This window comes from Coturnix japonica, chromosome 3 (genome assembly GCF_054131305.1).
Source record: "Coturnix japonica strain WE chromosome 3, WE-NBRP24, whole genome shotgun sequence".
Classification (NCBI taxonomy): Eukaryota; Metazoa; Chordata; class Aves; order Galliformes; family Phasianidae; genus Coturnix; species Coturnix japonica.
In genome coordinates this window covers 32,729,336-32,801,424 of record NC_140665.1, presented here as the reverse complement: position 1 = coordinate 32,801,424, position 72,089 = coordinate 32,729,336, and the positions used below count along the sequence as shown (strand labels likewise).

The 72,089-nt window shown below is 37.1% G+C and overlaps 2 long non-coding RNA genes across 2 annotated transcripts in view; both read left to right on the top strand.

The window, feature by feature from the left end:
• LOC107311223 (uncharacterized) overlaps positions 1-3,036 on the top strand; it is a 4,304-nt gene extending 1,268 nt beyond the window's left edge. Inside the window, exons 2-3 of the long non-coding RNA XR_001553948.3 lie at positions 683-790; positions 2,517-3,036. This is a non-coding gene — a long non-coding RNA (uncharacterized LOC107311223). The remainder of the gene's footprint in view (positions 1-682; positions 791-2,516) is intronic.
• A 44,265-nt stretch (positions 3,037-47,301) lies between these two features.
• LOC107311224 (uncharacterized) lies at positions 47,302-51,617 on the top strand. The gene is made up of 2 exons (XR_001553949.2): positions 47,302-47,408; positions 51,458-51,617. It is a non-coding gene; the product is annotated as an uncharacterized LOC107311224 (long non-coding RNA).
• Positions 51,618-72,089: the final 20,472 nt, after the last annotated feature.

The window sequence follows — 72,089 nt, the reverse complement described above, 5'->3', positions numbered from 1 at the left end:
ACTACTTTCCTGTGGCTGTGGAATGCTTGGTGTTGAAGGTTTCTTTAGTTTCGGCAATCTGTTTTTCTGTTTGTTTATTTTTCTTGTCAGAATTCGTTCCCCTGAGATTTTAAAACTAATTTGACAAGTTTGCATATAATTTAACATGTCAAAAATTGGATGTGCTTCCACAGTTTTTGCACTTTTTATTTGTTTGTGCCTTAGAGTTTATCTTACTCTGCCAAATTATTTTAATACCCTACATTTAGGACAGGTTTCTCAGCTGGTGTTGATGGGCAAAGCTTCAGTAGAGCTCTTAGGGTATGTCTACACAGATGGGTGCAGACAGCTGCGAGCTTCTCTGTCCACTGCAAGAGCCAGCCAAAAGCAAGCCAGTTCTGTTCTGGAAGTTGCAGAGCTGTTTTAGTGAGATACTGTGCCCAAACGTTTATCTACTGCCTCTTTGGCAGAGATTCAGGTCTGAGCTGGCTCTTGTCTTCCTGCCTGGAAGGTGAACAGGAGTGTTCATGCCTCTCTCCATCCTTCATTTGAGAAGGCATATCCTTGGCTGCTGCTCAGACCTTAGTTCCTGTTACATTTTTGTTACCATTCCTTCAATGATTTTCACTTACATCTGTTCAGGGATTGCGTTGTTTTACTTTATTTATTTTGGTGTCTGAGATCTCTGTTTTCTTTCTTTCAGTTATTATCTCCACAGGCCAGATTGTACGTGTCTCCCAGCATACTCCTTACAGCAGTTTCCATCACCCACGAGCCCCTTGTTATCACCGGTGTGCCTGCATACCCACATGTGAGTACAGTTCTGTGTACATGAAGGGACCAAATCCCAGTCCATGCAAAAGTGTGAGTGAACTAGAGTCCCAAAAGTCTTAGCATGACAAAGGTGCCATCTGTGCCTTTGTAAAGCTTGGGGACCAGTGTTTGTGTGACATCTTTGGTGGGAGGTGCTGTGAGAAGCTAGAAGCCCGTGTGCCCACAAAGCCTGAGTGGCAAGGGTACGTGTATAAGCTGTATGGGATATTGTACAAGGAGGTTGGGCCGCTTCTGATGTACTTAAGTCATTTTATTACATTTCTGTGGTAGGCAATGCTTTCAGAGTCCTTTCAGACAGCATCCTTAGCAGTAGGGAAAGCACTGCTCTTGGCTTCACAGCTGTGTGGGGAGAAAGTGAACTGTTTCCTTAGTCTGCCAACTACACTGTCTGGAAAAAGGAAAGGAAAAAAACTACTGATTAATGTTTTACTACACAAAGTATGTTTTCTAATTGAGAAAACTTTTGCCATGTGTATGTTGTGCATTTAGAAGAGACTTGCAACTTTAGTGTTAAGGAATTCTACGCAAAGCAGCACTGGGAGTCACCACAGCATCACCTTGATTGTGTGAGTCTGCAATCTACTACCACACAATTCCTTTTGCTCTGAGAGTCAAGAAAACTATTCCAGTTTTTGTTTCTAAAAGCAAAATTCTGATCCCTAGAAGGGATGAAATTTCTGAGATCGGTGTTTGTATTTTTCTGGTTTCATAGCAGGTTTGGATTCACGGTATGTAAGTAAGGAATGTTTTTCTTAGTGAGAGAAAGTGTGAAGCCCAGTCTGCTACAAGTAAATTAAAGTAGATTTTTGTCTGGCTTTTGCTCTCAGACTCACCAAGTGCTGCTGAAACTAGAATTAGAAAAAGGAAAAAAAAAGGAAAAAAAAAAAAAAATCAGCTCAGTCTCAATCTCTGCATTAATTAAATAGTGGTAAGAAGATGGAAATACAGAAAGAAGATTTATTACTTATTATACTCATTACTTTTTTTTTTCTTTTTTTTTTTTTAAATAACTTTGACCCAACTATTCCTTCTATTTGAAAGAACAGCTGAGCAGTGCAATTTGGAACCACACAAGAGTCAAAAGATGAACGTCAGTGAAACTCTTTAATGTAGCAACATTATGCCAGCTTGTGCTAGAAGAAGATTCAATTTACTCTATGTGTTGAGTGTAATTAAAAATGATGACATTACATTTATGGTCACTTTATATTTACAGTTTCAGAGACAAAAGAGATAAGACTCACATACTATGCATGCGACGGGGCATCTATATTCATAGCCATTTCCTGTTTTCTAAGTCTTTTTGTGCCTGCCATCTGCTGATGATGTGCTTTCTCTAATTTAGATGATAAGGTTCCTGGGTTATCAATCTAGCTTTTAATATATTCTCTTTAAAGTATGGCTGGTAGTTACAATAATGAGAGCTAGTTAGAAGAAATAACACATTGACAAAAACTTTCTTCCCAGTTATGTGATAATTGCATTTGATTAGGTAGGTGTGTGCAAAGCTTATGTTGAGATATTTTCTGCTTCATGTATAACTTGTACACAGTACTTTTGGGACCTCTCACAGAGGATATGTTGGCACACTCATATGACTATAGTGCTCTCAGCTGAAGCATTCAGTGCCGCACAGCAGAAAACACTGCTGAGGGAAACAAAGAAAATAGCATTCATTGCTGTTTTTCCTATTATCATTCCAGATGTTCAAAATGAAGCTACTGACTGCCAGCTCTGGGGAAATATTCAAAGGAGAAAAGAGCAGCTAACTATATAACTCCCACTGAGAGTCAGAATGGGTGAGAACTTAGAATACCATATCATTATGTAAGAGCAGTAAAAGAGCAAACGTCCAAACTACTTCCTGGGCTCCTGAGTTCTGAATTATTGCAATGAGATATAAAACTCAGAATGAGACAAATGAAGAGATGAGAATCATGTATAAGCTTTTATCTCCAGTTGGCTTCAGGAGGAGATGCACATGCCACGTATAACAGCAGGCTGTGGGCCATCCAGATGTGAGAGTAGAGAATTGAAGAATCCGTCAGTGTGTTATGACTCACAGGAAATGGCACTTTGAATGATCTCCTTGCAGTTCAGCATTGTGTGAGGACTGAACAGACGTGAATCTACGGTTTGTTGGGAATCATTGTCAGAAAGTAAAGAAAGCCACACAGGTAGGCACTCAGGCATTCTAGGAGCACTTACTTTCATTTGTTAACATTGGTTTTTATTAGTTTCCAAGTTGCTTGGAAAATTTCTTTGCATTATTTATATCTTAAGGAAGCAAGGACTGTTACTAGGATTGATTTACATAGAAAAAGGTCCCCCAGATGAGCATCAGGCCTTGTGAAGTGTGTCCCATGTCACATCATTCTGCTTTATAAATGAGAATGTCTGTTTTCTCAACTTGCTAGAATTAAATCATCGGGCTATATGGGCAGTGGTCATTTGGACTGTGGTGATTTCAGTATCAGCTTCTCATGAACACTAGAATAGCAAATCAGCGCAAAACACTCAGCTGCATTCTAAGAGGGACTGACAGAAAACTCACTGCCAGGGAAAGATAAAGTGATATCATAGCCTAAAAGGAAAGAAATCCCATGTTGTCAGTTGGCACAGCTTTATAAACTTCACAGGAGTTTATGAGAACACCAGTCATCTTCTTACCAAGCACATAGCCTATCTAAGGTTATCTGTATCCTGCAGTCTTTGATCCCAACACTTCTTTAGAAGCCTTTTGCATGTCCTCTACCAGTCTCCTTCAACAATTATCTGTGGGCTTTTTTGTTTTATGCCAATCTATTTGCTGCAGTTTTTCAGCCTGACAGGCTTTGTGCATGTTCAGAAGAATTTGTTCTCAAATATGAAGTAGCCAAGTCTGCACTTACTGAACTTGTGCATGAAAAAATTGTTCACTTAACCATACAAAATTGCAAGCAAGCATTTGCTTTCAAAACGGTGTCTTTTTGTGCCTTTTTCTCATATGCTCATTAAGTGCTCCAGAAAACCCAGGAACAGAAAAAGGGGCTTAAGATGCTTTAAGAAAAAAGTGTTCTTGTTTTGTTGCTATTCGTTTGTACTTGTTAGTATGAAGAGGTCTCATTCAATCTCACTGGAGTTGCTACCATGCAAACATGTCATCATAGACAATCCTTGTCCCAGGATTGTCTAGGCTAAAGAAATTGTGGGCAGTGGTCCAGAGAAAAGGAAAACAGAGGAATGGAATCATTTGGGTGAAGGCTCAAGAGATTTACTGTGATCTGAAGTGAAAAACATGAGCCTGTGCTATGGTTCTGTATAATGCTGTAAGCTTGTCCCATTGTTTCAGTGCAAAGCTGAATAACCTTGCTCTCATTAATGCATCATCAGTGGGGGAGGTGAATGACAGAAACTAAGTTGTGTTCTTTATGTACTTCTTATTATTTGATTTTATTATATTTTTGGGGGGAATTCCCTCCCAGGACAGATATTTTAGAGGGTATTTTTTAACTCCTAGATTGCCTGGTTTGCTGTGGAGAACCGAGGGATTTGCAAAAGATGTTTGCACTACTAGGTTTTTGTGTCTAGATCAAATAAGGACAAATTTTTCCACTGTGCTAGGAATAGACTGGCTACTTGGTATAGAGCTGTGTGCTTTGTCAAAAAGAACTGCACCAGCATACAGGAAGTTCTTTTCATTGTGGGAGGGGAGCACACTTCTCCTCTGTTTGTTAGGCTGCAAAAGGATGCTGTCTCCCATGCAACCTACCAACACTTGAAAATGTATTACAGAACGGAGTGATGAAAAAAGAAAGTTGTTTCCTTTTTTTTTTTTTTTTTTTTTTTTATTATTATCCTCTGGCTTTTTCCTTTGGATCTCTGATTCCAGAGAGTGTAGGAATCATGATGGCAAACCTTGGACTGTTATTTCCATTTGAGTTCATGCGTATATGCACACATACACAAGTATGTGTTGGTATATGTGTTAGAAATAGTAGAAAGGCATTTCGATGTCTCTACTCAAAGGCTGTTGAAAATCCAGGCAGAAGAAGAAGTTTCCATGTTCAGTTTAATAACCATCATCTACTGAGGTGCATCTCTGAAAATAGAGAATTAAAAGATGCTATGTGCTCGATAGCAGAGAACTGGTACTTATTTAAACTCAAATACCTCAGCATGATATACTGGAAATACAAAGTGATCAAATTCCCTTTGATATCAAGGGAATAGTTTAAGTATTGTTGGTCTAATCTGTCGAGGATGCTCAGTTACCCTTTTCATATTATTTCTCGGTCTGCAAACCAAGGGCAACACAACCATTGGAGATACCATTGCCTATTACTTTGCAAGCACACAGTCACTGAACCAACATACAGATAAAGCTCCTTAAAGCCACAGGTTCTCAGTGTGCTCAGACAGTGGAGTAGAAGAAGATGAGTGAATTATAGAAGCTCTCTGTGAGCTGTAGATAACAGAAATGCTGACACTACATCAGCACTTCCCAGTACTCAGCAGCTCTGCTCTGTTCTTACTAGGAATAATGCTCCTCTCTAACAGACACAGAGTATATTAAATTTGATATGACCTCATTAAACTTGCACTCATTTCTGTATTTAACCTGAAATATTTATGTCTGGAATGTGATTTGTATTTGGAAAGTGAAACTTAATTAAGTGCCCATATTCCTAGAGGAACACAGCAATTGTTGCATTAAGTGCATCTGATGAAATACTATTCTGATCAATGTCAATGCTTCAAAGTGAAATAACATAACAAATAACTACACTGAAATAACTGGGTTTTGATTGCCTGACAAATCTAGAAAAAAAATAAATGTTTTTTGAGATTTATCTTCAAAAACAGATCAAAATCCAAGAAAAAGTGGTGTTTTTTATCACTTTTAACAAGACAGCATTCTGAAAATATGTGAAATGCTTGTTTTCAAAAATGTTTTGTTTTTTATGTGGGGGAAAATACCTGAATTTGTGAATAACAATTCACATCAACTAATTAGTTAAAGTCAGGTAAGTCATGTAGCTTTTTAATACCATTTTATTTCATGAAGAATAAAAGACACTAAGCCTTGAAGAAAGTAAACTGAAAACTGAAAAGAATTTCATTGCTTACCTTGTGCCTGTGGCTAACTTCTGACCAGAGCCATGAATATGGTTTATTTAGTTTTTGTATTGCTTGTCTCTAGGGCAAAACATTTTGTGTGGTTTTTCTTTTTTTCTTTTTTTTCTTTTTTCTTATTTCTTTTTTTTCTAAGTAGAGATGGAAATAGTCATTTTATTATGCATGTTGAATGTCTTATAGCATTTGCTGGCTATATAATGATGTCTTGTGGAAATACGTTTCCTAGATTAGTATTGTAGCATGCAAAAAATTGTGTTCTTTAAGTAGATTTTGTTGTTTCTGTGAGCAATGCTTTTGAGATTTAAAACGTATTACTGGATTTACCTCTAAAGATAATGACTTTGGTTCCTGTGGCACCATCTGTGAGAGTATATTCATTATTTTTGCACAGACAATAGTGCTATAAATGACAACTGTGAAGAACTGACAAAAGCAAACAATTGAACTCTCTATATTTGTACTTTGCCAAGCAAATGAGGGTATATTAATAAGTTTCTACTTATCTCAGTGTACTGTACATGTATGTATTTTCTAAGCCTTGCACAGGAGCTGTTGTATCAATTGTTAAAACTAACTCCTTTCTCTGTTTACTTTCATCAGCATCATGCTTCAGTGGTACTACAAGATGATTCTATACAGGCAAGTAGTTATTTGAGCTAAAAAAGCATCTCTCTGGTTTCTTAAGTAAAGGGCAGCTGCATTTTAATTTTGAAAGCAAAGGCCAAGCATTCTGTCTCTCATTTCCTTACGTTTGTCAAAAATCATTATCTGGAGCAAGGAAAGCTTTGACTTTCCTGCTCACTGGTCCTGTCAGACACAGGGAAGAGCCTCACTGTACCAGGTGAGTTGCTTTGTGCCTTTTCTCTTGGAGTTTTCTCTGTTGTTTCAGAGGCAGTGTGCTGCTAACAGAGCAGTGCAACTGAAGGGCAGCAATGCTGATAAAGGGATCAATTACTGGAGCAGAATTAAAATTGGATGGAGGATCAGGAATTTACCTCAGAAACAGCAGAAAGGAGAAAAATGGCATCAGAGCTTTTGCTTGGCACTTGTGGGGTCTGGGAGTCAGAATCTCAAAACTCATCATATGTGGGGTGCGTGCATAGCAGAGCAGGATATGAGCACTCAGATGCGGTCCTGGGGCTGGCAGCTGCATCCCCATGGCTGGCTGCGCTCCCTGGGACCTGCCGTTGCTGACGGATCGTGCTGTCATGGCCCTGATGTGTTGGAGCTGGGGGAGGCCCGCCAGGAAAAATTTTAATGGTGCCTGTCATCAAAGAAAAATGTTGTGCGTCTCACTTCAGCAGCCCCGCTGACACCTTCAATGTGGCGCCTGAACTCATCCTTTCTGGGACTGCGGCAGGCTTCGTCTTGTCAGCCTAATCTTTTCTTAGGCTTTGTATCACTCCTGTTGACTGGATGCATCTCGTCTGCTCAATTAAAGGCAGCTTGGAGAGACAAGGCCTAACCGCTTGAGGCTTCTCCAACGAGGTACTAATATGAATATGTAGGGCTCATGTGAACATAATTTTATTTGCAGAGTGAGAGGAATAAAGAACAAAGTATTTACTTTCTGTAGTGGGCTGTGCTGTTGCTTGTTTGCTTTTCTTAATGTACATTTTCACAATTTGCAGTTTTTCTGATGAAGTTGTTTTTTTCTTCTTTTGTGTCATGAGGCCCATAGTAAATGCTTGAAGTAGAAGCAGAGGCTGTTCCCAGGGCCATGAGCTCAGGTCCTGGTTACATGGTTGTGCCCATGGGCAGAGGGATATGTCAGCTCTGTGGGGGCTGGGATCAAGCCCTTTACAGAGAGGGGCTTGCACCCACCAGGCTGAAATGGCTGGGCATGCCCTGCTGCAGCACTGTGGGTGACATTTCAGGTTAAAGGGTTGCTCTATTTGGAATTTGCTGTATTAAATGCAGTGATTTCAAACAGGAACCCATGTGAGGAAAAAGGATCTTCAGAAAATGCAAAGCCTTCCTTGTCAGAGTAAAGGAAGATGTCAGGGAAATAAGTGCATCAAAGAGGTTATATAGATTTCTGTTGTGCAGATGCAGTAGGAAAAAGCCATATCTAGGTCTCTGCTTCATCTCATGAGGTTTTCCAGGTTCTGGGTATGTATTTGATCCTCCTGGGTCAGAAGTGGAAGCAGATGTAGGTCCTGAAAACAAATCAAGTTGCAGGAAGAAAGGATAGTAGTGGGTAATTAAATCAGTGTAGCTTTTTGTCTGCGGAGGTAAGGAATATTTATCATTACTGCGAAATATTATGTTTTCATAAAGGAAAAAGTGCTGTGGTTATTAGGATTTTTTCACTGGAACTTTTCCCTTACATGACAGTAACGCTTACGAAATGTTTGAGTGCTCTATTAATTTATGGATAACTGTCCTTACATTAGTTGCCTTTCCTATCACCAAAGACTGTGAATATAAATATCTTTTGAAATTTGTAGGCACTAGGAAGTCCATGCTGAAAGTGGGCAACTTACTAATTAGAAAAACCCTTCATAAAGAAATAGATGAATTTTCATACTACAAAGTGTTTTGATCTGAGAGGGCCATGTTCTTCTTAAAAAATCTCCACAAGAAAACTGTGGAGCAAACTCAAAAGTTGTAGAAAAATAGTGGATGCAATCTTCTAAACCTGGCCTTCAACTCTTGTGATGCATATATGTATATTTCTAGTTAAATTTTATGCTGCTTTTTTAAAAACTTGTTTCTGTATTTACTACTTTTCCTTTCCAAGTGAGCTTTTAGCATGATACAGACTGTTCTGGAAAGTTGAGAAAGTTTCCGTGTTAAAAGATAGCACGGGTCTATCAGGGGACATATCTTGCTGTCAGTTTTTCAGAACAACTCCATTTTGTAGTCAGTGGGGATTTCTGTTCAACAAGGAGTGGCATATGACAGCCTAGGGCTACTAAGTTTCTTACTTAAAATACTTAAATACTGTAGGAAGTGTGTTCTGATTATTGCTCTCTCTCTCTTTTTGTTAAGTGCTTTACTATCAGGGATGCTATCCATTAACAACTTCTAGTTAATGGTTTCCCAATGAATATATTTCTTCTGCTAGTGGGCTATCTGTTGAGAAGAAGGGAATGTGGTCTGACAGCTGTCCCTATTACAGAACAGCTGATACGTCTTTAGCAATTGCAGAAAATAAAAAAGAGACAAGACTCCATAATGAGGTAGCTCATCACACTTGTCATGCCAGGCCAGATGCTCATGGGGATATATTAGTATTGTATGTGTGATTTTGAAAAAAAAAGAGATAATTTACTGCGTCTAAGTTATTTGATTCTTTGGATACTCCAAAGTTGACATAGTTGGTGATGTGTTTTTTGTTACCGTTGATAGTAAAACAGCAAAAACTCCCATCAGAAGCCTTCCAGAGAAGTCCTGGGTAACTGAAGTTGCTTATATAATTACTTTAACCCTCAGCAAAATGGCACATGTGAGCATCTGCTCCTGGTGGTAGATTTGCAATGTGACTTTAGCAAATGCACAACTGGGTTTTGAATTAGTGTTTCAGCACTGCAAGGGTGAAGATGTTCCTTAATATTTTTGCCAACTTCAGGAAACAGATGCAGATTCAATATCTAGTTCCCAATTATGGTAATGTTTAATAGCAAAAGGTACACATTCATCCAAGCGAAGATCAGAGGAGACTGAAAATGGTTCACTGAAGTGTTATAACAAGATCCAAAACTCCAGAAAAATATTCAGGTAAAATGAGATAGTGCAAATTCCCACTGTTCTTGATCTTCCCAAGGCATCCATTTATGACCACTGTTGGAAAAAGATAAATCCATTCTCAGCATTCTGACATCTTTTAGGAGATCTACTCCTCCTGCAATTGTTAATCTTTCTCCCTTGGCTTAGCACACCACAACTAAATGGAGTGTCAGCTAAGATTGTATTGCTATTTCTGTAGTCACAATTTTATGCAGATGCTGGGACTTTTCAAGTGTAATGTGTAAGAGAAGTGAAGCTGAGAGCTATCTCTATAGATCAAAACTGATAGACATTATCTCATTTCCACATAGCTACGTCATAAGCCTGACATAAAAACAAGACTAAAGGAAGGAGAAGGATCAAAGTGTATTTGGTTCTCTTATTCTGATGCACGTTGTTGTGGAGAGAGTCAGCTTTGCAGTTCTGTCCCAGAAGAGACTTTCAACTTTCTGCAGACTGAAGTGCAGGCAGCCACAGCACTGTAGGATACAATCCTGATATCAACTGCATATGTTTACCTTGCTGGGGTCTGTGGATGCCAGTAGTGCTTGAACCTCAAAGGTCTGGTCTGTGCAGCAAAGTCTTACTCTTAGCTAGTTGCAAAAAGTAAAAATTGCTCTTTAAACAAAATATTACTCTTATTTTTAACAGAACAGCTTATGTTTGAGGTGCTTTCAGATCTTTCCACCACTTGAGATGGAGATATTTCACTGGTTGATGTGAAGTAGCAATGTTGTCCAAGTCTCTTTCACCCAGAAGGAGGATCTCATCCTTTGCTATAAAAGAACATATTTTTCTCAAAGGAAAATGGATTTTAAATTTTGTTCTGATTTGGTACGTACACTCTGCAACAGACTTACTCCTCTGTCTCTCTCTGCTCTTACCATTTTCAGTGAAATACTACTTTCAGAGAAGGTGTGGCTGGTCATAACAATCATTAGGTTCATACAACTGCAAAGGTAATTATACTGGCTCATAGTGTACAAAAACTAGGTTGGCAGGCTTCATAACTTCTCATTGACACCTGAATGACTGCTCTGATTCTTTCTCACAGTGATCAGTATAGTTAGACAACAGTTTTATGTGTGTTCGTACCTATATTAACTAGTGTGGCCTCATGTTTCCATTTCTTTATTCATCTGTCAAATGCCAGATCATATTCATTTGTTTCAGCTCCTTTCTGCAAGCATATCTTTTTCTCTTAGTCACCTTTCTGTGCCAGCAGCAACAAGATTTCCACCTCTCATTGTGCTTCTGCATGCATTCAAGTAATAAAGAGAATCTGCTCTTTTTGCCCTCAATACTTGTTTAACAGAGGTATGCCCAAGAAGAAACCAGAGACAGCTGTTCCTCTGATACAAACAGGCAGAGCTTTATTGCCATCAGTAGCTATGCCCAGCTTTACAGTCTCATGGCATGCCATAAATGTTCTGTCTTCTTTACTAATATATTTGAAAGCATTTTCCTATGTTCTAATCCTCGCTGTAGGAAGATAATGTTGCCAAGTTAATCACTTTCTCAGATCCCTACACCTTTGTTTTATCCTTTTCTTCATGACTGATGTAGTTTTAGTTTTGAAGATAAGGTTTTTCCACTACAGCGAATATGAGGAAAATAGCTTTTAAAAAATCTAAGCAGACTAGGTATTGCAAATGTTTCACTATATAAAAGTATCAGATGCGGAAGGATAATTATATTAGCATAAACATGAGTAACTCATTTAATACTCTAAAATATGAAAGTGGTCTCTTGATTTGACATTAAGTTGAGATTAGGTAAAAATAAAAGCAGCTGCTTTGCCATCATAAACAAAGAATTCTATGCTTTCCCTTATCCTCTTGCCAAGCTACTGCTAAGTCTTATCTTTTAATTAAACCTGAACTTTAAAATAAGTGTGTCTAGCACGCCAGTTTATTAAATGAAATAGCAGTAGGCACACAGTGTTCTTGGCAATTAGCATTCTGTATAGGGATTTCTGGCTTTTTTTTTCCTCCTCGTGGATCAGACACATTAAAGAGTCCAGTTTCACTGCAACTCAGAATTTACAGTCATTTATTAGAAAGAAAGAGAAATACCTGCGATAGTTTTTAGTTTCCATTGGTTTTATTTTCTACCACAAACCATACTCACCTGCTTCAATTTTTTGTTAAGCAAAGACATTGCACACTAGCAATGAAAAACAAAATAAAAATCTATACTTCTGATCAGTACTCAATAGGCAGCTCATAGGGGGAAACTCTAACTTGAGTGAAACTTCGCAATTTACTGAAGACCAAATTTCATATATACAGGGCTAACAAAATCAAAAATCTGCCCCTTACTTACAGTGTAAGCACATGTTTTTGATCTTAATTTAGTCATCCATTCAGGGAATGGAAATGAAACCCTCTAAGTTAGATGACTGAGTCTGCTATAGTTGTACCCATTCCACAGTTCTCAATGTCAGAGTGTGTTTTCTAAACCAAATGACTAAAATCTGTATAATTCAGGCAGATAGCAGCCCAGCAAATAACTTCACTGTTTTAAATTAAGAAAAGGTGATTGAACTGTTGATAATCCAGAAGCTAAATAAATACTTTGCTAGGTTAAAACTCAACTACTTATAAATACAAGAAAAATTAATAATCAGTCAAGATTAGCCACCAAATAACTAGGTGGACAAAGAAGGACTTGACTACACAAATGAATTTAAATTGTGTTCATCCACCTATGTCACCTATCGAAAAATACATATATTCAGAATTTTGGTGATATAAGGTTTTTTCAGCCCCTAAAAATTGTTAATAATTAATTCATGATGACTGTGCTTTCATTTCTGTTCAGGACAGCACTATTGCAGTTCAGTGCACACTAATAATACAGAGTTATTGTCATGTTGTAACATCTTATAACCTAGAGTGAACACAGTATATGGGTCTTATGCAGAGCCATGTGTTATGCAGTGAGGCTAAAACATGCACCTACAAAGGAATTCATTACGGAAACTACCAAAACTGTTTCCAATGCAAAGGTTAGGGAGGTCATTAATTGGGAAAGTTAATTAATTATGCATGAGTCTTTTGTCAAGTGTGAAAGCACTCAACTCATTGAGAAATCATATTTTGGAACAGGGGATGCTAGCCTGACTGTATTATATCATAAATGTACATGTAGTCGCATTTTGAAGAGTTACAAGGTCCGTAGCTTGCTTTATAGAGAACACTGCTTTTAGAAGTATCTGTGATTTCTGAGTCACCGGTGATGATATTCAGGAACTCTTGAACTTGTGAAGCCCCAGCAACAAGAATACATTATTTTTAAAAAGACGAAAGGTGTAAGATCAAATAAATGAGAACCAAATGAAGATTTATAAGCAAATAACTAATCAGTGCACTTAAAAAAAAAAAAACAAACAGAACAAAAAACATAAGAAAAATGAAACTAAAAGAAAAAAAACCACCAAAAAGCAGGTCCCAAAAAAGAGGATAAAAATGAGCTTTTTTAAGTTTGCCAGAAAGAGATTGTGTCAAACTAATTCCGTTTCCTTTCTTGACATGGTGACTAGTTGAATAACAAGGACAACAGGAAGCAATAAAAATGAGATGTCTAAATTTTGGCACAGCTTTTTTTTTACATGGTTTGATATGATATTCTCACAAGCAAGTTAAAGAAACCTTGTCTAGATGTAATTGTAGAGAGGATAGATAACTGAATGAAAATATTTACTATTTCATATGAAGTCTTGGGAATCTCTTGGAGTATCACTTTTTGAAGTGGTAGATTAACAGTTGAAGAGGCAAACAATAAAAGTTTGGAAATAAAAGTTAAATATCTAAGAAGTCTGATATATAGGAAGATGTTACTGTACGTTTTCATCACAAATTGAGGATGGAAAAGGAAAATGTATATTAGTATACATCAAATCTGGTTTACATGGCATATTAAGAAAATCTTCCAAAATGCTCTGGGGATGAAGTATTGGGATGAGACATATTCAGAGATTCATAGAGTCACAGAATAGTGCAGTGAGAAGGGACCATAGGTGGCAGTTTGTTCCAACCCTTTGCTCGAATCATTTCCATTAAGAGCAGATTGCCCAGAACTGTGCTCCATGAGGTTCTCCAGCACTGGAAAGAACACAGCCACTCTAGAAACCTGTCCAGGTGTTTTGCACAGTAAAGTTTTCTTTGCCTTACATATTACTGGAATTTTTAATGTTGCAACATATATCCATTGCTTCTAGTTCTATTACTGCGCATCCCTGAGAAGAGATGGCATTTAGAGCTGCTCCAGACCTTTGGTGCTGAAGCAGGTCCAAAGAAGGGTAACAAGGCTACTATAAGAAGCAACTGAGGGAACTGGGGCTGTTTAGTCTGGGGAAGAGTAGGCTGAGGGGAGACCTTATTGATCTCTTCAAATACCTGACAGGTGATTGCAGTGAGAGTGGGGTTGGTCTCTTCTCAGTGGTGACAGGAAGAGGGGAAATGGCCTCAGGTTGCACCAGGGGAGGTTTAGGTTGGGTATTGGGAAAAGCTTGTCTACAGAAAGGACCGTTAAGCATTGGAATAGGCTCCCCAAGGAGGTGAGTCACCATCCCTGAATGTGTTTAAAATCCATTTGGATGTGGTGCTCAGGGACATGATTTAGCAGAGGGTTGTTAGTTAGGGTAGTATGATTAAGTTGTGGTTGGACTCTATGATCTTGAAGGTCTTTTCTAATCTGAGAAATTCTATGATTTCCATTGCTATACAATTATGGAGATGCACTGGGGAATTACAGGTATTATGAACAGATTTGACAAATATCAGGAAAATCCTGGGATTAGAGAATTAGATGAGAAAAATTCTTTTATTATTCTGTGTTTCTGTAAGTTCCTGCATTTCTAAGATTATTTTGAACATGCAGAAATATAGTGCCTAAAGAATTATGGTATCCATGTGCACGTATACTCTGTGTAACAGAAATTTCTGGATCATGGAGATATGAACACTTTTCATTGACTTGCACCATTCTCTTCTTATGGTTAAATATTTGAATCCCAAAACTTTAAGGTGATTATTTTTTGTCCACAAAGTTACAAGATGCAGTTGTAGCAGGGGAGAAATTTGTGGTCTAGTTTTGTATCTGGAGTGGGAAGGGTTTTTTTAATGAATCACATTTACTGTGAGGGGGAAAGAAAGAAAAAAAAATATGTGCTCACTATTATTTCCAGGAAACAGATTGAAGAATTCTTGGCTCCAGAGACAAGAAGTGACTTATATTGAGACTATTATAAGGTGTAGACAGATTGAGTTCCTTTATTTTTGGCCAACTTTAGCCAAGTAAAGTTCAACTTTGTTTTTGGGACATGAATGTTGCAAACTACAAAGCCCTGCTTTGTATTATAATTCAGAGTTTATGAAAGGAAGAATATTTTAGAAGTACATTATTTTTAAAGCAGAATTTCTCAGGCATGAACCTGAGATGATATAGAAGAAATTAAAATTAGTAAGAAAATGTTTAGAAATCCCACAATTTAGAGAAGATATATATATATATATAAATGTATAAGAAAAAAAGTAAATCTGAATTGTTTGTAACTATAAGTCTGAAAAAGATCTGAGGTGGAAATTTAAATAATTAAGTATTTAAGACGGAGGGGAAAATAACACCTACTTGTTATGTAAGCTCTGAAGATCTGTAGATGCTTGCAGAAAAAAATGCTACTTAAAGTAAGGACACTTTGAAAGAAAAGTGATAATGGAAACTCAATTGAGGATTCCAAGAGGTGGAAGAAATTTTAATCAGCTGTATGTGTTTATTTCAATAAAAATGTCTAACAAGGGCATAGAAATCATATCAGAAGAGTTCTGCTGGAAGCAAGAAAATAGCTAGCAACAAGAATTAGATGAGAAAGAGCAAAGGGTAAACAAAGTGATGTTTAATGAGAATTTTATGAAACAAACGAAAAACATGCTGGTTCATCCAATATACATGAAGAACATGAAAGTGATGAGTAGAAGTCTGAAATTCTAAAAATGATATTTTTAAAATTTTTGGGACCCAAGAGAATCACTTAATGTTCAGGGAGAAGTAGATTTGATAGCTACATAAAAAAAGATCTTGAAAATTATTATTTTCCTGAAAATATTCAAACAGAAGAAAGGGAACACTGAAAATATATTATGTAGTATTCTATATACATGTATAAAGCTGGCATGAAAAACATGTTTCATAAAGTATTTCTTTGTTCATAGAGCAGTTGTTTCTTAAAGTGATGCCAATCAAATCTTACCCATTCTTCAATAAAGTTTGTGCATGTCTTCACTGTTATTGCTAGCTTAGGCAGAAGAGTTAGTAGAGTTGATATTTTTGGTCACAGTACCTGTCATCTTCTTAAAACAGCTGGAATGGTCCTCTTATTTCAAGTTATCAATTTTATTATTCAAGATTGTCCATTCTATCCTTTACCCATCTTTCCATGTTATGGATTCTTGAAGTATGATAGCACTATTTTTTCATGACACTGAAGGCAACACGTTGATGTATCATGATGTGAATGTCTTTAATGACCCCAAAATAATCTTGCCTTAAAGCCAGAGCATGGAGGTTTAGTTAAATATTGAGGAAATAAGTAAATTATTTGTATACCCAATTAGGATATTACACAGTGCTTACAGTATCATTTTCTCTGTGTTTTTTTTCTACTCAGACTGTCCTGTTTAATATTTTTGCAGAGCAATGTACTCAGCCTCATTTTCAAGATAGTATTTTGGAATACATTTAGCATGATGATGACAAAATGAAAGAGTAGTTCAAGAAAATGTTTTATCTCTCTGTACCAGAATTGGGCTACCTTTCTTAGGAAAAGTACAAATAGCTGAAAATGTAATGTCTGTTAATAATGATAATATTTCAATTGAACAGCTTGCTGGGATTACATTTATTATTTTACTCTGCAGCCCCAGTAGATACCTCATTTAACTTTCCTTCACAGGTTTGTATTTCCTCAGCAGGTTTCAGAATAGAAATTATAACCTCTTTCTGCAAAAACTGACTTGTTTGCAGTCCTGATAAGACACTCATGATTTATGATGAAAGAATGGGTAAACAGAAATTATTTAGCTATGTTTTTCACAGTAGTTTTACCATATCCCTAGAAGTATTTGGGTCCTCTGCTCAGGAAGACTCGGTGCATCACAGTTCTTTTTTGTTAATGTTACTGACCCTGTAGCCTCCACTTCATATGGAGTTTCACTGTTAGCTTTTGGAGAAGATTCAAGCTAAAATAAACTGTTACAAATACTACTCCTTGCAATTCTTGTTTTTCAAAACCTACATGCAGGAGAAGGTATTAAACGCAGCAGTAAATCTAATTTTGGTTGTTGCCTATATCCTCTCTTTCCTGGTAGGTATTGAGACAGGGCACCTGTAATCTCCCTTGCTGCCAGCTAGAGGCCAAAAGTCAGATGTCTTGCCTGTTTTTGAAGCAATCAGGCATACTGAAACTTCACATAGACTGCATTAAATCTTGTATCTTATACAGTCTCAAATTAGAAAAAAATCATTCTGCTTGCAAAAGTGACTTTTTGAACCTTCTCCCTTGCCTAGAGGAAACATTTGGAAAAGCAAAGGATACCACACTTCAATTACAGTGCCCATATGGCAGGAGTCACATTTTTATAGCATTTTGTATTCTCTAAAACAGATTCCTAGCATAGGCTGAAACTGCAACAACAACAAAAAAATAGTTTTCTAAAGCTCTTAGAGCTGGGTAAGCCAAAGTAAAGATAAATGCATGCAAAGCAATCTTATTGGAGGGCTTGTTGTTGTTGATAGTAGCTTGAGTTTTCTAGGTGTGAAAAGTTTAAGTAATAAATCAGCCTTTCAGTGGTTTAATTGCATCTCACAAATTTTAAACAAGCTCAGATATGAAAGAGAGTGAAAAATTATTCCTCAGATTCGACAAGGTTAAATTCTGGGAAGAAATTGCAAGAGATCTCCTTTTTTTTTTTTTTTTTTGGTCATAGAAGGGAGGTCACTTTTAACAAATATTGACGTCTATGAGATATAATTATTTATGAGAGTTGTTCGGTGAATACTCTAAAATCCTATGAATGCTGTTTCACATTCACTTGTTTGCTTTCTTACTTTTGCTGTCTGAAAGTACTTTCGAGCTTCTGGCCCACAGAGGCAGGAGCTACTAAATGGGAGAGAACTGAGTGATGGCTTAGGGATTTGCATTTGACTGAGTACAAACTGCTGTGATTGTAGTCAAAGTGAATGTCCAGGAAAGAAGAGCGGGTCCTGAGGTTAAGGTGGTATTTTCAAGAATATTAGCAGCAGTGGGTTGATACATATTCTCCCACAGTAGGTTGATTTTGTTGGGAATAATGAAAACAATGATTAATCAGACCTGTAGTCTCACTGCTGATTTTTTTTTTCCTCTTCGTTTTTATTTATTTGTTTTATTTAAAACAAAAACAAGCAAAGAAAAAATCCCACCCTTTTAGCACTGAACTCCTTTATGTGAAGTTTTACTGTACTGTTTTCCAAGAGAAAAAGAAAAAAATGTCCTGACGTTCGAGAAGTGAGTCTCCTATGCTGTGTGCAAGTGGCTTTCCTAGTAGAATAACTGTGCCGCTACTGGTGCCATCTGTCTGTGTCTATGTGGAGCGTTAATTTTAAAGGGATTTACAGTGATTCTGTACTGTATGTCTTACCCTGCCTCAAAGCCCTTTGGATGTAGCAGGAGACTTTCTGAAGACTTCTTCGCAATTTTGGATCACATTTTTCTGCACATTTTAGAGTGGAATGGATGTATGTAGGTGCTCATGAATATCTATTCCCTAAAGACATTCTGGCAAACATTTCCTTCAGACTCTAATACAAAAGAATTTTGGATGTGATTTTAGGTTCTTTACTCAGCCAAAAAATTCATGAGGTCTCAGGGGTTTGTTCCTCCATTTCACAAATGTTGGTAGTTTTATCCTGGGCTGCATACTTCAATTTACTGATTATATCAAAGGAACTGAAATGCTAATCCCAGGTGAACCACTGGCTGTGTAATGAGAGGTTTCTAAAGTCTTTCAAAGTTACTGAAACAGGTGTTGTAAGGGATAAGAACATCAGACTAAACCAAGGAAAAATGGTATCACAGAAGCTTTACTCTGGCAGTCATTTGTACTGAGCGGATTTCCTTATGCCATACAAGTTAGCATGTAGCTTCATACCATTTTATGTTTTTGAAGTCAGTCTCCTGCTCCCATAAGGTACGAGGCTAACAAATCCAGAAAGTGAAAATAGAGCGATTACAATAGCAGTGGCAGAGCAGTAACCAGCATTTCTGTTGAAGCTCCTAACCAAGGTGCTAACTGTGGTGTTTGCTTTTATGAAACAGACAGATATCTATTAGGAACTAGATGGAGGTCATTGAAGCATTTCATACAGGTCACTGAATAGCAATCACAGAGTAGCAGCTTTTGTTTTGAATCAGTAATGCAAAGGTGAAAAGCTCCATATTTCGTTATTGATGCCACATGTGCTACAGGTCCATAGTTTCATTTCTTTATCCTGCCAGTTCTATGAACCCTTAAGATCCGGTCACTTTTTGGACTGGGCAGCATGGTTTTTTGTTGGTTTTTTTTTTTTTTTTTATTTTTTACTTTTTATTTCTGGTGTTCCAAAATGGATTTCAGACCTTGAAACTTGTCTGTTCATAGTAAGAAAAGTGATGCATTTGGAAGAAGAATTTATTATGTGCAAAAAATACTACTCCAGGAGAAAAGCAGCAAGTGTATAGTAAGGAGAATAAGCAGTATTCTTCATTATATGATAAGAAACAATGCAGTAATGAAAACAATAAATAAATAAAACTGCTGTGAAAATCAGAATAGTAATGACAAGCCCTTTTCCCAGCAGATGTTTTGTTTTTATTTCAAGAGATGCATATAATATTTTATTATTATCTAGATTCACCTTCCATCTCCATTTTATGATGTGAGAGGGAGGAAGGAAACAGAAAGGAAATGAGTAGCCATTTGAAAGCACGGGGACGGGGTGTGCCAGTTCAAAAAGTCAACAAAATGCCAAGGATTGGATTTTGTTTTGTGACATGCACCCGAGTGTTCGTTGTCCGGCAGACTTTATTCTTGAGAGACAATCCAGTGAACCAGAAATCAGACTTCAGTAGCTGAATTCTCATGTAATCCTCATGTTACCTTTCAAAGACTGAGAAAAGGAATACCGCCGTTAAACTATGGCTTAACAACCAGACCATTCTGCTGCTATTTAGTTATTATGTTGGTTTAGTTTTCAGTTTAGGAAGTCCTGTCTATCCTTACATTACCTTCAAATGATGATAGCATATGCATTCAAAGATTGCTATTGGTGCTAGCAAGTGAGGCAATATGCTTATTGCAATTAATGGGATTTTTTTTCCCAAGAGAATGCCTACACAAATATTATGTTTCTCAGCAGAAAAACTGGAATAGGAGTAACTTGTGGGACATTATTTCTTGAACCTGAAACCATTTCCTTGTTGGCTGAAGGAAACTTCACACATTTCTAACATTTTCTTTTGAGGAAGATCTTTCATGTTGGTATTTGACAGATGTGCTTGGAATCATACCTCTCTGTTTGACATTTAAATGAACTGTGAGACTAAATCTGAATTCATTAAATCTGATTTTTGAATTTCTTCCTGCCATAATGGTTAGCCAGATGTGCTGCTTCTCATCATATTTACTTGTTTTGTAAAAGTAGCTGAATAGGGTTGAGTTTCCTAGCTAGAATCTATTCATGCTCTGGAAGGTGCTTTATTAGCGTTATTGGTGCTTTATTAGGCCTGTGTTATTACTGTCTCTTGCACTGAAGGTTGTCCAGAAGCCTTCAGAGTTGAGTCTCTAATAGGTTTCAAAGCATCCTAAGAATTCTCCTAAGGGATATTTTTTTGACATCCATCAATTCACCAGGCAGAATGACTCTTGCAGTTTCCCTTGAAGCAATAGATAACTGCAGCTCCAAAGCTGTATCTCAGAGGAATAACTAAGCCCATGGACATTCAGATGATGTTAAGGCAAAGATCGCTCTGCCTTCAGTGAACTGTGCTTGCCTCAAAGTTTTATGCTGGCCCTAGTTTGCTGCCAGAGTTCAGTGAAACTTTTCAGCGCAGATCAATGCATATTTCCAGTGAGCTGCCCTCCACATAGAGGTCAGTGTGCACACAGCAGTCCATGGAGCATCACAACAGTTTAACCTACTGCAAAAACTGCTGCTCTCACAAGCTTCTAGGTCCAAAAGATCTGCACATTTCTAGTTATTTACTCTGAATCTTCATCCAAAGTCCGTTATTTAAAAAATATGTATGTTCTTGAGACATTCTTCTGTAATGTAACTGAAACCAAAAAGTACTTTTTGAGGCCTCTCCTCAGAAGAGTAAATACTTCCCCTTATATATTTATTAATAAATATATATGATTTTTTATTAAAGCAAATGAAGGAATACTATATAATCTAATAACTGAATCAATGACTCAAATATAAATTTCATTTGACCCACAGAGAAAAGTTTAACTACAACAATAACAATAAAAGCAAAACAACAATAACGCCACCCCTACCAATAACAATAGAAAATAACATTGGTAATAACTTTTTCCTAAAACATATTAAAGATCATAAATATACTTCTAACATTTCATGTTCTATTTAATACTTAGTTTTACACAAAACTAGAATTTTTATTTGCTGGATTACACACCTTAGGAGTATACTTTATCAAGGTCATATGTTTGCTTTTCCACTTTGTGACATTTTTATTTGAAGGTTGGGCTTCTACTATTAGACTGTAAACACAGGTGAGGAATTTGTCTATCCCACACACCTCACTAATCGGTCAGTGTGGGATCAGCGCAGGTTTTTCTGCTTTGCAGAATCACCTGGAGGTAGTATCAATCAAGCGTGATCAATCAATCATCAGGCAATACTTTCAAATTTTTAGACAACCTCACTTTGTTCCTGTCCTACTACTGCTCGCAGCAAAGCACAGTCTACAAGGGCCTTTCTGCGGAGTAAACTGAAAGAAGGCTTTGATTTTTCACATCTTTCTAATCAGTGCTGTACAGTATTTTTATTAATAGCTAATGACTTTCAAAGATGAAAAGCATAAAACAACTTTTTTTTGTTGTTGTTAATCTCCTATCATTAAGGCTTCAAGAACTTCTGAAAAAGCAACCTGGCTTACAAGTGTTCTTTTAAAATTTAAAAGAGAAGATTGTTTAACTTGGAAACATGCTCAGCAGATCCAGGCTTGCTCCCCTGGTGTGTCTTGACTGTTTTTCTCCTGCCTCTTTCAATTTTACAGTAGAATAACTCAAATCTTGCTCTTCCCAGGACTCTCACCAGTTTTATATAAATTGTATGTTCATTCTCCACAATCCTGCATTTTACAGAGGTGTGATTTAAGGGCCAACTCATGTTGTGCACTTGGCACCATATATTTTTGACCACTCCTGGGCACAGTTTGCCACCTCTTCGTTTCCCTTTTCCAGGAGCTGGATGCAAGCCTGAGGCTGGCCACTGCAGTGGCTATGGCACTTAGGAGGGAGTGACAGCTCCTAGATCAAAATGGGTATGCTATTAGATGTAAAATAAATGAGGTATATGAAAGAAACAAGGTAATAACTGGCCCTTCCTGGAATTTCACCACCTTTTTTGACTACTTGGATATTTTTCCATAGACCTTCATTGTCCTTAGATTTTATACTTTTCTGTTTTTGTGCTGGATTTCTGCAGGAGGTAAATAGACAGAAAGGAATGTCCTGGTCTCTCCTATTTCCCTTGCTGTGGACTGGTGCTGTTACAGCATTATGATGGAGTTTTGCCTGCACCATGGAAAGGAAGCAGGGACCTGGAAGCCTGCCCCAATCCATGGAGCCTCTCTGTACCTGTCAATGTGACATAATCTCCAGGCACACAGAGAGAGCAGACTGCTGGATCTTCACCCATGCCTGAATGGCACCATCAAACACAAGTGTGGGAAGGATGAAGTGAGACAAAATGGCTGGAGCTTAATGATAACAGTGCTTTTCTGGGCAGATACTGATCCAAGGTTCTCATTTTTGTCTAACCCTTTATTGTTCTTATTTTCAAATGCATACCCATCACAGAGAGTGGGGTCTGAAACTCTAGCTCCTACCTTCTTCCTGTCCTCTCACTCTGCGGTTCCTGCACTCCTTTTATGCTATGTGTTAGCAAGGAGAATGGCTGAACACAACCATTCTCTTCCCCTTTCCCTCTTTCTACTTCTTCCTCCTCGTTCCTCCTGCCCAGGTGCTGGTTAGCATCCTTTCTAAAGGTAGCTTGGGGGGAGTGGAAGTGGTCATCCCCTTCAGAGACATATCTGTTTTCCTTTACAGGAATTAAGGTGGGGCTGTTGTCATGCAGAGATATTTGCATACGTGTACAGGAGGAGAGGAGAGAAGAAAAAGACTTGCTGCTGCTATCATCCTCCTTTTTTATTTTTGTAAGAAAATCTAGCACTCCTCAACTTAGGGTTTGTACAGAAAAGAGCTTTGAACAGACTGGATACCAAATGTATTCTGTTCTAAGAGACTGCCCCTCATGTCTTTGATTTGTAAGCTGCCATTTGTTTTAAGAGTTTTCCATTATTTCACTCACACAAAGAAGTGAAAAGCTTAATCAAGACTTTTGCAGAGCAACCTAAAGCAATGTTGCTGCTAATTAAATGCCTTGGAATTCAGGCTGTAGAAGCTTAACCACAAAACTAACCACAAGGCTAAGGAAAGAAAAGTTATCTTACTACTCTAAAACATGAAACAGAAACTGTGGTCGTGCCTACAAGCTTATGTCTACACTTATTAAAAAATGGTGTTATGTTGTATATCTGTTTTTTGCACTTCTAACAGAAGTACAGAAAGGGCACTTAAGCTTTGGAAAGTCTATGATTTAAGCAGCAAATACTTCCAGATTATTGACATTGCTATGTTTTATTGTAAAGAATGAGTGAGTGCTGAGTTCATAGTGGATCTTAAAACATGGTATCAAGCCATCTCCTTCTGATTACACTAGGATTGTGTAGATTGTTCTTTGGTGAATTTCTGGGAATTTCACCCAGCCTCAGCAATCTATAAACAGAGGGGAATGTTGGTCATGAGGTGGCTTTGGTACCCTCTGAGCTCTGCTGAGCAAATTAAGTGAGGGAAGCTTAGAGGTACGTGATGTACCTAAAGGAAAAAAAGCAGGTTTTCATTCAGGTCATGACAAGGGCTGGGTGAGAGTTTCAGAGAAGTAATGAGGTAGAAACGTATCTAAAACCAGTGAGATAAGAGATGAAGATTTCATCTGTCTTCCTCAGAAAATTCTCTACATGTACTTGCAGGTGGAAGCAGCCAGATTACAGTTGAACATTGTGGACTGTCTTATGTGCACTCACATGCCTAGGAGAGGCTTTCAAGTGATGAAGTTGTGAATCTTTTTACAGAAATCTGTTTTCTTCACCCTCTATTTGAGTTTGAATGGTATGCATACAAGTAAGCGTGCTATATTTATGCAGTACCTTCAAAACCAAAGGCCCATACATTTACTTGCAAACTGCAAATGGAGTGACTTTTAAGTACCACTTAAAACCATATCTGAAGTGTATTTTCAGCTAAGCTTTTCTGTATCCAAAAGGGAGGCAGCCAAGATTGTTGTATGTAGTCAGTGATCTGTGCATTTAAAGATGATAATACCCCATAAATTTTTACTTGGCTACATACTGATTGCATTATTTGTGATATCTGGATTTTACTGGCCGGTAGTAGGGGCTGTGAAACAGAGTTGTCTTGGTCTGAAGTTGAATTTACGTATTAACGTATTTTTGGTGTCTCAAATTACATCCCTGCAGGGACTATGAGCATGACAGTGACTGTGATGGTAACATTCTATAAACAAGTTAGGTACATGCCCTAAAGAGAAGAAAAAGCTTTGCACTTTCTGTCATGAGTGGAGAAAGGATTTTGCATGGACCAGTAAAGATAGCAGCAGTTGCCACAGGGCTTACAGTAATTTATGCAGAAGATTCCCAGCTGTCTGCGTTGGACTGTCAGGTGGAAGACAGCATGTAAAAATAACTCCAGATGCACTTTTAAGAACAAAACTCCTGAAAATTTCAGTCAATAACAAATCCACAAATACAGGAAATGACAAGGTGACTGTTGCTGTTGCAGCAAAAGCACAGTAAAGATAGTCACTGAAATAGATAACTTGATTTTATCAGCTATGGTCAGTGAAACAGATCACTTGATTGTATCAGCAAATTGAATACTATTTTCTTCCAAGATTCTTTTTTAAGTAAAATAATAAATCCCACTAGTTCAGAAGCTCCTGCATTGTCAAAAATATATTGGTTAGCCTCCTAGCAGGGAAAAAAAGTTACAGCTTTGGTTTTTCCATGACTGGATACATTTATATATTGGATGGGAACAGCCTGGTAGCAATTTTTAAGTTCTTCAAAGATTATAAAGATAAGGATGATGGAGAGTCACTTTCATTGTCTGAATACCACTTATATTTCTTCCACAGTCTGCTTTATGGTGAGACTTAAAATTAGAATGGTCTTATTCTGTGTGACCTGAAATTTATTTAATAATTCATTATATGAAGGGTCAATTACAATAAAAAATTGAAAAGAAATCCATAAAAATAGTTCTTATCCATCTAAAAAGAGAACATGGAAAGGCAGAAATAATGGATATAGATTTCTCAGTGGCATGCATCACCTTTAATGATTTGGCTTCATGTTTTCACCGTAACTGTAGATGATTACCTTTACCTGATTTGGCCACTTTGTTTGAAAAATGTTGACTTTACAGGAAATTGCAAACATTTTCCATCATCAATAAGAATTATTGTTTACTAAAAGACTTGGTAGAATGTCTGCACTTGGTACAGAAGCACTAGTATTTCACTGGTCCATCTTCCAATCCTAAATCGTACAGTCCTTTTAAAACTCACAGAATTTATTAAGTCCCTTCCTACATTGTAATGAGCTTTGGGAAAAATTTCTTCCTTGTCTAAACACAGGACAATTCATGAAGCTTTCCAAGTATTGATTTTGTTAAGTAAGAGCTTTAAATTAAAGTTTTTCAATTGTGCATGTAAGGGGTTTTTAAAGCAGATTTCAAAAGAGCATCACCTTTATCCTATTATGTTCCTGCACTCTGTACTGTCAGAAATTTCTCACCTCCCTTTAGGTGAATAAGTGTTGGCAGTGTCAAAATCTTTACAAAAGTGAGCTCTTAATGAGCTTCAAGATTTTTTTTTTTCTTTTAGGACCTAGATGACATTTGCAGAGCCTATAGCATAGTGAAGACAAAATGACTTCTAATGCTCTCTCTCTGAGGTGAAATAGCTTTGCAACTCAAAATAATGCTTTGTAGGCTTAGTTGAGGTGACAGTCCATGAGATACTGGTGGTCTGCTTGCTCAGAAGAGCTGACTAACCTCTAAAGTTTATTCTGATCCTAAGTTCCTGAATGCACTGCACAGTGAAAGTATGCTTCAATCTACACAGATATTGCTGTGCCCATCCTAGACTCACAACATGCAGAAACTGGTCCACAGCTTCTCGTAGCACTTGTAGCATTGCACAACAGATAGAAAATTTGTAATGGTAAGCTTCATCTTTCCAGGTTTTCTTCTGGTCACTGCATAGCTGCAAGATGTACATTGTGCTTTTCTTCCTGAAGTTTCATTAGATTTACTGCAATCAAAGTGTAGGATGCAACTCACCCTTGTGACAGAGATATTCTGTTAAATAAATAAATAAAAGAACAAAAACATTCATTTTCAGCCCATATTTTTTTAACCAAGTCCCAGAATTTTCCACTGTGTTTCATAAAAACCCAATGTTTCTTTTCATAGGCTGCATTTTGGATAATGTTTTGGAAAAGGATTGCAAAGCAGATTAAAAAATCTCAGGCAAGAAAAGCTCAGACCCTTTTGGACCTGCTTTGTCAAACAGAACAAATGCTGACATTCCCTGAATAACTGCTTTATACCTCTCTGATGCACATGCTTTGCATTCCAAAGCAGATGCCTTGCACTTTTATTTAAATAATGTTTTATTCTGCATGAAACTAGGGAAGAAATACTATCTAAGATGATACCACACACCTCCTTCCTTTCTTCACTGCTTCATTTTTTGCAGCTAAAGCAGATCTTTAGTGTGTCTTTTGGAGGGTCTCATAAATTCTTCTCTTTCTGTTTCTATCCCTAATTACCATTAATTGGAATAAAATTCTGATCCCGGTGGCTACACCAGTGCTGCTAAGTAACATTATGCCAGAAACCAATTATTTTGGCTGTCCAGCAAAGTGACACAAGCTGCATCTGAACCCCAGGGCTCTTGACCTTAAGTTTCTTCTTGGTTCCCTGTGGGTGTAAGGCAAAATTGTTATTTTGTTTGTGTTTCCTTTGGTTGAGAGTGTTTGATTATTGTAGGGATTATATAGTAGCCTCTCAGAACAGTGTTTTTGTATCAGGAATCTGAAATTTTGTTATGTGTCTTATGGTATAATGTGAAGGCAGCGGAGGACTTTGAGGGCACAAAACCAAACAGAGCACCATTGGGATAGTGCCATGCTGAGATTTCATCTTGGTTAACACAAAGACTGTTCTGAGGGAGGTTGCAGCTGGCCAGGTGTCCTAGAAATACTTTTAACAAATGTCTGCTTTGGTGATAAATTCTATTGGTTTTGCAGAAGATAAAAGACTTGTCATCACATGCTGAGCACAGACAAGTAAATACATTGAAATGCAATGATTTCAGACTACAGTTAGTGCAAGGCACAAAGGGACACAAAACAATTCTGGGGAAGAAACTTTATGAATTGGAAGATATGTCCTGAGTGTATTTGTAATTTTTTCGGCAGCCTAATCAAAACATTCCCATCACAGATTCCAAGAGCTTAGAGAAGTGTTTGTCCATTCAACAGTTATCATTGGTAGGTGCAGTTGATTCCTATTCATTCACTCCTTCTACCTTTGGCAAGGTGCAGCTTTTCTTAATAAACTCATGTCTTTAATCTTCACCTGTAGAGTATCTCAAATCTGAGCACTAATGTCTGATGGTCATTCATGGCTGTTAGTCCTATTTGTTATTAGTAGAAGATAATAAATAAATAAATAAATAAATAATAATAATAATAAAAATATCAAAGAGTGGAATCTGAAGCACCTGGATTGCCTCCTTATAACATGTTGGAATTCCTTTTTACAGGCTTCCTGAAGTTGAATATATCACATTGGTGTCTTTTTCCATCTTCCTAAAAGTAAATTCTAACTTCCCTCATGTTCAAGTGCCTGGTTAAGCTCAGTAAATGTGCAAAGTTTCTTACAGAGATAATTTTGCTTACTATCCTCTCTTTGTGTGTTTAGTACTACAGAAAAGAAGCTGACACACAGAGCTCAGCTCTAGGCTAGTCTGAAACAAACAAAAAGAAATGGAGTACACAATAAAAGAGAATGTCAGTCTGGAATGACACTAATTACAATCTTTTCACTGGACTTGCAGTTCTTTTAAACAACAAAAGTTTCTGTATTCAAGATACTGAGCCTGATCCCCATCTCTTAGAATACACTAATGAAAATCAAGAGGAATTCTATTATTGCAATGCAGTTGAATCAGTGTAGATGAAATTTAAATTTGGCCCATTGTAGGCAAGATATAAGACTGCAACCTGTCAGTCATTTGCATAGTCTAACAGCATTGTATGTAGTATAGAATAAAGAAATTTTAAAAGATCCTTATTCCAATCTATGTAAAGGTGTTCACACAGTAATAATTTTGTAAGACATTCCTTGTAGCATGAAATCATTCAGAAACTATACTGCAGAAAGGAAGAGGCTATATGGAATGTTAATTCAGAGTTCCTTACAACATCTGGAAATGTGAGAATATTTGTTATATTAAACTACATAAATATGGTTTAAATTGAGCAATGAGATTCAAAAGAAATATGGTTGAGATGAAAAAGAGACCATGACTTATCTTTTACCCTTGCAATCATTCACTTTTCTGGGTCAGTGAATTCTCATTATCTCTTACTTGAAGGTGGAAATTAGAATAACATCTGGGAGGCTGACAGTCTAGAAGGTGTTTCCTTCTATTTGAGATTGCTAATGACTATGTCAGATTTCTAGGGATGTGAATCTATTGTAGATGCTCTCTGTCCTTTTCACTGTAGATTGTCTTTCATCTTTTGAGCTTTTACAGTATGCTTTGTGTAAGAACAGCTGCTGCATAGTCTTCTAGGATGTCTGTCACAAGTTTGTAAATGAAGTGTGAGTTTGTGCAAAACCTGCATGTTTTTCATGAGTATTTAAAAGGATCAGAGAGAAAAAAATGCGTGTGTGAGGAAATGTTTCATTTGTGAGTTTGCAATGAAGGTTTTTATTAAAAATGAGTTTTCATTTGGAATGTTAGTTCAGGTTTTAAAACTTACAGAACACTTCAATTGACTGAAACTGTAAAGAAAATATTATCCTAAAATGGGAGATTTAATTTTTATCATATAAGAATACATATTTAGTTACCACTTTAGTTGTAGTTTTGAAAATCTCCATTTTTTTATTCACGGGTCTTTTTTTTTTTTATTTTAATTTTTTTTTTTTTTTTTTTTTTTTTTTGTACTATCCCAACAAACTTATAAATCCATTATTTCCTCAGGCATTATTTTTAATACAGTTTCCTAAGTCTCTCTGTAGTCCTTTTTCTGTGTTTAGAAGCTAGGAATTAAAGCTGTTTACTGCAGGCTGTTTTCAAATCTCTGCATAACCTAGTCTAGCATTTAACTCTGCAACATTCAATAACTGTCACATGCAGAAGAGTTTTTTTGCAAGACATTTGTTTCTCTACTTTTCTATGTCTCTACTGTATTCGCCTTTTCCATTAACCCACCCTGATGGTCCCATTAAACTTAGTACTAAAGCTGCCTTTGATTTTGAAAAGGTTAGAGTTTGGCTCACCATTAGTGTGATCTGTTTGCCCTGACACTGTGGAGCAATACGGTGCTAAATGAAGAGGCTGGATAGAAACTGCATTTCAGTAGGAAGACATTATATGCTGTCAGTTCCATATCATCAATCAAAACTCATTAAGAAGGGAGTGAATTTGGCAGTATTTCTTCTTTCGCTACCGCTGCTCAATCTGCTGTTTGTAGCGGCCTGTCTAACAACAGAATGAATGATGAAAAATCAGATGCAGTAAAATTGTGTAGTTAAATGCCACAGCAGTTGTGTTGGTATCAATGGGGACCACACAGTTGAATACCCATTATACCAGGCTGTAATGTAAGCCCTGGGGAATATATTCTTTTGCTACAACCATTATAGTTTAAAAAAGAATCCTAGAAACTCCTTTTGGATTAGGTAATAGGACTTCATGCAAGAACAGAAGTAGCAGAGACTCACCACTTCAACAGAAGGTTGAGGATGAAAAGAGAAAGATTTTACACCTAAATCAGCTATGGCTCCTTGTGAGGTCTTGTGTGTCTCCATGGAACCAGGATTTTACGTCTAAACACATACATTTGCAAAAGGCTTTCAGATGTGTGAAGCTTCATAGCACAAGGAGTCTGGATAGCACGTGATGTACCACTATAGTTTGTTAGAATGCAAAAATTGGTGGAAGAAAGTATTACAAAGCAGGGATGCACAAAGAAAATAATAGGAAATAAAACAGTTAAGTAAATTTATATTTCAAAAGAGATCTTCAGCGGGAATTGAATGAAGTTGCATCGATTTACAGGTACAGCGGATCTGAAGAGTTGGATTTGTTCCTTTTATTTTTATAGATGTTATTCCAGCGTCACCACTGCAGCTTGCAAAAATGCTTATAAATAATATCATAGCAACAACATAATTGTCCTTTAATCTTATATTCAAAAAGGTTGTTTAATTTGACAAATATTTTTCCCTTGTGAAAAAATACCATTTTGTTTTGTAACATGCTTTCACAAGTGTGTATCATTTGTGGAAATGTTATTTAAACATTAGAAGGAAATTACTTGAAGCTTTGCTGAAGTCTTGACTTCTTAATTCAAGCTTTTGTCTATTTTCATAATATAAAAGTACTGCTGTTTTTTATGAAGGGTTTAGTATGATCTAATCCACACCATACAGAGTGAATCAATAAATATTTTTGCTTTTGGAGGTGAGAATCATAAATCCATGATTTTGCCCTGGATGGAAGACTGATAAAATTAAATGGAAAAAATCCAAAAAAAGAAATAATTACCAGGCCTGTAGGTGAAAAGAAAGTTTGATAGAGTCCCTGAAATCAGAAGAAAACCTGCATATGGTTCACAATGTGTTAGGTAGTTACTAAAAATAAAATTAGTGTGTATATAATAATATAATAACAATAATGTGGTAGTGTTATTATTACTCGTTATATAACCCCTACAAGAGCTTTCTGCTTCTGTGGAGTATTTTCACTGAAATCTGTGGAAACATGTTATGATAAACACAATTTTGTCATTACATTTAACATTATTATTGTTTTCCAAACAAATTATTGTGTATTGAGATAGTTTATACTTAACTGCATAACTTGTCTTTGTAGAAGAGTGAGTGCACTCACCTTGGGCAAGTCTCTGAGCTTGTGCCTACCGAAGCAGGGATGTGAAAAGTTCTTGGCTAGTTTAAAATAGTTTACACTGATTCTGGTGAACAGGTTTGGAGAGAGTGAAGAGATGGTTTGTGATGTGCTTCTCATGGTGGTCAGGTCATGAAAAAGGAGCTTGAGAGACTGGGAAAAAAACATCAATTCAGATTCAGATGCTTTTAACAGAGCAAACTCCAAAGCTTTTCCTTTGAGAATCTAGATTAACTAAAAAGGGAAATACTTTTGTAAATCCACATGCAATTAAACAGAAGTAGTAATTTTAGAAGTGTTAAGGGTTTTTCTTTCTCTTAATTAACTGAAATAAGCCTCCTGATGTATTTTCATCTCCTGCAAAGGATTGTAGTGTTGCTTGGAGTAGCCCATAATTAGATTCCTTTCATTCAAGTCTTTGTTTCAGGGATGCTCTGGGACCCAAAAATTAAACAGGGACTTTTAGATGAAAAAGTAATGGGACTGTCTCATTTTAGAGCTGAAATATTCAATGTTAATTTTGAGGCCAAAGAAAATAACAGAAATTAGTAACTAACTCAATGTATTTTTTATGTATGTCTAAGTGATGAAATATGATAATGCCTGGTGTCCTAGCTCTGTGTTTTAATTTGGGGGTTATCTCTAAAATGTCAGTGACTCCAGTATTGCAACATCTCAAGCAGCTCTTTGAATATATTTGAAACTTGTTTTCTAAAAGTTTCCTTGTTACATTTCTGTTTAATTTATTTAACGTCTCTCTTGATTACTTGCTGTTCCTCTTATCTTCTGAAGTTATAGCAAGCACTTTTCCCTGGAATGTTTTCATCTCAAACCAGATAAGATATATTGATTTCATTTCTCCTAAAAGAAATATTGTGGTAGTTCAGAGTGATACTTATCTTGGCCCTGTCAATAGGAATAGCAAGTTCTTAGTTTTATCAATGATTAAAGAGTTTATTTATGATGGGATAAAACATTCCTGAAGGAGTGGAAAACTGTTTTGAAAGTATCTGAAGCACTTCGCTTTTGCAGAAAGAAATACCTTGAAATATGAGAACATACCAAATGAATATAATCTGTTACATAGAAGGCATATGATGTTCAAAAAATTAAATATTCAATTTATTTAACTAGCTCTCAAACAGCTTAAAGATTTTTGAGCATACTTAACAAAGTCTTGATAGGTCAGACTGATGATTGGTAGTTGGACTTGATAGTACTGAAAGTCTTTTTCAACTGCATCTTGAATACTGTGTTCAGTTGTGGGTCCTCTCTGTAAGAAGGACATTAAATTGCTTGAGTGTGTGCAGAGGAGAGCAACAAAGCTGGTGAAGGGACTGCAAAACAAGGTGTACAAGGACTGTTGTTTAGTCTGGAGGAGACTGAGGGGAGACTTTGCTTTCTACAACTGCCTAAAATGAGGTAAGAGCAAGGAGGCTGTCAGTTACAGAAATGATCTCAGATTGCAGAAAAGAAGGGTGCATTGGATATGAGGGAAAAGCAGGCTGCCAAAGCATGGAAGGGGCTGCCTGGGGAAGTACTGGATTCCTCATCCATGGAGGTATTTAAGAGACATAAAAAAGGCATAAAGGGACATGATTTAGTGATGGTACTCAGGAGGTCAGATTGGTGGTTGGACTTGTTGATCTTAAAGGTCTTTTCCAACTTAGATGGTTCTATGATTCTATGACTTCTATTAAAAAAATGAAATTTAGCAGATGATGCAAGCTCTGACCTGGTGGCTTTCCAAATATTGTAGATACATCATATTCTTGAATGAAGTACATATTCACAGGAGTAGCACATGATTTTGTGACAGTGGTATGCATGAAGAAATGATCACTCATCTGTATCTAATGCCTGAAGGTAGTGATGACCTTTCAGTTCCAAACCACCTCTTAAAACTACTACCCAGTCTGCTCACTGAAGAAGTAAATATAAGGTCAGAGATTTCAGTCAAACCATCTTTGTAGCTTTTGGGGCAGCTTATTAATAGTCAAGTAATATCATGAAAATCCACTGTTACCTCTCTGAGGTAACTGAATAAGCAATGTTACTTTGTTATTACTGTGTCAAAAATATTTTTAAATATAATTGATTAAGATGCCATTCCTCTCTTATGTTTCTGTAGTGCTTTGAATCATAAGCATGACTGTCGGGGACTTGATGATTCCAGCTGAATTAGCTTTTTCAGGGAAGCAATAGATAAAATTCATATCCACTTTATCAGTAGCACTAGATCTTCCAGCTAAGTCATCTTATTTCACGTTCTGATTTTCAGTGCAAAGTTTACTCCGTATGTGAAAAACTAGTTTTGTGAACTACAGCTCTTTTTTCCCTTGTCCCTCAAATTTCTCATCCATATTTGTTTTAAGAACAACTATGGTTCTAGTTTTGAGAGTTAATCTCTAAAGAACTTTTCATGTCATTGAAGTTAAGTGTGACCAAAATACTCTAGGAATAAACTGTTAATGGATAAAACAAAGAAAGAGGAGAGATACAAGCAGTGATTCTTTTAGAGAACAATTACTTTCAAGTTTCATATTCGTAATATGCAGATTAACCATCCCTTTCTAAATTGGCACCAGAGTTCGCTCATAATCTATTTCTTTTCTGTAGAAGGGCACTACAGTTTCACTAACCTCAATTTCAGCAATTGTCAGACAGGTATTTATCAAGTGTATGGAAAATCTTTAGGGAGATCTACTTGCACTGGCAAAGAATTCAGAGGAAATTTTTCCATAATAAAATCCTTAGAGTTGGAAGGGACCTTTAAAGGTTGTCTAGTCGAAGTCCTCTGCAATGAATAGGGACATGCACAGCTAGACCAGGTTGCCCAGTGCCTGACACAGCCTTGCCTTGTTTTCCTCTCTTTTTTTGGTGTTCCACACATGCAATGTTGTGAAGCCTGTAAATTTCATATAATTTTTGGAATTATTCCTGATGCAATCTTTACTTGTTTTTGTTGTTAGAACAGACTGCAATAACCTTAATTCACTGAGGTACATGTAACATATGCTCATATCTTTTCTAGGTTTCTTTTATGGAAAAATACTGCTGGAAAAATTCCAGATTAAATAGCAGTAGCACAAAAAGGAACATTGAACCTTTGGTGAAAATCATAGAATCTTGAGATTCTATGATGGAAATAAAATTCCATGAAATGATTATGAGAAAAGCTTATCTATTAGCTGGGAAAATGTTTGGACTTCCATTTGTCAGTAAATAATCATTTCTAGGTGTGGCTGAAAGATATGGTCAGATGACAGTAAGAACTACTGTGCAGTCACAGTACTTTCTGGGGAGACTGTGTAGGAGGTAGAGGGATTTAGTTCCTGAATCCCTTGGAGTGAAATCATGCAAGTCTTCACACACTTGGCTGGCTGCTTAGCTCTGTGAGTGCCCTTTACCAGCCTAGTCTTCTGTAAAGGACAACTCTTTTCTTGTGTATTTTACATGAGAGTTTCCCCCTCCCACTCCCCCCGTGTCTTATTTGCCCATTCTAATTGTTCTAAAAATGCTTAATTCCATGATAGCAAACATCATACAATGAACGAGTAGAAGAATCTGCTGTCCTTTCAAAGTACAGTGTTTATATAGCTAGGATAAAGAGCTCTTCAGCTGAAGGAATAGTGCGACAAAATTGGGCTGGCAGAGAAAATTAGGACAGGGCAGTAGAACAGGAAAAGATAGTTTTGAATAAACGTGCCTAATAATTTCATCTTGTTTCTCAATAAAAGTGGCAGAAGATCTAATTTAGCCAAGACGAATTTTAGAAAGATAGAAGACTATGAGTTGCATTGGCCATTTGAAGTCCTTTGAGCTCAGAGCCTGTGTGCATTCAGCAGTGCAGAAACTCTATGTGTTAAGAAGATGAATTCATCATGCTTGAATTACACCTGCAGCAGATGTGAGAACCACAGTATTCAACAGTGTCTAACCGCTAGCATATTTACATCACTGCTGAAAGGTCCTAGGGGCCTTTTTGCTGGCAACCATCCCAAAATAGAAGTAAACCAAACACCTAATTTTGTAAAGTCATATCAGTTCCTTGGACAACTGTGCAATAGAGTAGAACAGCCCTGGCTTCTCCACTACTCAGACAGTGTGTATGCTGTGTAACAATTAAGCCATAAGCATGAGAAGTCTGATAAAGTTGTATATCTGAGAATGTTATTAACCCAGAATATCCCACCACTACAGGACTATGGCTGTATGAGATATCATCTCACAGGAGACAGGTACCAGTGAGACTGATGGGGGCTTGCCAGCAGTCAGAAGTTGCCTATAGCACAATTTAAAGTTAGTGTATTTCTAATGTTTTATCTTTTGCCATCTTAATGCATACTCAGCATATGAGAGCAGTAGTACTAAAATCAGAAAAAGATTTAAATCTAATGTGCCCATAGCTCTCTTTCATGGTCCAATAGTCAGTACTTGTTTTTATTGCACTTGAATTCAGTTTGTAAGTGCCAAGTGCCTATAAGTTTTCTCTCTCTGCCAGAAATGAATAGTATCTTTAGTTTTGTAAATGTCTATAAGGAATTTGGTAGAATGTTTTAATTTTCACTGTAAAGTGTAGTTTGCAGGTGTGAAGTAATGCTAAGGATTCCAGGAGATGCACATCAATGAAATTGGAATAAAAACAGTGCTTTGTATGCACAGTGTACATCACTAAATGAGGTAGTGCCTCTCAGGAAAGAGATTCAGGAGTTCTTGAGGATAGGTGAAGTCAGAATGAAAATACAAACCCACTCTGAAAGGCAACATAATGAAAACAGCTGTATTCCTCCAGCACAGAACTGATAATCTCCTCTGAAATAAAAAGGAAAAAGAAAAAAAAAAAGCCTAAGAAGGTACAGAGGAAGACAGCAAGTAGTCAGGGGTGAAGTGGCAAAAGGATTGTTTGGATAACAGGATAGATGCATGAAAGCGTATACTGACCAAGGGCAACATCATATTGGTCTGTAAAATTACAAAAAGTTATTGAAGAAAGAGAAGAGAGAACAAATAGAACAGAGGTGTTTGGTGCTTGTTATAAAATAGTATTTAGGTTGCAGTCAATAAGATGGTGCCTGCAGCAAACAGACAGCTATGAGAAGCTCAGAATGGCAGAAATTTGAATTGGGGTAGATAGAGAGACTGATGTGTGGGAAAGAAGTCCATTGGACAACAATTAGGGTGCAATCTCTGAACTGGTGATTTCTGACTGTAGTTGGCTGGGAACCACCGGCTTTTTTAGTATTTTTCCTTGAGTACTCACTGTTGCCCGTTTTCAGTGACAAGACACTCTCTGAGTGGTCTGACCAGATGCTGCTTGTTTTTATGTTCTTACGTGAATGCTGGGGCAATTTAAGTCTAAATGTCAGTATTCTATCTAGCCCATTAATCTTAAATGAATCAGGATCAAACGTCCTGTGTGCATTTGTTGCTTAACATATGGATCTGTATTCAAAGAACAGAAATTGTAGTATCTGGCAGATTTAAGTATGTAGCACAGCTTGATTTTTGAATGTAGTATTGCATGTATACGTGTAGAGTATTGACACTGAACTCTTGGTATTTGGTTCACAGATGTTTGAAGGGGAAAAAAAGCACCAGAAAAGAAAACTTTGTCAATTAAGTATGAGTCTAAAATTAAAGGGAATTATAAACCTGCCACACATGAAACCAGCAGTGAGATTTGCTCAATAAATTATTTGCTGCAACTTACTCAGCTTTAGTTCACATATAGTTTAACTTAACAGTATGGTTTAGTTTTTATAACATATAATAAGAAGACAGGAGTGGTACTTGTGCAGGCAGTGACTGCAGTGTGAAAGTGAAGATGAAGTCCACCACATACTACCTGAGGCAAAGCAATGAGTCAGTTGCAGGAGCACAGGTGAAGCTAATTCAGCTGTGCTACTGGAAGGGGGTGAAACCTGGCTCCACCTCTCCTAGATCCCATTTAAGGGCTGACTGCCACTAAGGAAGGGTTTCTTTCTTCGGAGATTGTTCTTTTGTGGAGTTTACTGTGAACCTTCAACACTGGTGAGTATTTCCATTTATTACTGGTTATCTTTCCATCATGATAATCTTTCTTAATGAAACATCTGTTTAAACCTCTGTTCACCTATTGATTGTTTAACTGAACAGGTGTGAACAAATAGGAAAAAAATATACTTGCATGGGAGAAGCTTTATAGTAAGAAAGCTTCTGGGGAAGCTGACAATTCTCTTTCTGAAGCAAAGATGTTACCACTGGTAATGATCTTGTAACCATTATGCCAAGACTAATCATATAGTTGTGATGCACACTGTAAAGTTTAGAACATTAGGTTATGTGAATAAAAGAAGAGCAGAAAGACATGATGAGAAGGATAGGTCTAATAAATAGAAGGACACTAGTAACCTAATCATGAAAGAAGGGAAGGGATGCCACCAATACTGATTATCCTATGGGCGTTGACTGTAGTTCTATTTATAAGGTATTTCTTCTCAGGGCAAGGAGGAGTGAAATAATTGTGTTTGTGGTCTAGAACACAGCATTGCATATCAAACAGGAAGTAGGAAAAGCCTTGCAAACAATCTGCCTACTTTCTAGGTTGATCAGATGTTACCTAGCAGCACTGTTGGATCCTGGGAACTGTGGAAGCAGGGTACTGCATTTCCAGTTTTGAGCTGTGCATATATACTTTGAACAGAGGTGTCTCTTTCATGCTTTCCTTTTTAGGCTAGTATAAAAGCAAGCTAGTAGAAACAATTTTTATCCAGTGAGGCTTGCTCCAGGCAGGCAGGAGCACTGTTTTTTATTGTTGTTTCACGTTAGGGAAGCAACAGCGTACGTGTATTTATAGTATTGATCCAAAAGATTTTCTGAATATTCTGTGTGTCTTCTGTACTAGCCACATCTCTCCACAGGATAAAGTTTGAAGTTCACATACTTCTAAGAGCTTACATCTGACACATTGCACACAGAGCTTTTTTCCCCTCATCTCCTGCATGACAAGAGTAGAAACTCTGAGTCGCTTGCTACGTGTGTGCACTTCAGAATCACAAATGTGATAACTGTACATACCAGATGGCAAAGTCTTTGATTGTTCAATTTTATATCCTGACCATTTGGGAGCATTAAAAACTCTCACGAGGAAAGAAATTGTTGTGCCATGAAAGCAACATATAAAGTAAGAGTAAATGCTTAAATGATTTCTTAATTAAATCAAAACAAACATTTACTCATTTACAATGAGCAAAGATTCTGTGAGCGTTATTTAGCATAAACAATGTGAAAGATAACTATGAAGGATAAGTGAGACCATGGTTTTGTCTTCTCAAGGCCAGGGAAAATCTGCATCCCCTAAGTTTTTCCTGATGTCAAGTCTTACTGTGAAGTCAAGATGATCAGGAGGCTGGAGCACCTCCCCTACAAAGACAGGCTGAGGGAGCTGGGCTTGATCAGCCTGGAGGAAAGAAGGCTGCAGGGTAACCTCATTGCAGCCGTTTAGTACCTGAATGGAGCCTACAAACAGGAGGGAAGTCAACTCTTTGGAAGGGTGGATAACAGCAGGACAAGGGAAAATGATCTTAAGCTGAAGGAGGGAAGATTTAGGTTGGATGTCAGGGGGAAGTGAGAGCGGTGAGGTGTTGGAACAGGCTGCCTGGGGAGGTTGTGGATGCCCCATCCGTTGAGGTGTTCGAGGCCAAGTTGGATGGGGCCCTGTGCAGCCTGGTCTAGTACAAAATGGGGAGGTTGGTGGCCCTACCTGTGGTGGAGCGGGGAGGGGGGTTGGAGATTCATGATTCTTGAGGTCCCTTCTAACCCAGAATGTTCTGTGAAGTCCTAACCTCTCACAGAATTCAGTGTTGGTTTTTTTCTGGTAGATTTCAGTAGGGCTTGGACTTTTTTCTTGTGAATTTAATATATGACTCTTTGGAAAAGTAAAATAAAATGGAAGTGATTACAGGCATGAATGTGACTGGCACACGCTGGAAAAAAAAAAAAGAAAATGGTTCATATGACTTGTTTATTGACTTGTTGAGGAGGGAAGGATTTTGTATTTTTTCTTATCTTGGTAATTCTTTTATAAAAGAGTAAGTAAATACAAACCTACTGTTTTAGGTGTTAGCAAGGATTCAACCTACCAACACCCACATCCCAACACTATTATTTTGTGCTCTGTTCTTTTGTAATATGACATAGTGACTATGATCCTTCAAATAATTGAAATGGTGTTTTTCATGATGTCTGTGAATAAAACAGGTATTTGTGAGCCACTGACAAGCAAATCTGAATAGAAGATAATTAGGTGAATATGTGACTTTTGGAACCCTGCAGACATTGTGTCCTTTATGGGAACTTCTGCATACAGGATAAAAAAGAGATCTCAAAGTATGTTTATTTTTGAATACATAACAGTATATTTGAACTTTCAAAAATATTTGTTTTCACAATGAATTTGCTTATTAGGGGCCTATAGGATGATATTAGGAGACCTGAAGGGGCCGTTTCCATTTGTTTTGCTTTGCCATCTCTATCTTTTCATTGTCGTCCCCAGAAGGGTAGTTTGACTTTGGTGACCAGGATGCCTTCAAGTTAAATAGCCGAAATCAGCAGAATACATTACAGTAAAAAGTAGATTGCTGTGCTTGGCAGAGCTGAGAGAGAGCCTCTAGGATGTGGTGAGGCATTTATATTGAGTGTAATGTACCAGAGGGCACTGAAATAACTCCTCAGGGCCAATGCTTTCTTTTCCAAGGTATCAGTGCTCAGAGGACAGGCTGATAAGCCAAGTAAATCGAGGAAGGAAGTGTCTTCTAATCTACATAAACCATGGCAGAATTCAAACCTACGTGTGTCTTATGACTCTTGTCCCTGTGGAGATCACAGTGAAGAAGAAAACAAAGTTTTGGAGCAGAGTCAGGTTCCCACACAATAGCAGGGATTGTATTTTATTACTAATTTTATAGCAACTCTATAAATTAGTGTGGCTTGATGAATGCCCATAGCTGAACATAACATCTTTATTCATGTGGTTTTCAGCAAGACTTCTTTTCCATCGTCTGTGGTACTACAGGACAGCAGGAATATTAGCACTGTCTCACTGCTTTTTGACCTGAATATCTATTAAATGTGTGAGGCTGCTGTTGAGATATACTCCTACTGTAATATCCATTTCTTGGTGCTTTCAAAATAGGGGTCTGTCATTAAAGACAGATTTCCAGATGGCACTAAAGTCCACTTTGCAGCCCTTACATCAAGTCAGATTAAGACTGTCTCTCTGTATGTGAGTTAGCATCTGTCTGACATTTGTCTTCATGTAGGTGTCTGACTACCTCTGTTGCCATCAGCTCTCTTTAAGCACTTCTATGATTTGATTAATCCAATCTATTTTAGACATCCATTTTAAGGATTAAATTGAATACAAAAGTCTTTTCTCCAATGATTTCAAGTGAATTTGAGGTGACTAACTCAGAAATAGTTGTCTGTCACACCTGATGTGTTTCACCCACTGTTGTGCTGAACAACAGCAAGGATCAATTTGATTCTAATGTGTGTGACAGGGATTAGAAATTATCCTCATGAATTATTGTTAATACAAAAATGCTCAGGAGAAATACTTGATTACTCATCTCTCTATGCAATAACCCCCAGTTGTTTTCAAGAATGAACTTGACATTTTTGTTTTCTTTTACATTCAGAGTTAAGGAATGGTATATCACAACAAAGAATGATGCTAGATAAAAGAAGGATTCTATCTCTCATTTATGCTGTCATTTAAAAAAATTTTTTTTGAAGCATTTCCCAATTTTTGACCTCAGAAGATGCCCCCAGAAGGGAGCTGTATCTATGAACTTCTTGCTGATAGAAGGTCAATGTGCAGGGCTTTCATCTGCCTTTCTTTCTTTGACTGTTCTGAGAGTACTACAGTGATCTCTTTTGCATTTTCAGTCATTTAACTGCGAGGGGAGGCAAGGGATTCAGAGGTGTTAGTCCTGTAATTCCTCAAATGTGCATTTGCAGCACCAAGTTTGCCCAAAGAAATGAGCAGATTTTCATCATAGGGTGATAAAACCACAGAATGGCTGAGGTTGGAGGGGACCCCTGGAGGCCATCTGATTCAACCTATTGCTCAAGCAGGGCCACCTGAGTAATGTCCTAACAGCTTCTGAATATCTACAAATAGATATTGGAGACTCCACAACTTCTCTAAGCAACTTGTTCTAGTGCTCAGTCACCTTCACAGTAATGACAGTTAGCAATACTTTGGGATATCTGCTATCTCCAACTTATTAGCACTCCTGATAAACTTGAATGCAAAAAATGGTACAATGGCAGTATTTTATATATTGTAATTATTTTACAAGTGTATTATCATATACAAGAGCATTTCTTAATTCTTGTAGGAATTTTAATATTCATTAAACTGACAGTCTCTCTATGGTACTATTGAAGTGCTATTAACATACCATTCAGGTACTTCATAAAGAAGTCTACTTTCTTGGCATTTTTAACAGCTTCTTTATAAACAGCTTACGACACTGCTTGCTAATTAGCTGGAAATATTCAGAGGGTCATCAACAGTGAGATTCTCTGTAGCTGGTGTTATATGAGACTGTCACAAGAGTTAGGAATTAGTTTGTATTCCTCTGTGATTCAGATAATGCTTTTTATATTTGTAAAAAATATGCAAGAATATGTTTTACAGTCTTCCTTTATAAGCTGTTAGCTTTCTCAAACCCCAGTATCTATTTGCTTTAAAGGTAAGTAATGTATAAGGATCTCTGCGCCTTGTTTTTTGGTGCTTTTAGTGATTATTATATGAGCTACTTGGAAAAAGGCGCAAAGCATCCTTAATGGTTGTTTCTGCTTCCATCAGGTATTAGTGACTGATCTGTTGGAAGCATTTGGAACTACTATTTTAAAAATCCCCTTCAAAATTTTAGAAGGCGATCCCTGTCTCTTAGATCTCCAAAAATGTTTTTGAGAAAGTGATGTCTCCACTTGTCCTTTATCAACTGACTTGGGGAATGTCAAACTTGAAGTTTAAGTAGATAGGTACCTTGACCTATGAAATGATAATTAGGTTTTGTGGTTATTGCTCTCTCCTGCACGAGCTTGGCACAGACATCTTAGGCAAGGGAAAGGAAAAAGAGAAGGCAGAGAAAGTATAAAATCCTTCTTAAACTTACAAACTTTCGTGCCTGTGTAACTTTACCACTGTGAGTAGCAATATAGTTAGGCTATCCATAGGAAAAATATGCCTTCTTATAATTTCTTTTTAAATATCTGTAATGCTTAGCTATAAGAAAGGTTATCATTGATCTCAGTTTGCAGTAAAATGAAAAACAGTTCTGTGTGATCCCAGATAATAATGCATAATCATAATTTCCCTCCTGGGTCTTTCAGATCTGCCTTGCCATTTATACCTAAATAGTTTTGGACCTACTGAGAAGAAATTTGAACTGTGGACAAGGATTTGCTTTATGTTGTAGACCTCATATAGAGTATGCCAGGTGGACCTGGGGACACCTTTGTGAAAAGCTGTCTTTTTCAGTGATGCAACAAACATTTTCAGGCTACTTAAGAAATTGTTGATGTAGTTTCTTTGCATCAGGAAGGATGTTATTATCGCTTTGGTCATATTCAAATTTTCTTTTTTTGGGGGGGGGGGGGGGGGGATTATTTTGAGGGGAAAAAAATTTTGCTGAGTGGGGAAGGTACCTTCTGTATGCTAAGTGTTAGAATTCAATTTTCAGACTTTACTATTTTAAGATGAATTGAAAAACAATTGTCTGGATTACCTTTTGCCAAATTGGAGCTTGTTCTAAAATGGATAACTGCTGCTATATAGACTGAGGGACAAGTTCTTGGTTTTCCAGGAATTAAGGCTCTGCAGTCTCTCTGAGAAATCTCATGATAAAGTTTTCTTCTATGCAGACATAATTTCTAGTTTTCTGCCTTCTACACATTACTCTTTGTTCTGTCACAGACCGCCACTGAAAAGAACAGTGTCTCCATCATCTTTATACCACCCATGCATATATTACTAAGATCTCACTAAGCTTTCTTTTCTCCAGTCTCCCAGTTCTCTCAGCCTCTCCCTTTCTGAAATGTGAGCTAGTTGTTCAGTGATTTCTTTGTGACCTTCTACTGCTCCAGGACTCCATATTTTTCTTAGAGCTGCAGACACAAGACTCACCTAGCACTCCATATACATCTCACCAGGAGTGAAGAGAGAGGAGAGATGAGCTACCTTGATCTACCGTCAATGCCAAGTGCTGCTAACCTCCTTTACTGCAAAGGCAAATTGCTGGCACATGGTCCATTTGTTATCCACTGAGATACTCTAGTCCATTTCTACAATGCTGCTTTGCAGCCAGTCAGCATGAAATCTAGGAGAATTAACCTCTTAATGACAAACTGTCTTTTGTAACTGTGATTTAAACTCTAAAGTTTAGATCTGTATTAAGACTTACGTGTATAAACGCTGAATGTCACAAAACAGAACCTTTACTCATTGAGCTGCAGAAGCTGAGATGCATAAGCTTGGAGGCCTACAGTGGGCATATGGAAGATTAAATGCCTTGGAATAGGACCAGTGTGCTTAGTGGAAGCTCACTCAAATTAGCTATTTAAGCAGGAAACCACCCACTCCAGCCAAGAGTGAAATACTGAGGACAAGCATGTGTCCAAAAAATCCACTCTCCATCTATTCAAATTTCTTCCCCAGCACCTGTTAAAGAAGGCAGGTCCCTACTGCAATTTTCTGGAAAACCTGAATGATAGCCATTTTCTCCTTTTTCCTTCCCACCAAAACTATGGCTCTTGTTTGGTGTTTTGAAGTGTCAGTTTCAGTTCTGCCATTCCTCTGGGAGGGACCACTTTTCAGGAGAGTGCTCTAAAGTCAAGTTAGATACTGAAGCTGTTTCACTTCACATAACAGATTTAAATATTCAATGGATATGAGAGAATAGATGATTTATTTATTTTTTTTAGTTTAGTCATCAGAGAGGCAGAGGCCTGAACCTTTTCTTCCCTTCTAATTCCCTTGTCTTTAATTGTGTTACACCAAGTGTGACAGCTTCAAGAAAAAAAGGTAGAAAACATCCTTTCATCTCTCAAAAATTATAAGATTTTACCCAGCTAATGGATTTAGGTCACAGATACTCTGCAAGCTTCATCCATAAATCTGTTTGAAGAGATTGGCTTTTTATCACACATTTGTATAGTACTTAGGCATTTGAGTACAGATTACTTTACTTAGGAGCCCAAACTATGCAGATTGCTGCAGCAGTGCCAATAGTGACAACTTATGAAATGTCATGATTATTTTCATCTGTGTTGTGGTGGATTTTTCCCCACTACATGATGAATTGTGTCACTTCTCTCCTAGTCAGCTGCAGAGAGAAATACTGTGAAAATAGTCTCCTCTTTTTAAGAAGTTGTCATCCTTAGATGAAAAGAGCAAGATGTCAGAAAGATTATCTATTAAATATCATAAACATTACAAAAAATATTAATAGGAGTTAGGTGTACCATAGTGTGTAGTTAGGTACTTGGTTAACAATCATCTTTATCAGCACAGTTTAAAAAAAAAAAAAAAGAAAGAAAAAACAAAGCACAGTTTCATGGCAGGTTATTCTTGTTAGTAATTTGATGTTAGTCTGCTATAAAATTTTAATTTTTGGTGAGTTTACTACTAAATTATTCTGTATAACTCCATTGCTTTTACATAGCTTCTCAGGGTGAAATTCCAGGATGAATCACATCATGCCTGCTCTAAGCCATCCATCACTTCCTAAATGCTTTTGATTTTCCTGGAATAAAGATGTATGCTCTGGGATACAGCATCAGGGTGACTTTCAGAGGTCAGAGCAAATCTTGTGTTGTGCAGAGCTGCAGGAATGTGTACCACTTGCTGGTCTCTGAAGATTGCTTGTGCCTTGGGCAGCATCACAGTCCTTGGGAAATCAGCTCTATACCTCAGCTTCCCTCACCTTAAAGGTTTCTTGAAGAACATGTAGGGTAATGCTGGTATTGTGTTTACTGTGACTAAGATTTCAAGTGCATATTATAGTTGTTTGATTCTTATTTCACTTCTGTTTATGTTTTGTCTTGTTTTGTATTTTTCCCTGGATCTTTTCTTCTCCTGTGCCAGATAGATTTTTTTTTTTTTTTTTTTGCAGATTGCAACCAGCTCTAACTGGCCCCCATTTTTCTTTAGTAAATCTATCGCCTTTCAGCTTTATATGTGCAAATCCAATGTCTTCAAAAAAAAAAGCTGCTGCGCAAACTGGATAACACTATGAGGAGTGTGAGTACTGTAGCTGTTGTCAACTGAGGGACTAGATCCACGCTCCCTATGTTCTGAAACACCTGTTTGTTCTGATAGGCAATTTAGGCATAGAGTCAGAGTCAGATTTGTCTATTTTGTTCTCCTTGACCCTTGGGTATGCGTCTTTCTATCCTGACTATGTTCCAGATGGTCCTGAGTAATTAGAACAGTAAAGGAAAAGGGTGAGGTAGAAAAAAATGTAAAAGACAATTAGTGGTTACATGCTTTTAACTTCTGAGTTATTGGTATGCAACATGTTTCACTGCAGTTCATATGCATAGTTCATAGGCAAAACAGCAGAAAACTATTCCCCAGAACTCTTTGTGATGCTAGACCTTCCCAGGTGCTCTCTAGAGCTTGCTCTCACTCAGTTCCAAGCCTTGGTTCTTCCCATGTCTGACTGATCTACCATTGTGGTGGCTATGTGAAATCTGAGTACAAGCTGCAAGAAATCCTACAAGTACATGGGTTAGTCTGATAATAACTGACAACAGCGCTTTCAATAACAAGGCAATAGGAGCCGATGCAGAAACAGAAATTTCAAAATTAAACTTTATCTCCAGTAAGGTGTAGGGAGATAGTTGAGATGACCGTAGCATGATCTTTAGGTGTATCATCTCAATGTACTAACTAGATCTGGTATAAAAGGCTGGGATTACACAAAATCTTTTTATTTATCTGAAGGCACATTGTTGTGGGTTTGATGTCTAGATGTTCTACTGCTCTACTCTGCCTTCTCTACAAGTTCAGAATACAAATATAGGCCCTACCCACATAGAATTTCAGCAGTTGTGAACTTGGAGTGGTCTCACTGATTTTTAGAGATGTATTTTAGATTACAGTGGTTGAGGATCGTAGTCGCAATGGTTGTGAAGAAAAAAGTCAGAAATAAATGGTCATACAAAGCAGTCTTCTGGAAGAAACCCTCCAGTGCAGAACTGCTTTGTTCCATCACCAGAAATATCTTCAAATGTGGTCTGACTAGCTTGGATAATGCATCCAGAGCTCTTCTTTCTGTTTCTGACAGGCTAGGCAAGGAGCAGCTCTTGGAAGGATGACCAGAGCTGCTGTTTCTCATTCTTATTGTAGACGTGTTGTACCTGTTGCAACCCTGCATAAATTGCAGAGGTGTTTCTGCTACTCTGAGAACAAACTTATAAGGATATACTACACCATGATGAGAGCTGTGCAAACCTCTCAGGCCAGCTTTGCAGCAGTTCAGCTTCACCGCTTCTAATCTCTTTTATGTACCCTGTGACCCCAACAAGGAGTGGTTAGTCAGTGAAGACAGGACAAATCTCATTCTGTGAATTATATGAATGTATATGTATAAGGTATTTGTAAAAATATGTGTCACCAAGAAGACTTGAGAGGAGATGTGACTAAGATTATTCTCAAATATCCTTGAAAACTTTACCTGGGCAAATTTGATCTCCAGTCACCAGAGCTACAACCTAAATATTAAATTCTTGATCATATCTATTGTCATTTCTTAAGGGCTCTGTATCCTTCAGAGAAAACATTTTGGAAATTAACTTTCAAATGCAGATAACTAATTTGGAGATTGAAGCAGTGCTTGAATGTGCATGAGTCCTGAGGCAATAGAAACCACTGTCCTGGAAATACACATGCCTTCTTGTTTTACTGTTCTAAGCTGCATGGATAGTTACACAGCCTCAGCCACAGCTGTCCTTTGTTGTACAGATGGCTAACAAAAGCATGGGATGCTTTCCATTGAGGGAATGACAGTAAATGAACTGAAACTGTGCTGAAGTTCTGGTCCTTAGTGAGCAAGGGAGATACGCAGATGGTAAATTTTTTCCTTCACTATCTTAAGGGTTGTTTTTCCAAATCAATTATTTAATTGTGCTTCTGCATTATTACTTTTTTTTTTTTTTGCTGTTGTTCTCATATTTGAGAAGCTACAGTACTAATTGAGAAGCTAAGTAATGACCACAGCAAACCCCGCTGAATTATTTCAAGTGCAGATCCAGAAGTGGGTTAACCTGGATACTGAATGTTTTCAAAAAATTTTAACCTTTAGTTATTTGGCTTCTCAGTTAATTTGAAGCTTTGGGAATGAAGGAAATATGTGGATGGTAATGTGATGGCAGGCCAGCTGAGATTTTAACCTGGCTCATTGTATTCTGCTCAACTGGGGAAGCAGCCCTACTCTTTCTTGGATTCTATGCTCTAGGACAGAAAGTGCTTTGAAAAAGATGCCATGTCTTGACATTGAAGTTCTGAGACAAAACACAAGTGCACAAGCAAAACTTCTTGAGTACTCCTGCACCTCTAATAGACTCGGATTTTTCAGCTTTTTTTGTTACATCAAGTCTGAAATGCAGCGTATCTATAATTCTCCTTTCTGTAAGGAAGAGTATATAGTACTTAGGGTATGATTTCCCAGACTATCCATCCTACTTAGTCCTGCCACTGCTCTGTTGTGAAATCCCATATTGATTTTGTTTTATTTTTCTGTGATTCTCACCATTCACTGTCTCTGGTATCTCGTCTCTGCAGTTTTACTGTTGTTCATGAACATTTGTATTATCAGAGGTACATACATGCTGCAGGAAGATGTACACTGTGGTGGGTGGGAGGATTTATAACTGTATTTCCACTAGTTTGTGGCAATACTGTGTTGCTTTTTGACCTGTCTGATCTTTCGATGACTTCACAACATGAAGAACACTCACTTCTCTTTTTGCATTTATCATCACTTTTTGAATACATAATGAGATATGAAATAACATCTGCCTGAAGTGTTTGGCATTCCTTTCGGGACAAAAAATATTGTTTTCTGCTCTTTATAACACAAATCCGAAATTTGGAGCTCAAAGTCACAACATTTCTGTGTCAGAAAATGGTGTTTTGATAAATTGAAATACTTTGCAAGTACCTGTCAATTTTTTTTTAAACTTGAGGAAGGGATTCTGGTTTATTTGAAGGCAGGGGTGCTGACTAACCCCAGAGAAGCGTACTGGCTTCTAAGAGTATGGGAAAAGAAATGTGTGAGGCCAGGAAGTAAAAATAAATTCCAGCAAAGATGTTTATACATACACCTAATGCCTCTGCAGTTGACAGTAAGCCTTGTTGGTACCTTTAGTATGCCACCAGCCACAAAGTAGGAAAAGAGCATTTCTGAAGATGTGTAAGAAAATCTTTAGATGTTTATCACCTAGAAATATGAATCAATTGTTTTCTTTTTCTTTCCCCTTGAAGAAATGCAAAGCATAGCAACTATCTAAGATACACTCTGTATATCAAACTGAAACATATATTTCTAGAAATTGGTAAATTTTAAAATTATTCTTAAAACATTTGAGAGGAAAGTTTTCCTCTCCACCTTTACCTTCCAATTGCACATGTAAGTTACAGTAACAATTGCAACTTTTAATTGTAAAAATTAATATTAAGGAAACATATTTCAAAAATGTCTGCAGATGAAAGGAAAATTGATTAAATTGAAAATGAAATAAAGACACAAAGAGGTAGAATAACTGCGCTCATGTAGACTGAATCCTAAGAGTCAAAGATAACTAAAAACATCCAAGAACAAGTCAGCAAACACAAAGATTTCAGTAGGAACTTCTACAAGAAGCATTAGAAGAGCTGTACTGCAAGATGTGAAAGGTGAATAAGTATATGCTATCTCTCAAAAAGGAGAAATTTACAGTGAGCTATTTTTGAGTTTTCAATATATAAGAGAAATGATCATCAGTAAACCACAATAATCAGAAAAAAATATTAACAATAATAGTTGGAAGAGTCAAGACCAAAGGACTATTAAGGAGTTTATAAATGTGTCACCCTAATTGGCCTACAACTTTTAATATGCTAAAGTTGATGGGTGAATAAGAAATGCAACAACTCTTGTGGAGGAAAAACAAGTCAGGAATGAAATATTTTCCTACCAGAATATAGGAAGATTAAATTTACTTGCTGTAAGAAAACAAAAATTTGCTAATCAATGGCTCCTGAGTTTACTGGACTGGAACTTCCTAACATCGTGTTAAAGAATTAAGACTAAGACTAAGAATCTAAGACATGCGTAAATTAGAAAAGCTCTATTGACTAAATTCAAGCCATGCTGATTTACACCACTTAAGAATCAGACCCACATAGAAGATGTTTAATAGAAAATGTGTAATATTTACAACTGAATAAGTGAAAATAATTAGATATGCACCTAAGTAATATGTCCCTTGCTGAGTTTGTGTGAACATCAGTGTTACCCAGTAATCCTACAATGGCAAGTCTTTAATTTGCAAACAGGTGTCTAGTAGAAGACCTGGTTATTTTATTCAGTGTTTTTGTAAGGGTTGAACTGGGAGCAAAGGAACAATCTCTTGATGTGCTGGTTTTATTTACTTTTTTTTTTACTTTTTTTTTTTTTTTAAATTGGTAAAGTTGTTATCCCCTTCCTCTGAAGTACAGGTACAGACCACAGAGACAAGATAAAACACTTCCCTAGCATGGAATTTTTTGCGTTGCTGGAGTACATGTGGCAATGATCTTTGCCGTAGCAATTAAAACCTCTCTGAGCCTGGAGACTAAAATTTCTTCTTGTTCATTGGAGGCGAGATAATTTAGAAAGATCTTTAGGTCTAAGCCAAGTTGCATGGTGAATGAAGATTATTAGCTAGGAAAAACTAAACAAGCAGAAGAGACTAGATGTGAGCACAAGGAGATATCAGATATAAAATAAATATGATTTTGTTGCACAACTATATCAAAGATGCTACAGAAATGGGTGAACAGATACTATCTCCACAAAGGGATACTCTTGTCTTACACAGATAAGCCACCTGCCAGCCACATGCGTTAATCTACACAAGAAGGGTTAGACTTGATGTTCACATTTTTACAAGTTCCTTTCATTCTTCATGACCCAGTGGCCTTTGAATTTAGGTTGTAGATGTCTCCTCTAATTGTAATTATTTTGCTCCAGGCATGCCAAATGCGTTTGTTTTCTGCAGAACTGCATCTGATTTTGTTCAGACTCTAGAGTATTACTTTAACAGAGACTTATATTTACTTAGACTCAAATAAGAAAAAGTCTGACTTGCACTGTATTAATGCTGATATGTAGAAGAGGAAGGGTGAATGTTCAATTATTTCATTGTCATCATTCAGATGTGTAATCTAACGTTTGGCTTTGTTTACAATATATTCAGTTACTTTTTTTTTAATTTAAATAAAAGATTTGCACTTCAAGCAAAACTGCTTTTCAGATGATACTGCAGTTAACTGAAGCTTTAATTGCTGAACATCATTAATAGGCGAACATCATTACAGTGCTTAGAAAGTAGTTTTGATAAGTTTGTTTAAATTGGATTTTGGAGGAAAACCTGGATCAATTTTTATTTTATATTTTAAAGTTCAAGGTAGTAGATTTAATTTGGGTAGAATAATTTGAAAGAATTCTAATACTTTACACACTGTATTAAAACTTTGAAGTACTGAATGAAAGGAGGAAAGTTATTACTATTACCAACTGACTGAATGCTGTGCAGGATATGCTATCATTAAATATACATCCAAAACACATATTCTTGAAATATTCACAACTTCCATAACATACTTTTCCATAAAACTTCTCTAACCAGTATGTACCTATGGAGTGTTAAGTGTTTTACTGACAGGTCAAAGGAAAATTTAATTCCTATGCACACGTATGAGGTTTGTATATCTCAAATGATTGCCAGGGATAGCAATGGAATTGTGAAAGGAAAGAAACAGCACATTCCTGGTAAATTACAAAAACTCAGTCATGCTAGTAAAGCCTGTTCTCAGAGCTTTGTGTTGTGGAACAGCTACAGTTTTATTAGTGTGTCTCAATATCTATCGGTTTAGGTCTTTGTCAAGGTGCAGTGGATGCCTACAATAAATGGAAAGCAGCTCTACAGAAGAGGCAGCAATGGCTGCTTGATCCAACAGTGGATTCTGTCTGGCCCAGGAGCAGAGCAGGTCAAACAGCTTATCTCCATGACTAATAATCCAGCTGCTGAATGAAGTGAGGCTCCTATGGTCAGTGCAGATGGGGTTGGCACTCAGAAGGATTTCCTGTAGTCTTCAACCAAGTTCAGCCTGGAATTTAGGTAAGAAATGTTCCTCAATGAGAGCCTGAATTATCTTTGAAGTTAGGAATTATGAGGTGGGTGTTGTGGACTACCAGATAAAGTGTGAATCCTTATGCACCTGAGTGAGCCTGAGTGATTTCACAATGTCAGGATGTCACTGCTAGCTCTTTTTGCATCTCTTTCTCTTGTTGAATCTGGCAGTGCCTTATATCCCTTTCTCCACACATGGTGTTTAAGTACTGCCAGCCAAGATCTATCATATTTTGTGCTGGCATCCAGTCTGCCAGCAGCCTGATTCAAACAGTCAGCCAAGCATACTGTCTGAAGCATACGGGTGTCAAAATTTCATTGGTAATCAAATCAAAATGCATCTGCTCATACCATTTTCCATACTTTTGTAGAGTTAGGAAAATAAAACTGTCTTGGAATTTCGACATGTCAACCTCAGGTAGGAACACAAAATTGGAAATACAGAAGGCTTTTTTTTTCTTATAGGAAAAATAATAACCTCTTTAATGGTTTTCCTATTCACTTAAGGTAATAGCTCCTGTTGCTTCTCTACTAAAATATGTAAATATACACCATCAAGAGTCAATCATCAAATGTAGACCTTATCTGCATGTCTGGCATGACAGACTGGAGTTCTTATGTATAGAATATTTCCTACATGAGATACTATCCCATGTTTAATATCTTATTATATGATTATTTATTGTAGTTAATAAATAAATATTGTATTTACTTATTTATATTTATAAAGTTATGGCTTTTAGTTAAAGGGTTACAGTAAGTTCAAGAGATGTGACTAAAAACCTTAGGATGCTAAGTAGATGAAGCAGTCTACACCTCTGAAGTGAGCCTGTGTGGAAAATGTTTAGAATCACATTTTAAATCCCTCATTTCCAGGATAATCCCTTGGATTACATAGTCTATGTTACATTTTTCCTTGCCATGATAAAAGCTCAGGAATGAAACCTATGCAGACCTTTCTATGAGGATGATTCCAGAGAGGTTCTGAAAGAAATACTCCCTCTGGCGTATATCTGGTATCATGGGGAAGTAACATGACTGAAATCTTCATGGATACCTGTATAAACAGATTACTTTGATCTCTTTGTTCTTTGTTACCCCACTTTCTCATTGTCTCTGGTTTGATCCTTTTGTTTCACTGCTGTTATATCAGAGTGGGTAGAGGCAGGCTGTTGTAGAGGCTGTGCCCATTTCTTTGTGAATAACCTGCTGGGATGGCCTGCTGGTCAAGAGAGCTCCTGTTGCAGAATGGTTACTTCCCATACTTGCCTAACTTGATGCAGAAGGGCTTTCTTGTGGTTTCAACAGTTTGTTTCTTGTGCTGTTTTTGGAGTAATACCACCCATTTTATTCTAATTTTCTGCCCTTTGTTCTTCAACATGGAGGTTATCAGAGAGAATAACTCTAAGACATTTTGTTTGTTAGTTTTCAGAACTGTAATTTGTTGCTCTGCCAGCTGCTGAAAATGGAAACTGTAACACAAAAGAGGTTAAAATTTGTCTGAAATAGGCATTTAACTTAGCTTTAATGAGCTAGTTACTGTATATTAATTAAATCTAAATAGCTCATTGAGAGATTTGTTCTGTGATTTTTCCCCCTGCCATCTGGTTAGCTTATTTTAAATGACAAAAGCAATAAGTGCTTAATTATGTTCTAATTATTACATTTTTTTGGTTCTGAATTGTCTGAGATTTATAACAGATATTTCTCAAGGTATAATGAAAGAATGGAGTTTTTATTAGCTAAGAGTAATTAGTTGCATTAATAGTTTTGCTACTCAGTTCTGGTGTAACCCACGTTTGGAACAGTGTTATCCAAACAAGATCAAAATGTGAGCATTTTGCTTGTGTCATGATAGACTTAGAATGAAAATGGAGACCTAGTGAGTATCTCCTGAAGCAGATTGTACATGTCTTTCTCCTGCTGTTTCTACTCAGAAAAACAAAGTCTTCCTTGAAAGGTTGTGAATTTCTTTTATTTCCTTGTCTCATCAGGCTTTATAGTAATGGCATACTCAATAGCATAGTTTTCCAGCAGTGTAGCCTAACTTGCTGTTTCAATCATTGCTGCTCCTAGTGGACCTGTTATAACTGACTGTTGTTACCTCCCTAAACAAAAGGAAATCTTTGTTTTTGTTAATTAGGTGATACAATGTACAGTTGGATTTGTCAGGTTATTTAGAGCAGTGTTCTTAATGATTTGTTTCATGCTCTAAGAAATCTACTGGAGAAAGGAAGTTTTCCTGTATTGGTTGAGCATTCTTGAAGGCATGTTGCTGCTTTTATATTAGCAGTGAACAGATTGCCATTAGATATGGGTATTGTCATTTCCACAAAATCATCTTTTCAGTTTGCATTTAAACAATAATAGCCACATCAGCTCTCACTCACTGACTGAAAGTAGATGACTGCCAGCTGTACCTGGCCATTATCCCTCCTTCAGGGCCATCTTAGTCTTCAGCCATGGATGTTATGCTCAAGTATCCACTGGCTTTACAGAGAAAGCTGCAAATAACAAAAAATAAACCTTTTCCCTATAGGTCATTTTATTCCCTGCTCAAGCCATGAAGATGTCATGAGCAATGCTCAGAGTTGAAGGGTTTTCTGCTGATTACTGTACCCAAATGGGAGTTTAGAGCAGCTTTCTAACAACTGCCAGTCTTCATTAGTGAAGAGATAACAGTGTTATGGCGCCAAAAGGATTTTGCCTTTTCTACTGCTCAGAAAGTAATGTAGGAAAATAAAATAAAGAGCACAAAAAGACAAAAGTAAGGCCAAAAGAATAATCTTCAGACTACAGAATTAGGGGGGTGTCAAAGAGTAAGGCTTTCCTCTTATGAGAAGTGCCAGGTTGTTGTGTTAAATTTGATTCGCAGTAGATCAATGTTACTTTTTAGTTTTCTGTGCTGCTTATAAGGCTAACTCAACTGTTAAGAGTTACAGTTTCAATATCATTTATTAAATATCAAGCTTACACAAGAGTCCACAGGCAACTCCATGATATGACTAGATGCTTTAACAGCCAAGAAGCAACCAGGTAAGAGTAGGCAGAAAACAATGAAAGCCCTCAGAGTGTACCATCATTTAGTGATTGCATAATTACAGATTAAACAGCAGAATGCTTAGCAGCCAGTATGATCATCTTATAAAATCTCCACATAGCTGAGGCCCTACTTTAACAAATTTGTGCTTTCCAAATCTGTTTGAATACTCTTGCTTTTTATTTTGTTGCATCCTGTATAGATCCATTTTGGTATGGTCAGAAGACTTTAATACCATTTTTGTAATATGCAATTTGAATAATTGTGAGTTAATGCCAGTTTCATAAGCTGTAGTTTGAATATCAGTATAAGGAAATGGCAGTGCCAAAACTGCATTAACGGGAAAGGTACCAAAGCACATAATGCAGGAATTAACTTTGTAATTAAAAATACATAAGGTAAATCACTAAACCCATTTCTGTTTTTTATCCCATTTCTTCTCTTTTTCCTTCTTAAGCACTATTTCTTTTCTTCTTATGTTTCAGCTTTCTGATACTTATTTTCAGAGTGCTAATGGCAGCAGAACTGCACTACTGCAGTTAAAGTAGCAAACCATGTATCAGATAATCTTATTCTACTCTCACGACCTAAGATGCCTAAACTCCTGCTAGTTTCATCATGTTAGGAAGGGAAGAGAAACCACCAGAGCTATCACATTGTTCACGCCGGTTTCCTCTACCTGTTAGGAAAGGTTTTTAAATTTTCACCAGTAAATCAGACTTCCTGACTTTGCTTTCTGCTTTAGTTGTACAGCTGTCAATTATGCTGTAACTGCAAAGAACACAGACTGATGAAAAAATATTGCAAATATATTTCTTCACATGGCAGGAAAAAATGTGTGTTTTACTTCAAGTTGAGTTAAATAAGCAATGACCATAGAGCAGGCAAGGTCAAGTTTAAAAGAAAAAAAAAGAAAGCATGGACAGAAGGAAAGTCTGTGTAACTCTTAATACAGAACAACTTCCTGGGGGTTCACCTATGACATGCATTAGTTACAAAACCAGCTGAATGACCTCTTATAGACTCTCAGTCTGTTGGTGAATTTTGGGATTGTTCATGTGTAGTCAGGGGAAAGGGTTAGGTTCTGAGGAATCAGGTCCAAAACAAAGTGATCCCTTTGTTGATTTTAAGATAGCATTACCTTTTGACCTGATTCGTCAGCATCCAAGGCATGATTGCCTACAGTGCTCTGTTCCTGGATATGTATTTTTCTCAGCTTAATATGACTGTATTTGGGAATAGGTGCTAGTATTGTAGGCCACAGAACAGAAAAACCTCTTCTCTCTCTCTCCTTTTTTTTTCTTTTCCTTTCTCTCTCTCTCTCTTTCTCTCTTCTCTTTCATTTTATTTTCCTTTCTGTTTCAATTACTGCTGGTTCCCATTAAACTACATCTCAAAAGCATACAGTTCCCCACAGCAACTGCTACCCATGGAGAGCATGGAGAGCTCAGAGCAGCAACTGATGGTGTTTGTTTCCTGTGAAACACCCTAAGGAAAGACAGTGCTGGTGTACCTCCTGTCTTCCCAGGAAATAATTTTCCTGCAGCACAAAAGAGTTTTGCTAGAGTAGTGTAATTTGTAACCCACTGAGTCAGCTTCAGTCTTGTCCTACATATCGAGATGCACCATTATTTGAAAATGAGAGTTAGGTAAGATAAGTGACTAGTTCTTCTTAGAAGTCTGTAGATATGTACCATATATCTCAATGCCAGCTCTAGGAAGAGTATAAGAGGGAGAATGAGTACCAGGAAACAAAATGATTCTTGTGGTCAAGTTTCCTTTATTACTTTACAAACATTTCATTGGCAGTCCTGTAAATTCAGAAATTTTGAATGGTCAGAAGAGAGGCCATAATATGGGGAATTTAAGTGATGATACTGTCCCCAGAACATTAATGATGTAATAGCTCACCTGCTGCAGTCAGTGATTTCTATTGACAAGAGAAAACCTAGGCTTGCAATAATTGGTTGTTTATTCTGTGTGTAAACACTGCCTGCAAGGGACCCTTCTTGTGATAGCAATAATGTAAGGAAAACCAAGACCCATGGACAACTGAATTGGAATGGGCTGAAGGAATTTAACTGTTTATAAAAACTGACATGTCCAAATGATGTGAACACTCTCATGGGAGAAGCCTAAGACTTTAATGGAAAGGGTCCTGTGTGAGCAGATTACTTGTTGTAGACAGTGTTTTTTCCTCGCTGTTGCTTTTAGATGGCTGCAATCTTGAAGCTGTAGGCTGATAGTTGATCTTAAGTTCTTAATTTTCTCTTGGTTATTGTCAGTACACAGACATTGTAGTCATTTCAGTAGGCTCACAAAATATGCTGGGCATCTCTGCTATGCTACAGCATGGCCAGATTCCTTATTCAGGTAAGACTGTGGTGATGTACTGAAGCACCTCAAGGAGTGGGAATCATGAGAAATTTAGGTTAAATGCTCAAAAGGCAACATTAGACAGCTGGACTCAGAAGGAAGAAAGTGATATGAGTGTAAAAATATCTTGAAGTCTATATGGAGGACAAGTAGAGACATAAAATGTAATTGTACATTGTCAGTTTGTAATGGCAGCAAGCTTTAGCTGAGATACGAAGCGTCCTGTAAAGGAACAGTAAGATAATTAGGTTAGCATTTAGTGACTTTTAGCATTCATGGTTAATAAATTACTTTTATACTACTGTTGTCAACCTCACTGTGACACTGAACTACTCCTGTCATCAGTATTAAGGGAAAAAAACACTTCCAGTGGACCTTCTAAACTGGAGAGCCTTAATTGTACTTCACTTAAATCTATTTAAACTCTCTGCTATAATCCTTAGTTCTAATTTAAACTGGTCTGGGTACTTTTTGATGCCACATGCTGAAGGCATTTTCACTTATTTAAGTGATAATATTCCTATGTTGACATAAATGCTCACTTACACGGTGGATTACTCAGCATATGGATGGTTTTTTTTTTCTAGATTACTATCAAGTCTGCTAGTATGAAGGGGCAACAGGTTATTTCCAACATCTGGCATGCTTTGGCAATAAATAAATTGTCCTATTTTATTTACATATTTTCATTTTTTTTGTCTTCCCTTTTACTGACTTAAACATAATTAATTTTAAGTCTCTAGAGGCATTAATACCAAACGAAAAAGAGTGTGCTGCTATAAAGATGGAAAAGCTATAATACAATACTTTGAGATATGGTTTATTTTCCTGAGCATATGTGAGTCAGAATTGGGTTTAGTGAGGGGAGGGGGGGGGAGAGAGAGAGAGGCATTGCTTTTCTCACACTTATTTATAAAGCTACAGACACATCTATTGTTCCACATATGAAAATGCCATTGTGGGGAAAAAAAAAAAATCAAGGTTTTGATGTACCACAGTATTCTCCTGGAGAAACTGACAACCCGTGGCTTGGACAGGTTCACTCTTTGGTGGGTAAAAACCTGGGCTGACTTCCACCTCACCATAGCCTCCTTTCCTAGTTGTAGAGGGGCGGGCAATAAGGTCACCCCTGAGCCTCCTCTTCTCCAGACTGAACAATCTAAGTTCCCTCATCCGCTTCTCATTAGGCTTGTGCTCCAGACCCCTCAGCAGCTTTGCTGACCTCTGGACATGCTCCAGGGCTTCAGTGTCTTTCTTGCAGTAACTGTCCAGATGGGGTAGACAGTCTTTATTTCCATCTGAATCGTGGGGGGCTTATTCTGCTCCCCATCCCAGACTTCCTGGTCAGGGGATAGAGTTCCCCAAGGATAGTTGGTTTGACTATTTAAGACAGATGTAAAGAAGGCATTGAAAACTTCAGCCTTTTTCTTATCCTCAGTGGCTATGTTTCCTGCCACGTGCAGTAACGAATGAAGATTCTCTTTAGTCCTCCTCTGACTCTGAGTTTTGTTTTCTTTTACTACAGTGGTCAGGTTATGTTCAAGCTAGACTTTTGCCTTTCTAATTTTTTTCTAGCATATCCAAGTGACTTCTTTGTAATTTTCTTGAGTTGCCAATCCCTTCTTCCACAGGAGACAGACTGTTTATCTCCTGAAGTCTCAGCAAAAGTTCCCTGTTCATCCATGCCAACCTTTTCCCCCTCTAGCTCATCTTACAGTGCTCAGGGACAGCCTGCTCCTATGCTTTTAAGATTTCTTTCTTGAGGAGTGTCCATGGACCCCTTTACTCTCCTGTAACCTTCAAGACAGACTCCTCAGGGACTCTCATTATCAGTGTCCTGAACAGTTCAAAGCCTGCCCTCTGGAAGTCCAAGGTAGCAGTTTTGCTGACTTCCCTACTGGCTTCACCAAGAATAGATAACTCTCATTTTGTATGGTTTTGTCTAAGACACCAGTAATTTGTCATGTGTAGCTATTTCTAAAACATTAAACTCAAGGTATTGAGTTCTGCCCACAAATCCAACTAAATTATTCTATTCCAGAACAAGATCACTTGGAATTGGATTCAGCCCTTGAAAGATTGTACATATTCCTTTCTGTGTTTTGAAAGTAAAAGTGTAACCATAGCAGTTAAAGTGATGGCAGTGAGAACAGTTGCTATTTGCTTCTTAATACCAGAAATTGCATATAGATTGCTTGCAATTAAAAGCTCTCCAAAACTTTGCAAATACAGTCACAAATCCTGGCACAGAGAAAGCAGCCAGTGCGTGCCTGGGTCTTGAAGATACTATAAGTGCACGACTGAGCTGTAGAGATCTCAGTAGATGGGATTGCTGTTTTGGACTTCCCAGGAGGGATATACAGGGCAAGCAGTTCAGTGACAGAGGTTGTGGTCCAGGTTTCTGTCCTTGTTTGCTGCAGGAGAACTGGAGCAAAATGAACAGAGGAAAAATATGTAATGCACCACATCCAAAGGAGAGGCTGTCAAACATCTACTTGCACTGCTAGTAAGGAATATAAAAGGAGGGGAAACTTTTAGAAGTGAAAACATTTGATATTTGAAGAACAACAGAATGCTAAACAGGTACCTCTGCACTTTTCATTTAGCTTAATGACAACTAGGAAAGGCTGACAAGCTTTCTTCTTCTACTTACTGAAGCATAAAGCTAGTATGTGGGAGTATTAGCTCTGGTAAGCATTGTGTGCTGTTTCATTTGTGAGTGAAAGAGGCTGTCTGCATTTCAAGGAATCACAGTGAAACCTATACTCAATTTATGGCAGAATAATAATGTGATCTATTGTACTGCTTTTGGAAGTGGAAAATGAGCTCTGCTCTAGGTATGTAATTTGATATTGCTAAAGCAACAGCAGTATCAATAACATACAGATGCTTACATATGCTTGTGCCTCATGTGTGAGATGTTTGCTTATGTGTGTACACATGTATATACCTGTAGTGTGAGGGGCAAAATTCAGCTTTTGGTAACAAGTCCTTTAACTGTGCAGTTCTCAGGACTCTTGAGCAGAGATTCCCACCCTACAACTGAGATTATGGCTGGAGGCTTATTTTGAAAGCTGGTGGAAAATTCTGTCCACACAAATTTCAGTTATGGGGACTTCTAGGAACTACTTTCCTCCCCCCACCTCCGCCCTCTTCCCATGGAAATGAGGCAAACAGGAAGTGTCCAAGTAGCCACAAAGCTCAAAGTTGTAGTGTCTATTCCACAGTCCTGTAAGCTTACGCTCTAGACATTTCCCTCTGGAAATTAGGGAATGTCATCTGTCAGGCTATGGTGCTTACAAAGCAGTCAGTCCATGTGAAGCAGAAAATTGCAGAAATGTTTTTGCTGTAACTAATCAAGGAAAGGAAGGGGAGAAGATTCTATTTTAAAAAATAAGAAATGACACAAAAACTCTGTAACAAATGGAAGAGAATATGTTTCAGAGATCAAGAAAAAAGGTATGTACTTGGCGACACTTAAATGTTTTATTCTTTAAGTACATCCACCCACCAAGTTTGACTGAAGGCTCTGGTTAGCCTGTGGAAAGAGATACATGACTTTGCTCAGATCCATTTGTGTTATTACCGTGTATACAGAGTTATCACATTTTTGCAGGCTAAGCAGCATTCAGTGTAGAAAGTAAAAAGAGGGACAAATGAAACAATAGCAAATGAATGAATAGCATATGTAAAAGATGTGAGAAAGCTACATTCGCATCTTCTTTGTAACATAAGGTAAAGGCCCTGCCTGATGTAATGGGATAGAAGCTGTCTTCTTAAATTTAAAGGGTTAGAACAAAGGATGAGAAAAAATTAGACTCGCCACATAACTAGCATATTTCTCTGCCTAGATTTCTGCAGATACTTAGCAATATTTTAAAGAGTCAATAATGCTTAACCTTAGAAAGAAAATAATTCTGGGAAGAAGGAGATAAGATTCCTGTTAAATATTTGATGAAACAGCTGTACAAAATATTGAGAACCAGAACTCCCAAAGCCAATATTGAGAAGCTCAAATGGAATAATTTTTCTTGTTTGCACCAAACTGCAGTTCCATCTTAATGTTCCATGTTCAAATTTCTGCTAATTTGAAAGGGTCAAACACTTTTTTGTAAACAGTCTTTTTTTACTACAATTAAAGGATATATAAGAAAAGCGTAGCCAGCAGACTAAGATAAGTTATGGTTTGTGTTACCCTGGTAATATTAAGGCTGCTGGAAAACTCCAGTTTTGGACTTCCGGTTACAAAAGGACTTTGAGGGAAGTCGGAAGCTAATTACCTATGAGGGAAGGCAAGGAAACCGGATTTGTTTACTCTGTGGAAGAAGTTGAGAAGCCATCTAATAATGGTCGGCACCTCTCTGAATCACAAAGATGGCAAAGCCAAACTTTTCTCTATGGTAGCAGATGATAGAACAATGAGAAATAGTGACAGGCTACCAGTTTTGAACTTCAAACTGAGACATAGGAGAAAAATATTCACTTGTAGAAGAATTTTTATCTTCAAAATTTAGCTAGACCAAGCATTGGCTGACCTGATTTATTATTGACGAATAGCACTATCACCTGTAGACTACATCTGTAATGGAGGAATGAGAATCCCTTCTGCACAGGTTCTGCTGTGCACTGTGAACACCTGAGGTTGTACTGCATTCTGTGCCATATAGCCTCATGTAGCTACAATCAATTTCCATCACAGGTTCATTATAGTGTGTGAGACCATTAAAGTCATAAGGGAACTGAATATCTGATTTAAGCTCTTGAATCCAACAATTAGTGAAAAATCCTGTCAGAGAATATGTTGATTTCACTTTGCCAAACATGTTGCTTATTCATATATAGAACATACTTAGCAAGATATCATTAATGAATTTTTTAATTATTATTTTAAAGAGCCAAATTTTAACACAAAGACATTTCCCAAGATTTCAGCAAAAGAAAGGGAAGTAACAAATGAGAAATCATAAGCAAACTAATTCTGTTTCTGTGCTATTTGAGGCAGAACATATCTTGCTTGACTCTTATGACAATGACAAACTTTATAAACGTTTCAAAAGTGATTTGTTCTATGCTATCATGCTACATAATGAGAATTGTTTGTAATTGCTTGCAAGCAGACTGAGATGCTGAAGTTGAAATGGCCATCTACTTATTATTTACAGTATTACCATGTATTATTCTATTATATAGATTCTCTGGGACCAAATTAAAACTCTGTTTGATTAGAAAGCAAGAAACTGAAGTTTGCAGGATTTTGGTGAATAGAGTCCAATATATTTAAATAGCTACCTTAAAGACTTAAATGGGTATTAATTATGTAAGAAAATTAAATTCAAGAAATAATTAACATAATCATTTTTTGAAAAAAAGTAACCAGAATTGTAATCATTAAATTATTTAATATAAAATACTCAGAGATTGATGATTGGAATTCAGTTACTTGAGTTCTGCATTTCTGAGAGCTGAGACTGAAAATGATGGAGATGAAGGAACTCCTGCTGCTGGTTATTGTGTTTTGCCCCTTTTTGTTCTACAGATTTAGTCACTTCTCTGACATTGTCCTGTTAAATAGCAGGAGACCTAAAAATGGCCTACAATTAGTCATTAGGGTTGTTATCCTGTATCTTTAAATTTTTTTACATGAACTGAAGGTCTTCTGTTGGAGGAATTACAGCAGTAGCAAATCCTTGGTTCTACCACCTCTGCTTTGCTCATTACAGTGACAGGAGTGTGAGGAATATATGGTAGTTGCAATTGCAGCAGCTTCTGTACCATATCACCTTCCTCTAGTATAAAAAGGAATCAGTCAAAGCAAAGGGGAGCCTCAGACTAGCTGATTTTTATTTAATAAGCCTCTGGCTCTTGTGATAGCATTTTAGAGGCTCTGACGGTTGCTCCATGTTATAGTTTTATTTGTAAACCTTGACCTGCAGAATCACTGTACAACTATGTCAGCTTTCTTATCCAGATGTGCTTCTTGAGTTGAATATGGGCTATGGTGGAAGATAAACAGAAAGAAAAGCAGAATGGCAAGGCAGTAGCTTTGGGTGAGTCACTTCCCAATAACTGTGCTGGGGAGGTGTTAAGAGGAAGAAGAAGCTAAGAAGCTGACTAACATTAGCCAGCATCTGTCTGAATCACAAGGATAACAAAACCAAACTGTTCCCAGTGGTAGCAGGTGATACAACAGGAATCCACCTTCCTTGTGACCCTTTAGATCTAAAAGCTTTTTATCAGTGTAGAAGAGCCTAAATATACAGGTTTTCCATTTAGTGTATTTTGTTAATAATGATAAAATGAACAAATAATACAAATATGCAAAACAAGATGTAATTAAGTGAATTAATAACACAATACAAAAATGAGCTAATTAGCAATTTGCTTAGGCAAACCTGATTAAACTAACACTTCTTGGTATGTTCGGTACCACAAGCTGGAAAAAATGGTTTATGTTTATTTATTGGACTATTAGATCCACCACTAACTTAGCTTTGCTCATAATGATGCTATCAGATTTATTTTTTTTTTTGTAGTCTGGCAGGTATTGGATATGTGTGTAGACAATACATATGTGAACTGAGTCAATGTTAAAATTACATTGTTGATGGTATTCAGTGCAGAGGACTCGCCCTCTAAGTTGTCAAAGAATAGTTTTTAATGCCTTAGCACAGTATGCAGATACATGCTATACAGCTCAAGATAATAAAGTTTCCCATACCTAGCAGCAAAGAGGAATATACAAACAAATAGCAGTTCTTCAACTGTAGAATAGTTTCTAGCTGCAAGATTTTTCCCCTTGTGAGTATTTAGACAAAGGAATTGTGATAGGGCTGTTTTTGAGGAGAATTCCCAGTGTTGCACAAGAATTTTGGGTGAATTAGTTTTTAAAAAAAATACTGTGATACAGTTAATGTGAAAAGCTATTGGTTGTTTCACTTATGGCCATATAATGCTGTGTTTATCCAATGCAGGGAGTCCTTGGTCATGTAAACCAAAGGAATGGGCAAAATTGTTCAATTGAAATTAACCAAGGAGAAAAAGAATATTATTTTTTGTAAAATCAACTATGGAAGAAAATAAAGTATTTGAGGGTAAAAACTAGAACAATATATTACATATAACAGATATTGTTAGCCATTGAAAACTTTTTGATTCTCTAATACCTCTGCACTCCTCAGAGCTTATTCTGTTCATGAGTTTTTCTTGCTCTTATTTTCTCTAGTGAGTGTAGTTCAGGGCTGTATTTCATCTTCCGTCTGCACAGTGACCAAAGGAGTGCTGAGATGTACTGTCTCTCCTCACTAAAATGGAGGGTGTAATGTCTCTGGAAGGAGTAAGCAATCTAAGTGACAGCACAGAATGAATGTAGCATACATCTGTCTGCAACTCCCATCACTCAGCATGGCAACAGGTCTAATCAGAAATATTTCAAGGGGAAAAGAAGTTATGCTGAAAGCAGATATTTTTAATGGCACATTTCAGATATCAGGAAGACAATTTTCTGCTGGTAACTGCCTGACTTTAATTGGGGTGAAACTTACTTGAGGGAATAGTCTAGAATAATCCTATGGTGCAGTTGCAGATGTGAAGTAAATTAACCTGTTCTGGTTGAAATACCACAGGAGCACACTGCTATGCTAAACTATAGCCACCTCTGTGATTGCAGTGTACACATATACTGAACCTACTATTATTCAAAAAAATGGTGTAACCCTACATAGTTTTAAAGATTTATACTGATGCATAAAAATTCTGTTAGATGCTCATTCAGTGTTTTAGAGGTCTATTCTGCAAATCAGTATATGTAATATAAATTCTGAGATGATATAGTGGTTTTCTTAGTCTGTCCCCAAAAATGGATAGTTATCCAGGAGTAAGGCAGGAAATTCAATATTGCTGGAAGAATATGTCACCTCGAATCTCTAATGACCAGATGCAGTAACTATCCTCCAGTCCCTTGGGGACAACTCTCTTTTTTGCAGTAGCTGAGTGAACTGCCCTTTCCTACAGGAAGCCTGATAAAATTAAGTTAGATTGGTTATTTCCAGTGCAAACTTTTCTATCTGAAATGCTGAATCTTTAAAACTAACACAGCAAAATCCCATTTTAAATGCTACATAGAATGCAGTCATCATAAAATAAATAAATTTAAATCTATCAGTGTGTTACATTATACCAGTCATCAATTACCAGGTGTATTTGTCGCTAGAACATTTAAAATGTTAATTACAGTTGTAATATTTGTTTCTCAGTTAGTTAGCAGTTAGAGTCCTAAATCAGTTGCAAATCCTAGAACGGTATAAACTCCTAAATCAGTGGCAAATGATGAAGCCTTCATGTAGGCTTTGTCTTTATTAAATCCTGGCAGACACAAAAATGGAAGTATGTACATTCAGTATGAAAAGCAAAATCCAACATGACTGCAGCTGCGAAACTTCAAGAACAATATTAATTGTTGTCCAGAGATGACTGCTTTACTGATTTTTCATGGCATTTTGAAGTTCTAATTTCTCATTATAAACTTGAACATTACCCATCCCCTAACCATGTGCATTCAGCATCTGAGGCCATGCAGACAGAGCTGATGTTCTACATTTCCATTTTCAGGCACATGATATCCATACCTGTAGAGATCTTGAGAGATTTGGAATTTTCCTTTCAACCATACCATATGATGTCCCATAATTCTTTCACAAACCAGAGAACATCTCCCATTTCACTCATCTCTTTCTCTCCTAGAGCTCTTCATATACCCACAGAAGAGGCTCTTAAATTTCTGCTTTCTCTCTTTTCTCACTCTAGTCATGTGAGTCCTGCTCCAAACATCCTACCTTTATGGCCTCCATTATCCTAATCCTTAGTCCCAGATCTGATTTTTATATAGTTCTTGCTGCTTCTCAACCTTCATCTTTTCAACCCATCACAGATCTTCTCCACCCTGAGCTTCCTCACTGACCAGAAGCTTGAGCTCATGTACATCTTTCTCAGTCGTGTCAGATCCTCAGTTCCTGTTGTTTTCTCATGTTGTGGATAGTGAAGTGCTTAGCTGACAAAGCTGGGGCTTAAGTAAGAGAAGTAAGCAGATTCTTGTTGCTTGGATTGAGCTTCTGGGCAGAGTGAGATTTAGGAGCTGTAAGCTTTGGTATGAAAGGGATATTGCAATTGTCTCCCATCTGACTTCCATCAGATCTCTTGCGTGTTACTGTCCAAGATGCTGCCTCCTCCCACCTGGTCAATGGAGGTGACTGAAGCTACCTTTCACCTCCCTCCTTTGGACCATAATGATTAAAAGTTCAATTCAGCTTCTGTGGTTGCTTTGAAGGTCTGTATGTAGGCTGTACTTATTAAAAGGCTACTCATAAAATTGACAACTCCCCTCCTTGCTCTAATTGAAAGATCAACAAAGAGTAATCTAAAGCCTGTCTCTAGGTGGGCATAGTTTACTGCAGCATTGCAGCCTATGAGGAAGACAGAGCATGTTTTCTGCGATTGCTATTCCTTTACAAACATCCACAGACGATGTATGCATTTTTTCATATGTATTTCAGGCTACTCAGTTCCAAGCGTTAGGATTATGAGTCTTTGAACATGATTCTCATTCATAATCTTAAAGCAATACTTATGCATTGAAAAAAAAAAAAAAAAGCATACTTGCCATGGCTTAAATGAGTAAATACTCATTTACTCATTTTGAAGCCAAAATGTGGCTTTGATCAGAATTAACGTGACTGTTTTAAGACTTTGGCTGTATCACTGGGCCTATTTTTACAAACTGCACTTTTGGCCCTTCTCTCAATTTCTCTACCTTCTATTCTGCTCTTACATTCATACAGTCATGTTTGACGTGTTAGAAAATTGTGTTTTCCATTTACGGGGTATTATTAGAGGCTATTATGCATTTATATTCCACTTAAAACACTTAGGCATTTGTGTTACTAGAAACCTTCTTCTAATGTCTTTCTAGGGGCACTTTCCCTTAACATCTCCTTCCCTCACTTACTTTAGTGATAAATACCAGTAAGCATGTCCTTATTCCTTAGTCAGGAGCAGAAGAAGAAGAAACGTGCTTTTTGTATGGGAATCTGACTGTACTTGGGGAATTTGGTCTTCAGGAGTCTTTGCAACAAGCATCAGAGATGATAAAAATTATGATCATTGTTACCTCTGCTTTGTTGTTACCAGTTTTTGGTTTTGCTGTGACATTTTACGGACTCAGTCATGAAGAAGAACTTCATTGCATGAGTAAAGGGAACTTGCTATATACCCTGGTAACTGACAATTTAAGTTTGTATCTGGCTTCTTTCTTTGCTTCATAGTTTTAAAGTTTGAACAAATGCATTAAGTACTTTCAAAAAGCATTTTTCAAATAATAGCATATTCAGTGTATATGTACTATATAACTCGCTCAGTGAAGACTCATTGTTAGATTGAGTTATACCCATGAAGATAGCTCCCTGGAGAACATCAGCTGTCGTTTGATATTGTTTCTGGCAGCAATGTCAGCCTACTCAGTTTCTATGTCCTACTACTTCACCTCTCCTCTGACTCCTGGCTCAGCAAAAAGATGTTTTGTAGAGACAGTGTAGATCCTTAGAGTGCTTTTTAAGTTAGATCACATATCTCATTTAGAGTAGAGTTTCGTTTTATTTATATGAAGGACTTGGAAACTTCTAAGGTAAAGCAGTGGGGATGAGTGGCAGGAGTCATAGAATCGCAAACACACAAAAAAAAAGGTTGGAAAAGATTCCTAAAGTCCATATTCTGACTTATCTCTGAGCTACCTTTAAGGATGCAGAAAGACACGGAAGCTGTTCCTGGCTTTATCCATTCAGATTTTAAATATTTCTTAAGAATACAAATTTTGTAACCTGAGATCCACAGATTCTTAAACCATAGCTCAGCAGAGAACAATACAGAAGCTGCTGCCAATTGTGTTATTTTTTTATAGCTGAACAGGGCTATCATCCCTCTTGTTCCACCTAAATGCTAGTTTAGGTCTCAGAGGAATAATAGCAGTTCTGTAAGGTAGCTGCACTTTGGCAAATGATCCTTGCCTCATAACACAGCTAATTATTCCAGGAGACATATACGCTGATCAGCCTGTGTTTCTTCCAGACTGAAACCATCTCAGATAATTGTTCTGTGTGTGTGGTGAAGTCATGTACTACATAGATTTTCATGATTGCTCTTGGACAATTTGTAGATGATATGGTAGAAAGGACTTTGGAATCTGAGCCAGGTTTCTCTGTTCTTGTGTCAGTGCTTCACTTTAGCCCCAGATTTGATATCCAAAATAAAGAGAACTGCAAAATCAACTAATGTTGCTCCTGTACTTATATCAATCCATTTGCTTGTGCGTTAGTTCTTTTTTAAGCACATAGAGACAGCTGGGAACATAATGCATGACGAAGCAAGGGAAGCTTTTTATCTTTTAAAAGGGAACGTTTTATCCCTTTTGGGATTTAAATATTAGTTTACTGACATAGAAAATAAGATCTAAGTGCAATTCGCATTTCTGTGCAGATCAGTTTCTAACTGGAATAATTTCATCTAAATATTTTGAATTGACATTCATATGATTTCTATTATTAGACAGTGAGATAACTGTATCACACCATGATAGAAATCCTTTGGGGTTCATGATTTACCACTGGTGTTGTAATTTCATTCCACATCTACTACAGTGGAAGAAATACACCAGGCTTTTCTGTTCCTCTAAGACAGAAGGATGATGCAGAGTTATCTTTCTTTGCTTCAGTCACTGGTGTTAGCATCGCTGGAGCTTACCTCCCTAGTGAGAGAGGCTGCACGTAAGATGAGCAAGACCCAGTCTACCTCTCTGGTGGTACCATTACCTCTGGTAAAGTGACAGGCTTGGAATGCTCAGTCTTGGGGAAGACACTCTGACTTCAGGGACTTGTAAGAAGTCAAACACTGACTTGACTACTGAAATTTCTTTTTCAATAGCTATATTGCTGACTGCTTAGCTCCAGCACACTTCTCTTTTTCTGCAATGTTGCTGTTCTTAAATTTGCATTATAAACTACATTTTAAGATACAAAAATGTTCTGGAAATGTATATTTTAGACATTTGAAGCTAATCTAACAGCTAAAATGAAACTGCCCAATCTTACATGTGGAATCTGAAAAAGCATGCTAGACAAAAGACAGAAAAAAATAAATTAAAAAAAGTTAATAGAAAAACAGACTTCCTCCAAAATTGTGACAAATGCCACTAAAACCAAAAAGATGGATTGCAAATATACATATAGATGAAGCAAATTAGGGAGATAAAAGTAAAAACAAGAACCAAAGAGTTCAGTTGAGAGGCAGAGATACTAGACAAAAGTAGCAAGCAAAAAAGATAGTGGAAAGACATCATGAATGGCTTTGAGAAAAACAATCAGTCTTTTAGCACACAGATAACCTATGCAATTGCCATAAGGTGAGAGGACTATAGTACTATTTTTCATGATCTAACCTGAAATCTTTGCAACATTAAATTGCAATAACCTGTGAAATTAAGAGCAAGGATATTTATCAAAGTAACTTTATGGTTTTGGTTTATATAATGACAGATCTTTTGTGAATTATCATAGTATCATAGTCTCGTGCAGGTTGGAAGGGACCTTAGAGATCATCGAGTCCAACCCCCCGGGATTCGAGCCTCTGTGTAGCAGAGCGGCACTTCTACCACTTGCGCCACAGGGGGGATTCGAACCCAGGGCCTCTGGTGTTGCAAGGCGGCATTCCTACCACTTGCGCCACCAGGGCACACAAATGGTTATGGTGGAGTGCATAACATTAAACTTAAATATTAGTCTTAGAAGGAAAAACAATTATGGAAGCCCAGTTCCAGTGCATCCAGTGAAACCATGCTTATGCTAATTTGCACTGCATGTTATGCATGATGTGTCCTGGCTGTGTATAGGCAAGGTAGTACAAGAATTTGTTGTTTGTTTTTTCTTGTCTAAGCTGTCAAGGATGACACTGTCTTAACTTACAAGGCCTGCCTATAACTATTTGTAAAGCACAAAGAAATTGTTTTACCTATAAACTTCTGGTCAGCTCTCCTGAAATCAGTTTGCCCAGCTGCACTCACAGTTAACCTCCCCCACTGCTATTATTGCAGCTCTTTAACTTATTTTTTTCCCATCTCTGTATGGTATGTTATGACATACAACATAAGCACACAAGCAATTTCCATGAGATAAAGTAAAAGAAATGTGCTTCCTTTTTCCATCTCATACTACTGATTTTGAGATTTTTTTAGCACCAAATAAAATCACTAGTACTCTATCCCAGTTTTATTTATATGGCTGTCAATAATTATTATGTTAATGTTGAAAGGAAACAATTGAAAAAACTTGGCTGAAGAAAGTGTCTGAAATGGAAAATAAATTAGGGGAAGAAAGAAAATACCATGTAAGTGGACCCTGACATAATAGAAGTAGCTGAGTGTTCATCCACAAGATCAACCAATGGATGTGATGGTTGGTGGAAGAACAGACCTTTGTGGAACATTTATTGCAATTGAAAAATCCCAGTCCTATTTTTCATGCCAGAAAATAATTATTCCTTTAAGTAAAGTTAGACAAATCCTACGAAGCATTAAACTGTTCCATAGATTTACATCTCTTCGTTGTACAAATTCTCCCTGTCACAGAAGATACGAAAGAAGTTTATTTTTGAACTAATTTATTTTTTTTCCTCATTAAAATCTAATTAACACCCAAGATTGTAGGAGAAAAGAATATTCCATAGACGTGTAATACACTGCTTTTAGTCTGAAAATGATGTTTAGTAACAATTTATGTACTGATGTTTTAAGTCTATGTAAAAGAAAAAGCAATTTGGAAATTTTGCAAATGGTATACAAAACTGAAAGGAAACAATGTTTTTTATGGACTTTCATTGTGAGTATGTATGAGGTTTAACTGATAACAAAAGCATTAACAGGAAAATCATGACTAACAATGCTTTAAGAATTCAATGGATAATGAACAAAAATACTTGAACAAAGACACTGCATGACCTGAGTAGCTATATATAATGAAATGTCAAATTGGAACAGTCCAAGCCTATTTACCATCCAGATCGGGAATATTACTTGTTATATTTTTCAGCCATTCCTTATTAATCATGGATATACGCAGACAGATAGGACCAGATCATAGTATATCAATGAATATTACAAAGATTAAGTTAATAATAAACAGTATTCTTCAGGAATAGCTTGCTTTTTTTGCTTACACTTTGCAAGTAAATCAAAGAATTCTGTTGTCCCTCCAACTCTTTTTCTCAGTAATGGAGAAAGGTGGTATTTAAATGCTTCCATCTTGTTAAGAAAGTGACAAGAACTGTTTCAGTTTTACCACTGCCTTCAGGGAAGCCTATTAATGGTTTTCTGAAGAGCACCATTAAGCCATCACCTCTCTCCCTATTCCTTCCTTCTTTCTGGTTAATCCTTAAAACAATATAATCCTTCTTCCCTTACAGTGATTTCTTCATCATTTGCACAAAGTTTATCCTTGTTGCCTCAATGTTAGCTAAAGACATATCTTGGATAATTGGCTATAGAGTTTGGTACTTTCACTGGACTGTGTATGTCTTATAATCTTGTGCTGTCACAATGCATATTTAAGAAATAAGATCTGCTCGGAAATCCAAACTACCTTGACACATATTAATGAAATTCTTTTCTGAGTTTCAAATGAATTTGCTCCCTCTGCACTTTAAAAGATGCAATAAATGTTTGCTCAGCCATAGAAAGGTGGAATTAATGCAATTAAAGCCATTTAAGTATCAATCATTTAGACAAACAAAACACACAAGTGTCCAAGTGTTCAGCCAATCAATTTGATAAACACTCAGGAAAGAATAAACCAAGAGTATTTAAATAGAAAAGAAAGCTAATTTGCAGTCTACTGCAACACACCACTAAGCTTCTTCAGTATAC